We start from the raw sequence: 68,666 nt of genomic DNA on the forward strand, positions 1-68,666 counted from the left end.
GCATTTTCCGAGTTTTCAACGGACCCATTGAAAGTCAATGGGTCCGCAGAAAATCACGGAACAACGGCCACGGGTGCACACAACGGTCTTGTGCATGAGGCCTTAGACTGTGTAAAGGAAATGCTAATTTGTTGTGTGATTGCATCTTATACGCAAGACCTAAAATCCTAATTTCTTCGCAGCGCATCTCCCTGGACAAACAGGGATGTGCTACCAATAAATAATGAAACCGTATTTAATGGAGGGTGGGGGTGTCAAACAATCACAGTGGTGATTGTTTTTCCCCATAATGAATCAAAATAAAAGAACAGATGCAAAGTAAAAGTAAAATAAAATGGATTAAAATGATATCAGGTAGATGAGACATAAACTTCAGAGGCAAATACATCATTTACATGAAAAAAATGCTTTATTCGAACAATATAAAATACACTTATAAAGGGACTTTAAAATGCTTCAGAAAAATAAATAGCATTCACTATATTTATATACACACATATATTAGATATATGAAAATGTTCAATACATGTGACTCGTAATACAGAATAAGTACTGTGCACTTGTATCTGACCCACACACAGATACTACACCTGAAATATGCCACACGCCTCGGCTGGTAATAGGATTGATAAAGGAGCTGGGTAACCACCAAGTGACCCATGGGCGAGTGGCCCACTGTTAAAAAATGAGCAACTGATCAACTAAAGGGTCAGAAATGGAATTAACCCTCATCTTGCCAAGAAAGCCACATCTGCTAGTCAAAATAAGAGAGTAATGGATAGAGCAGATAGGTACACCAGCTGGAATTTGCAGAATGGCATGAACTATATCCATTATCGAGGAGCATCTCTTTTGGGGTATATGTTTAACACACATATTGGCTTTAATTGCTTTTGGGTATGATTAAAAAAGCCACTCTGAATGCAACATTGCAAAGCAAATGTATTCCAGGCCAAATACGGTGCAGAATACAACAGACTGCTAATGGCAACAACTACAGGGAATTTCAAATTCTATATTTTTTTTAATTACTCCAGATGCTACTAAAAACAGGGGATTTCCTAATAGACTTGCCTTCAGAAGACACATGGAAAGGATGCCTGACAGCAGAGAACCCCTTCAATTACAGGGCTGTAGACCAGCTATGCGGAGCTAAGGCTTCACAGCTTTTAAGGTTCTGTGTTCTGATAGTAGTACGTCAAGGAAATGGCAGAATTATGACTGTCCATTGGGTGTTTGAAGGGGGTCATAAAGGAATGGAAAAAAAGAAAAAAGAAGTCTGCTCTTTTTCCAGAAACAGCGCCACTGGCGTGTCTAGCACTGCAGCCCCTCTATGGTCAAGAGAACTGCAATCAGAGACAGCCCATGGACATGAGTGGTCCTGTTTCTGAGACAGAGCAGACCCTTTTTCTAATCTCTGACAACACCTTTAACTTTTTGCAGTGTGGCTTTCTAATAAACATATCTGGCTATGGCAAGTAGCCTCAAGTGTTTCTGTATATTGCTGTCAATAGGTGACCAGTGAGCAGGTATAGAGTATCTGCTTGTGACGGAAAGAATGGTATAAAGCGTCTGGACTTGTGCCTGTCAATTACATTGAAATTTACGAATCCCACTAATTCTACGCTCAAGTAGTAATGCTATCATTATCAATTACCATTAACAGAAATCAATTGTCCTATGAGACATATCAAACATTTAAAATAAGCATTTCCCACCCTTTACCCTAAATTCTTTAAAATAAAAATATATAAATATGAAGAAAAATAAAACGTCTCAAACATAAATAAGAAAGCAAATAAGGGCAACCGGGATAATCAGAGAGAAATGGCCTGGAAAATTGAGGTCTGTGACTCGCCCCCTCCCCAGCAATGTGAATTTCTCTGTCCCATATTTTGTCAAACTGATTTTTATTAAGCAGCTAATAAGGTATTTTTTATTTTTTTTTGAGTTTCTCCGAAAGAGTGGAGCAGACCCATCTCGCCGTCAGTAACATCACAAGCGGGAGCGGGGTACTTGTCATATGCTCAAAACTGGCCACTTTAAAACTTACAGTAATATTACAGCGTGATGTCAGAAAGACATTAAAGTACCTTGCACCAGTATCCGTATGCATCAGCATGAGTCCCTAGCCGGGACGCCGCGCATGACCTCACACATTGCGGCTAGGCTTCACATTGTTTTGCAGCATTTTGTTTTTTTTGCTTTTTTTTTTTCTGGCTGCTGCCAGATGTTACTTTAAGTACTACATTTTATATTTTACTATAAACTTTAAAACATTTTTTGTCATCTGTGGCTTTCTTTTCCTCCAAAATGCAGCTTGTTCTAGGTATGGCTTTTTGCCATTTTTTTCCCCCATAGGCTTCTCTATAGGACTTAAAAAATAGACATGTTTTAAATGTTATCCAAAAAAATAAAAAATAAGCCACCATAAATGCTTAAAATGCAGCAAAAATTGTAAGCATGTGAATAAGGCCTTAAGAAGGATTTGGGTTCCTGGTGGAGATTGCTTGCAGTTTTGTGTCCCATAGGATTTATGGTCCTACTCGCTGTCCACTCGTTTAACAGTCCGTTCCTACTTCTTACATTAGTAGGAGCCACTTTCCCTTATTCCTGCATTTATTATCCAAACATTAAGTCACCCTTGCTGAGGCCATCATAAATACATCATGTTGCGTTTCATATATTTCCTTTCATATTTCTGCGCTTCCTGCCCTGTCCAGCGTCCATCATAGGTGATTCAAACACGTATGGCGTTGCGACACAGCATTCTGCATTCAAGTACCATGCAGCAGTACAGGTCGCAGCGGACTCTAATTAAACTAATGAGACTGCACTGTTTAGTGGGCCTGTATTGTAAATGACCAAGCAGTATCGAATGTTCCGTATGGCCATTAAGAATACAGACCAACTAAATAATGCGCCTGATGGTCATGCCCTGAAGGTCTTCTCGGGGGTTCCTATAAGCAGAGTTCCATCTCTTCCTGGGCTGTTAATGCACATAATTAATAATAATAAGAACATGCAGATGACACATGGGTTATATATCGCTATCAAGGCTGCTTTTCAACTTCCTGTCATTACAACCAATAGCCCATATTACCAAAAAATATAGAATTTTTATTAGGATTATATCCTTGAGAGACACTGTAAAACACAGCTCTTATCTCAGCGGATTTAAATGGGTCGTCAGTTATATAAAACTCATGCAGCAGCAGTAAATATAATGAAATAACAGAAGAAGTGGTATTTACCCCTCTCAGTCATGCTCTGGTCCTCCGGTGTTTGCTTTCCTGGCTGCAGCGGTGATGTTCCGTGCACACCATGTCACTGCTGCAACCAATCACTGGCTTAGCAATGATGTCACATGTTATACAGCTGAGGCCAGTGACTTGTGTGCACATCACTGCTGTAGCCAGGAAGATGACGGCTTCGGTCCTACACCACTGAAAAGCGCTGGAAGCAGCAGAGAAGGTATCGCTTTTGTTATTTTATCATATATACAACTGCTGCCTGGGTATTTATTTCACTCGACCAACTCTTTTAAGGAGTCTGGATTTTTACCTCTTCCGGACCAATATACTATAGACTTTATAGCCTCACTGACTACTTGCCATTTTCCATCTCTGAATTACATATACATATAATATAGAAACATCTATGACCCCCCAGGGATTTCCAAACTTATTACCATGGTGGAACCCCTCAATACTCATTGCCATTTCCAGGGAACCCCTACTTCACCGCACTTAAATGCCCGTCTATAAATTCTCAGCATAGATAGAGTCACGTGCGCCAATGCAGCAGGGAGCAGATAAGTATGTGTCTCTTCACATGTGTCATGTGAGGTGGGGTTGGAATTTAAAAACTAAGGTAATCCTTCACAACCCCTAAAAAAAAAAAAAGGCTTGGTGCAGGGGCAGGTAGAAGATACTATCATTCTTGCCGGGCACTATATTTCGTATAACAGTAGCTGTGTTGACTATATTGTCAGTCATATTTGAGCAAAACGGTTATAATTGGTTTGCTATATCTACTGTAAAAGGGACACTTCTCCTGGGGGAACTTCTGACCTGATTCAGTAGTCCCATCCCTCTCAAGGTGCACAGTGCACATTATAAATGTCTAACACATACATGATCGCTCTTTTCCCCTTGAATTAACATTCTCGCTCTCTCCGACTTCCACATCCTTTACTACATCTTGATTTCTTTCTAGTTTCACATTCCCTTTACCTTTGTATGATTTTTCACTCAAATTCCTTTATGTTCTGTTGGACCAAAATCCTGAGGATTAGAAATCCTGAAGCAAGCTCCACAAGGACCAGCACAGCCTATGTAGAAAGGTTCATTTGCCATTTATGGAAACAAAGCATGTAGATTGTTTCTTAAAGTAAACCTGTCTTACACGTAATCTGTAGCATTTTATATTAGAATAAATAATGTGAAAATAAATTAAATATTAACTTAATGTTATATAATATATGACTTTGGGGTTTATAGATCCTCTCCGAGATGGAATGTTACATGTTCCCATACAATGCAGCTAAACAACCGGTACACAAGATAATCAGAATTATAGTTGACATAGGTTGTGTTAGGTTTACTTTAAGACAAACCCCACCGCTTTCCTTAACTGAAATATTTCCAGATGTGTGAAACCGACATCTTCCTGTTGGAAGGGACAGGTTCGGATTGGTGAATTATGGAAGTCTCATACTGATGAATATGTAAGTCTTTGGGAGGCCGCTATCTGGTGCGTGGCTTGTAGGTCTTGTCAATGTGAGATGGGATTTGGGTTCTCAAGCAATGTTCTATTGCCTGTGTTAAGAGTAAGAATTCCCAGAGGACTTCACAATGGTGATTACACTGGTGGCAGCCACTTTAGCTGGAGTGACGGAGCCTCTGGACACTGAGTGAGCAAAGTTTTGCAGAGCCTCGTACTTGGCCCTCAATGCGTCCAGTTCCAGTTTTATGGTGGAATTCTCCTGCGCCAACTTATCTACCTCCTGCTGAAGGTCATTCTTCTGCTTCTCCAGTTCCTCTTTCTGTGACACACGCTTGACACGGCAGCTGGCAGCATAGCCCCTATTCTTTAGGGTTCTCCTCCGCTGTTTTAGCCGTATTACCTCCTCTTTGGATAAACCACGTAAATGGTGGTTAAGCTCCCGAACAGACATAGACATTAATTCATCGTCGGAGAGCACTGGTGTATTTTCCCCCATTTCTCTTTTCACCTAAAAAGGGAAAAAATAGTAGTTTTTACATTTTATTTTATAACTTTCTATTCTATAATGCAATAAAATGCAACGCTTTTGATGTTGGAATCAAAATATATCAATTCAATGAATCTAGGTCCAGAGAAATATAACAAGGGCTGCAATTACTGACTACTAAAAGTGATTAAGTCGAACCTGTCACCTTCAAAAGTCATCTGGTTTCTAATCATGTGCTTGGCCAATTCCTCTGATGGGCAAGATCGCAGGAAAACAACTTTTATTCCGTTGCTTGCTGTATGTAAGTGAGGATCTTGAAGTCACCACCTTGCTGCCCATTCATGTTTGATTGATGTCCTTGTTTTTTTTCCCTTCACTGGCGATTACCCAGTAGAACCTGTGCAGCTAGAGCTTGTTTTCTGCGCCTGCGCAGTGATCCCCACTGTAGTGTACTAGGCTTGGCTTGCGCACTGGGAGGTTACTTTACTGCGCAGACACACAAAACAAGATCGACGAGACAGGCTCCTCCTGGAGAATCATACATGAAGAAAAAAAACTAAAACAAGGACATCAATCAAACATGAATGGGCAGGAAGGGGACGTGGCAAGCTTGACTTCCATCGTCAAGGCCAATGCCCCCTTGACTGCAAGCTTTTCATTTGCATACAACGAGTCACGGAGTAAAAGTTTTTTTCTGCGATCTTGCCCATCAGATCAATTAGCAAATGACATCATTAGAAACCAGGTGACTTCAGCTGCGAGGTACTGCAGGCGGTTCAGGGGGCATTTTGGCAGTGACAGAGTCCCTTTACAGGGTCATTGTGCAGGGAGGGGGAGTAAATTACCTAATATATATATCTCTATATCTCTGTAATCCATATTAGGCTTAATGGCCAGTGCAAAAACTGCAGGATTGTAGGATTATTTTTAAATATAACTAGCGACATGGAAAATTTAAAAACAAACACAAAAAATTCTTGAAAAAAAATATATCTATCTAACATAAACACTTGATTTAAACAATAGGCTATTTTAAAATAACACATTTCCTGTAAGTTACAGTGAAAATGGGAATTAAAAGAAGTTTTCCAGGAATATCCATCCTAAAGACAGGGCATAAAATGTCTGACTGTGGCCGATCAAGTAAATGGGATTAAGCCAAAGTAATGCAATAAACCATAACGAATTATAAAGATTCTAAGTGACATATGTTTATAGCTCAATATACTGATATGATGATAATTTGGCGATTACAATCGCCTATGTCATAAAAATCATGCATGCCTCTAAGGAATTTACATACAGATGGAAAACCTAGGTGGGGCGGAGCCTGACTGCGCTGGATGGTGGAAGCCAGAGAGTAGCGCTCCCGCCACCAAGCCTTTACTAAGCCTCTTTTTCAGCACACTAACCCTCCGGAATGGTGAAAATCCAGCCGAAGAACTCTCAGGGCTGTACAGCATCTATCTTGGAGGGCTCTCAACCCCAGCAGAATATGGAGAAGTCTGTCAGCCACCAACCTCCGCAGCAGGCTGGGCGCGCTTCTAAGATGGCGCCTCGGCTGAAAGATACGGCGCTCCCTCACCCCTACTTCCCGGTGCTGGACGCCGATGATGCAGCTAAGTTCTCCCCCTCACATCCAGAGGTGAGCGATTCCACTACCCTCACCAGAAGTTACCTGGACGAGGCTCTGTCAAGGGCTCTGGCTCCTATAGCTGCTGACCTAACGGTCATTAAGGCGGAGGTCCGCCATATTGGGGAGAGAGTGGAGACCCTGAAGCAGAATCAGGACACATTATTAACTTTTAATGCTGCGGTTAGGGTCACTCTAGACTCCCATCGCACAGCAATAAACAGCTCCCTTTTGCTCCTAGAAGATCAGGAGAATAGGAGCCGTGGGAAAAACCTGAGCATCAGGAACCTCTCTGAAGCTGCAGATACAGAGGACTTATTCAAAGTCATGGGGGTCCTATTTGAGCTTCTACTAGGCCCTGACAGGGCTGGGCAAGTGGTGGTGGAGAGAGTACACAGGGCTTTGCGTTCAAAGCCTCCACCCTCTGATAACCCCAAAGATGTTATATGCGGGCTGTTAAGCTTTAGAGACACGGAAGCCATCCTGCAAAAAGCCAGATCTATGGGAGAAATTCAGCTCCTGGGTTCCAAGATACAGATATATATTAGGACCTTGCTTCCTCCACTTTACAAAAAAAGGAGACTGTTGAAACCCCTTACAGATCTTCTGCGCTCCTCTAAAATTGCATACCGTTGGCCATTTCCCTTTGGCCTTCTCATCACCCATGGGAATAAGCGCTACACTATCCGCGCACCAGAGGACCAAAGAGATTTGGGAGCCACTGAACCTGGAGCCTATGGTCCTATCTTCTTGGATGCTGGTTCCACTGGACGAGGACTTACCCCCGCTGCAGGTCCCGTCGAAATGGTCCACGGTCAAAAGGCAGATGCAACAGAAGAAATGGCGGCCCCTCAAGGATGGACACTAATGATTGAATTAGCTCTGCGTCATCCTGTCTGAATCCGGCACAGCAATGTGTCCCTTTTCATTCTAATTTTGCCTAGTGAAATTGTCCGTGACTTTTTCACTCTGGCCTAGTTCTGATGGTCCAGTTACACACCCCCCCCCCCCCCTCCTTATTTTCCTTTCCCTCCGTGCACTTTGCATTCACGGACTGTTTGTACCCGGCTGGTTCAGAAGTCTATATGTTCTGGTATTATTCAGGTTCATCGTTCTTATGGAGTTAGTCCATTTGCCTTGCCATCTGATGTGGGCTTAGGTTTATGAGGCTTGGGCAGATCAGGCTGACACATGTTGGTGTTCTCCCCAACCCACATATCTATACGCATAGGCGGATTGCGCATATATGGAGCTTTAAGTTCTGGAAGGCTCCTCTTGGTTGTTGTTTGGTTTTTAAAGTTGGATCATAGAGCCACCATCAAACAGCCTTTTATTTTGCAAATTTTTCTCAGATGACAGCCCTAAAACTAAATGTGACCACCTTTAATGTTAATGGGGGTAATAATCCTATTAAGAGAAGTTGTATCTTCCAGATATTGAGATCGAGCAAGACACAAATAGCTATGCTATGGGAGACGCATTTTAAGAAGGGTCGGGTCCCCAATCTTGCTCGTTCCTCTTTTTGGTTTCATGCATGTAATACATCTGCATCATCTAGAGGGGTTAGTATCGGTGTACATAAGTGTCCCCTTGTGTGTAATGGCGGAGATAGTGGACCCCGAGGGGAGGTATCTACTCTTAAAGGGCAAATTGGGTGGTGCGGAGGTCACCTTGTGTAACGTATATGCTCCTGACAATAATACTTCTAAATGGTTATCCAAGATTTTACAAAAAATTTCAGTTTTCACCTCCGGTATGTTGATCATAGGTGGTGACTTTAACTTAACTTTAAACCCCCTTTTGGATGCCTCCACTCGTAGGTCCACGGTCTCCTCTGGGGTGCTGAAGGGGTTACTCAGTAGGTTTAGGAATATGGGCCTGTGTGACGTGTGGAGATCCACTCATGCTGACCAGAGGGAAAAGGCATGACCGCATGTACCAATGCACCGCTGTATTGGTAAGAATAGTTGAAAGGTCATAGCTCTCCAGCAAGCAATGAAACCTCTTTGATCTGCTCACTGCTGGGGTCCCAGAGGCTGAACCTTCACCAATCCAACGGAGAGACCAATCAATACTCATTGAAATCCCCTTTAAGTACAATATGGGCATCTACCAGTATTAGAATTGTTTTCAGAACATCAGACAAACTCTTCTAGTACTAAATATAAATATCAAGTCTATCAGTATTTAATTTTTTTAAAGGTTTTTCTTGAGATTTTCTAACTCATGTCCCATAGTGTTGAGCGAACTTGTGTTTCAAGTGCGGCGTACAAAGTTCGCGTTATCTAAGAATTCTGTTATGGATTCCGCTACCACGGACCAGAATTGCAGCTCAGCCCCATTTACTTAAAGGGATTCTGTCACCAGGTTTGGGGCTATAGAGCTGCGGACATGCATGGCTAGATCGCCGCTAGCATGTCAGCAATATATGTGTCCTATAGGGCTGTGTGGTTTTAATTTCTTTAAAAAAGGATTTTATAGATATGTAATTGAGTGTTGAATGTGTCCAAGGGGCTGTACAAACCTTACTTGTGCCCAGCCGTGCCCACCTGTGAAGGAGCCCAGCTCCGCCTATGTCTCCTCCTTTCCTCAACGATAGATAGCCGTAATCTCGCGATGCGCGAGCTCTTGCATGCGCAGTTCTTTCCCTGAGGCTGATGCCAGCACAGGGAAGGAACACTATACCGGCACTGCGCATGCGCGAGCTCGCGCATAGCGAGATTACGGCTATCTATCGTTGATGAAAGGAGGAGACATAGGCGGTGCTGGGCTCCTTCACAGGCGGGCATGGCTGGGCACAAGTAAGGTTTGTACAGACCCTTGGACACATTCAACACTCATTTAGGCTACTTTCACACTTGCGTTAGGAGCGGATCCGTCTGGTGTCTGCACAGACGGATCCGCTCCTATAATGCAAACGCTTGCATCCGTTCAGAACGGATCCGTTTGCATAACTGTTTATTTCAGATCTGATTTTTCACTTCGGAAAACTCAGATCCGACAGTATATTCTAAACACAGAAGCGTTCCCATGGTGATGGGGACGCTTCATGTTAAAATATACTGAGAACTGTGTACACGACTGCCCCCTGCTGCCTGGCAGATGCTGCCAGGCAGCAGGGGGCAGACCCCCCCCCCCCCCCCTCCTGTATTTAACTTATTGGTGGCCAGTGCGGCCCCCCCTTTCCCCAGTATTAAATATGACCAGTGCGGCCTCCCCCTCCCTCCCTCCCCAGTATTAAATATGACCAGTGCGGCCTCCCCCTCCCTCCCTCCCCAGTATTAAATATGACCAGTGCGGCCCCCTCCCTCTATATTTATTGGTGGCCGGGCCAGTGCGGATTCCAAGTATTGTGAGCAGTGCGGCCTCCCCTCTCCCCCCCTAATTAAAATCACCCCCCCCCCCCCCATCATTGGTGGCAGCGGAGAGTACCGATCGGAGTCCCAGTTTAAATCGCTGGGGCTCCGATCGGTTACCATGGCAACCAAGACGCTATTGCAGTCTTGGCTGCCATGGTTACTTGGCAATAAATACAAGCATTATACTTACCTGAAGAGCTGCGATGTCTGACCGGCCGGGAGCTCCTCCTACTGGTAAGTGAAAGGTCTGTGCGGCGCATTGCCTATAGCACAGACCTGTCACTTACCAGTAGGAGGAGCGCCCGGCCGGTCAGACATCGCAGCTCTTCAGGTAAGTATAATGCTTGTATTTATTGCCAAGTAACCATGGCAGCCAAGACTGCAATAGCGTCTTGGTTGCCATGGTAACCGATCGGAGCCCCAGCGATTTAAACTGGGACTCCGATCGGTACTCTCCGCTGCCACCAATGATGGGGGGGGGGGGGGTGATTTTAATTAGGGGGGGAGAGGGGAGGCCGCACTGCTCACAATACTTGGAATCCGCACTGGCCCGGCCACCAATAAATATAGAGGGAGGGGGCCGCACTGGTAATATTTAATACTGGGGAGGGAGGGAGGGGGAGGCCGCACTGGTCATATTTAATACTGGGGAGGGAGGGAGGGGGAGGCCGCCGCACTGGTAATATTTAATACTGGGGAGGGAGGGGGGCCCGCACTGGCCACCAATAAGTTAATTACAGGAGGAGGGGGGGTCTGTACACAGTTCTCAGTATATTCTAACATGAAGCGTCCCCATCACCATGGGAACGCCTCTGTGTTAGAATATACTGTCGGATCTGAGGTTTACGATGTAACTCAAATCCGATGGTATATTCTAACATAGAGGCGTTCCCATGGTGATGGGGACGCTTCAAGTTAAAATATACCATCGGATCGGAGAAAACTCCGATCTGATGGGGACTCCTGACTTTGCATTGAAAGTCAATGGGGGACGGATCCGTTTGAAATTGCACCATATTGTGTCAACGTCAAACGGATCCGTCCCCATTGACTTGCATTGTAAGTCTGGACGGATCCGTTTGGCTCCGCACGGCCAGGCGGACACGAAAACGCTGCAAGCAGCGTTCAGGTGTCCGCCTGCTGAGCGGAGCGGAGGCCAAACGGTGCCAAACTGATGCATTCTGAGCGGATCCGCATCCACTCAGAATGCATTGGGGCTGTACGGATCCGTTCGGGGCCGCTTGTGAGAGCCTTCAAACGGAACTCACAAGCGGAGCCCCGAACGCTAGTGTGAAAGTAGCCTTACATATCTATAAAATCCTTTATTAAAGAAATTAAAACCACACAGCCCTATAGGACACATATATTGCGGACAGGCTAGCGGCGATCTAGCCGTGCATGTCCGTATCTCTATAGCCCCAAACCTGGTGACAGAATCCCTTTAAATACCAGACACAACTCATGAGCAGGACTGGTTCGGTTTCTGGGACAAAGGCACACCTTTTTCTAACCTCACACAACCTCTTAATAGTAGGCAGGGTGCCAGTTGTGCATTATTCTATTGTTGTTACCATGGCTAGTGCAAGTGTTATAACCCCATGGGCAGAGAGTAACAGAGGACTTGATGAAACAAGTAAACTTTCACTTATGCTGACAAGAGTCGATTTGCAACACTTGGGCCACTCCATGAAAAGAGACAGGAATGTTACCTGTGACTCCACACCCACGGGTCTTAGCGTACCTTATAATTATGATCATTCACATGCCCTGCCCATGTAAAAAGAAACCAGATAATAGCATGAGATAAGGCACTGAGCTGGCACATGCCTCACTAGTCACAGAAGAGCTCTAGTATTGCCGCTGTGTGAAAATGTAACAATAGATGGGCTATGCCCAAAATCGACCCCTTCCTGACGTTCTGTGCAGGGTAATGGCAGCTCGCGACATAAAAAGGACTTTAGAAAAAAAAAATTGTGCTGATAAATTGTGTATATGTTCAGCTTTATTGTAACTTAATTCACCTGCTGGCGGCATTCTTACACTACACTGAAGCAGCAGTATAGTATCCCACAGCATAGAATATAAGAAGTACCGGTATATGTATTCACTTTGTACAGTGTATATATTTATACACACAGATAATACACGACAGTCTTAATACCCCTATAGCTGCCGGTGGATGAAGAGGCACTGGACTCTACATAACTTTGGCATATCTTGCACCAGTATAAATGTATGTAAGACAGTTTCCTTGCGGTCTTACATTTAGACCATTTTCTACGCCTAGGCGTAGAAAATGATGAAGGAGATGGGCCTACGGCCTGTCCCCTTCCTCGTCCACTTTTTTTAGTCATGGCGTGAGCGGGGAAAAGTTGCAGATTGCAGTGGAAAGGTTGGCCTTATATAGGTATAGTTCTGGATAGTAAATGACCCCCAAAATCTACATAAAAAATTTGAGTAACTTTGCAAACACATAGGGGGAATTTATCAAAGCTTCCCAAAGCACTCCATATTTGCACCCCAAGTTTACATTAGAAACTGGCATAAGTAACATAAGATATAGCTCAGATCTGCACTACAGCTCCTAGCTGGCGGAGACTTCAGTTTCTGGCACACGGCAGGGCAGAGACGTGCCTAATTACCAGGCATTACCACCTCAATAAATTAGGGGCATCTTACTCCAGCACAGGGAGACCAAGGCGCGTATGGGAGCACAAGTCTGGATAAATCTCCGCCACTGTCCCGATCCCGAGTTACATCCTGTATTGTAGTCCAGATCAGCAATGCCTATGTAGCTATCCTGTTATTAGGCAGGTATTCTGATCTCTAATGTTATGGCGCAACACTATGAGGGACAGTTATCATATTTTTGTGGCGTAAAAATGTTGCAAGTGATGCACCCGTGCAACATTTGGTACATATTTTTGGTGACTTTTTTTTGTCAGGATTTCAGATTAAAACACCTTTAAAGAGGACCTTTCACTAGAATAAAACATCTAAACTAACTATACAGACATGGAGAGCGGCGCCCAGGGATCTCCCTGCACTTACTGTTATACCCGGGCGCCGCTCCGTTCTCCCGGTATAGGCTCCGGTATCTTTACAGTTAGGCTCCACCCAGGGGAACCTGCCGGCGTCTCATTCTCCCATGCTGTAGCGCTGGCCAATCGCAGCGCTCAGCTCATAGCCCGAGAGGCTTTTTTCTCTCTCAGGCTATGAACTGAGCGCTGCGATTGGCCAGCGCTACAGCATGGGAGAATGAGACGCTAGAGCTATGTAAATGCTTTGTTATATACCCTGGGCGAATCAGATACCCTCAAAACCTGCTGCAGAAAATGGCAAATGCCCATCAAGTTCAATCAGGGATGTGAGCGGATCTGGCGGAAGGGAAAGGATTGAAAGAAAGAAATGAAAGGGAATGTGTTACCTAAAAAAATGTTTCTGCTAACACATATCCCTTTATCCAATTTGATTTTAGTTTGATTGCAGATCTTTTTTCATTTCCTGAACATGGTGATGGGGTGGCCATCTTAACAGCTGTTCTTAACAGCATTTAGAGATATGCTTTACGGCAGCCACATGGGCCACAGACAGAATGGACTGAAGGGGACCTTATTGACTTCTATGGGGAGAGTTCTAGGCATGCTCAGGAGGGAGTAGATCAGCTGTGATAGCACCTATAGTGAATGGTGGATCCTGTGTTATCTATAGAATAAAGGTCAGGGATCAGCAAGTTTTGGCACTCCAGCTGCTGTGAAAGTACAACTCACCGCAGGCACACTTAGGCTACTTTCACACTCGCGTTTGGTGCGGATCCGTCATGGATCTGCACAGACTGATCCGTTCAGATAATACAACCGTGTGCATCCATTCAGAACGGACTGTTTGTATTATCTTTAACATAGCCAAGACTAAGTCAATGGAGGACGGATCAGTTTTCTATTGTGTCAGATTGTGTCACAGAAAACGGATCCGTCCCCATTGACTTACATTGGGTGTCAGAACCGATCCGTTTGGCTCAGTTTCGTCAGACAGACAGTTCAAAGTGGAATGGAGACGGAACGGAGGCAAACTGATGCATTGTGAGCGGATCTTTTTTCATTCAGAATGCATTAGGGCAAAACTGATCCGTTTTGGACCGCTTGTGAGAGCCCTGAACGGATTACTGAAACAGAAAGCCAAAAACACCAGTGTGAAAGTAGCCTTAATCGCCTGTTCTTGTAAGGCCTCTTTCGCACAACTGTTTTATTTTTCCATTTTGCGGGCCGTTTTTTGCTTTCCAGTCATTTCAATGGTTCCGCCAAAAAAAAACCTGAATGTACTCTGTATGCATTCAGTTTCCGTAGTTCCGTTAAAAGATAGAACATGTCCCATTATTGCCCGCAAATCACGTTCCGTTGCTCCATGCAAGTCAATGGGTCCGCAAAAAAAACTGAACACATACGGAAATGCATCCGTATGTCTTCCGTATCCATTCCGTTTTTTGAGAAGCCATCTATTGAAAATGTTATGCCCAGCCCAATTTTTTCTATGAAATTACTGTATATGCCATATGGAAAAACGGAATGGAAAGACAACGGAAACAAAAAAACTGAACAACGGATCCGTTTAAAACACTTAAAAAGCCATACAGCTGTGTGAAAGAGACCTAACTCTCATGGAAGTGAAAGGAGCGCTCTGGGATTTGTAGTTTCAGAACAGCTGGAGTGCCAGAGGTTGCTGATCTTTGTAATGGGTAAAATTTGTCATTTTAATCCAGCCTGTGATCATAATGAGATGACTGCTGAAAAGTGATCTGTACAGACCAAGAAGTTGTGCTCATCATCAGGTTTAGTGAACAGTGCAAAAACTGCAGGCGTTTAGGATTTTCTTTTTAAATATAGTGACATGGAAAATTACAAAATAACATCACTATAAATTAACATTAAAAAAACTTGATTTAAACAATAGGTCATTTTCTGATGACACATTAAATGCAGTACCTTCAATGCCTTGGATGACAGTCCATCAGACGACATTGTCACCAGGGTTCACAACTTGTCTGGAAAATTGAAGAATTTAAATGCTAGGTAAGTAAAATCCAGAACATTTTAAAGCAAATCCTAAATACACAGCACAACTATTCTTGCAAATAATGGAAAGAATTATAACTTTGAAAATCAATTTATACCCGAAGCCATATAATATTAGTAAATCAGAAGTTAGAGCAGTAGCCAGCTTTCACTGGGTCACAATTACTTACAGAGCCATTGACATTCCGTCATGTGTTGTAGTGCCCATTTGACAAGAAAAAGTGCAGCCATATTGTTTGGTAATATTACATTTTGGACTAGGACTCCAGAGTTCCCTGACAATAATCCTAATTGCTGGGCCACCATACTCCCCAACCCCATGTAAACATTTTCAAGGTAAGTTTTTCTCTGTTAAGGGCCTTTTACATGGGCGATTATCAGGATTGAACAATCATAGGAACATTCGTTTGGCTGATCATCGTCCCGACAACACCCCACCGGTCAGCCGATAAACAAGCAAATGGTTAAATGAATCTTTTATCCAGCCATAAAATAAATAAAATAAAAAATCATAGTCTGCAGAACATCCCCCTGTGGAAACAATGGATGTGCTGCTGAGAACATGCAAATTGTAAGGGGGGTGAACAATTGTACGAACGAATAATCCCCCATGCGGGTTTGCAGTGGCTGTGTAAAGGACTGATTGACTTGTTATATTGTCAATTGCTGCTCATTGTGGCCCTCATCAGGCCATGTAAAACAGACACTTACTGGCTGCTCTCGTAATCGGACGTGATGTACAAAGCACTGAAGTCACTGCAGGTCAGGTAACAAACAATTATCCATTACAACATAGGTTTTCACAATGATGGCCTCTGGCACACAACTTCACAGAAGACATCTGTCCATATCATTTTTTGGGGTGATATTTCAGGCAGTGCGAGCGCTGAAGGATAACACATCTATTGGCGTTTGTTTGCACTGACCTTACTACACCTCCTGTCCCTTCCCGTCAGCTTCTCTAGCATACAGTCCCATGTAAACACCATTACTTCCTTCCCTCCAGCATAGGGTTAATAACTCCCGGGGAGGGGTCTGGAGTGAATGCACAGCAAGGTATTATAGACAAGTGACAAAGTACAGTCCAGTATGGTGCATCTTCCCTGTGCGTTATCATTTGGCTGTAATAGCCTGCTGTGCATTCACTAACGACCCCCCCAGGGGCGCAGGAACCCGAGGCAGGCCTCCTGTCAACATTTAAAAGCTACACTTTTTTTTAACCTTTTGATAGGTCATAGGGACCTATCAAAAGTGTTGATCGGCAGGTTCCCAGCTCTGAGACCCCCGCCGATCTCTAGAATGAGGAGTCAGAAGTGCTCAGCCAAGTGCTGCTTCTCCTCACTGCTGAGCGCAATACTGAGGATGGTCCCATAGACTTTCTATTGAGGCCGCCTTCACTACCGCGCTCAGCAGAGCTTCTGACTCCTCATTCTTGAGATCACTGGGGGTCTCAGAGGTGGGACCCCGCCGATCCACACTTTTGATATATCCCTATGGCATATCAAAAGGTTCAAAAACTAATGCCCACTAAACACCAAGGCTGCTTACCCCGGAAGGCGCCACCCCACGAAGATCGCGTGCTGCTGCATGAGCCTCCCTCCAAAAGTTTCAGAGCGGTGCGCCAAATGCTCAGGCAGCCTGTCCAAACAGACCAATAACAGAGCTCCTTGCTGTACGGAGCTTTGCTATTTTAGGCACACCGCTGTGCTGCCTGTGCCACCTGCGCTGATGAATGGCAGGAAAAGTCTAAGGTGTATTGGTACACCTTAGGGTGGGTTCACGTCACGTTTTATGCCTCCATTTGACGTATACATTAGAAAAAGAAAGGATCCAAAAACGCAGCACACCACATTCTTGTATCCTGCACACAAATATACTTTTTTTTTTGCAATGGAACTCTATCATGAACAAATGCCACTGTCTGAGGCATCCGTTTAACGTATAAGTTTGTTGTATACCCGCACTTCCGGGTCCGCAATTCCGATCCTGAAAAAAAATAGAACATGTCCTATTCTTGTCCGCAATCGGTATACAATATAGGCATATTCTCTTAGTGCCGGCAATGTGCGGTCGTGGAACGCACATTGCCGCTGTCCGTGTTTTGCGGATCCACAAAACACACACGGATGTGCGAATGGACCCTTACATTAATGCATTTAGTCAACTGATAAGAATCTATTAGGAAATAGGAAAGATAACAAATTCCAAGTAGGTTTACTGTACAATCGGTAGTCTCTAAGGCTGGGTTCACATCTGCGCTGTGAACTCCAGCAGTCTGTTCCGGCATCGGGATCCGGCTGCTTTCAGGCATATATGCCGGGTTTTGGGCGGACAAAAAAATACTGTATACAGTGACCGGATTACAGTGCTGGAGTTCACAACGCAGATGTGAACCCAGCCTAAAGGACTTATCCCGAATTCACAGGGGGACAGGGGATAAGCAGATAGGGACCAGGAGGTTTCACAAATTCTCCATTATCAGGACTCAAAGCCCGAGTTATCATTTGTAATACAGAAGATCAGCTCCTAACTACTGAAGAGGATTTATGCAATCTTACTTCCTCAAACTGTCACCTGCAGGACTTCAGCTTCCCCATTGCATGTTATGTAATAAAGGAGACTTATACAGAGGAACAGAACTGCTGCAGACCATAGAGTTAGGCGATTAAAGGGGCTTTCTGGGTTATAGATATTAATGACCTATAGATCAGCAATATGAAATCAATGGCGGTTGGGAAGCCCAGCTCCATCCACTGTGTAGCGGCCGTCACGAAGAACTATAGGTATACTGACACTGCGACATAGACACATTGTAAACATAACCATGCTGGTGGTGGCCAGCATCACCCAGGACCAGGAGAACACTTACATACAGTGTCTGGTCCCCGTCCCTCTAGACAAGTTTCAGACTTTCACCTCAACCCTCCACCCCAAATATATTTTATTTTCTAGGATAGTTACAATGTACTTTACAAATCTGTCATTCATTTGCATGCAGCAATTATATCTTCTGTGTTTGGGGATGAGTGATCGCTACTGGGATTGTTCATCCCCAAACAGATCCACTGATGACGCAAGACTATGTGCTGCCAGCAAATGATGATGTTATGTGCCACATAAACAATGTCATCAGTTCATTGGGTAATCAATGGCACCTTTACATAGGGCAATTATAGGGACAAGAGCAGATGCCATTGGTGTGAAAACAAAATCATAAAAAAATAAAAATAAAGACATAACGTTCTTTATTGCCGTATACTAGAAATGGATCCTTTTTGGGGTCTGATCTAGTACTATGGCTATGAAAAAGGGTCATTTTTTTCAATTTTTTTTTTATACATTTACATTTGAGGGCCTTTCTTTCAAAAGATTCATGAAACAAGCAATTACAAATGTATTTCTCCCCATAAGGAGTTCTGGAATGGGCGTAAAACCCCTACAATCCTATAAAGCTGCAGTTGTGGCTCCCGTATAATATTTGCTAGCTCATCCTGTACCTGCGCAGTGGTTTGTATTTCCTGCCTCCTCTCGCATCAGATGGTCGGTCACCTTTCTGCGATTAAACATTAACTTGCAAACAGAACGGTTATAAATTCTTTTTCTAGAAAGGAAGTTACTAGACCAGAGGGAGAAATGAAAACTACAGAGTATGCGGAAGTAACATCTATATTTTACAGTTCATGAAAAAAAGCAAGTAGCCATCAATATAAGATCAGTGTTCAGAACGATATAAAGAAGAACTCTACTGGCTCAGTGATCAAAAACAGAGGGTGGTTATTAACAGCATGTACTTAGATTGGGTCACTGTCACAAGTGCGTTACCACAGGGGTCGGTATTAGAGGAGGTCAGTGTCATTAGTGGGGTACAACAGGGGTCAGTATTGGAGGAGGGTCACTGGTACAAGTGGGTTACCACAGGGGTCAGTGTTGGAGGGGGTCTCCGTCACTAGTGGGGTACCACAGGGGTCGGTATTGGAGGAGGTCAGTGTTACTAGTGGGTTATCACCGGGGTCAGTGTTGGAGGGGGTCACAGTCACTAGTGGGGTACCACAGGGGTCGGTATTGGAGGAGGCCAGTGTTACTAGTGGGGTACCACAGGGTTAGTTTTGGGCCCCATTCTCTTCAATACATTTATTTAAATTTTATCTTGTAGAAGGCTTGCACAGAAAAACATAAATTTTTGCAGACAACACTTAGGCCGACTGCCCACGGCCGTGAGCGGTCCGTGGAACCGCGGCCTGGATTCCTGCTGAGAGCTGAGAGCAGGAGCGCACGGCGTCATTGGTTTCTATGACGCCGTGCGCTCCCTGCTCCAGCCGCAATACAGTAATACACTGGTATGAGCGCACGGCGCCATAGCAACCAATGACGCCGTGCGCTCCTGCTCTCAGTAGGAATCCAGGCCACGGTTCCACGGACCGCTCACGGCCGTGGGCATTCGGCCTTAGGCTGGGTTCACACGGGCGAGATTTCCGCGTGAGGTGAACGCATTGCACCTGCACTGAATCCAGACCCGTTCATTTATATGGGGCTGTGCACATGAGCGGTGATTTTCACGCATCACTTATGCGTTGCGTGAAAATTGAAGCATGCTCTATATTGTGCGTTTATCACACAACGCAGGCCCCATAGAAGGGAATGGGGCTGCGTGAAAATCGCAAGCATCCGCAAGCAAGTGCGGATGCGGTGCGATTTTCACACATGGTTGCTAAGATGACAGTCTATTCACTGTATTATTTTCCCTTATAAGATGGTTATAAAGGAAAATAATAGCATTATTTAATACAGAATGCTTAGAAGAAGGTCAATTGAGGGTTAAAAAAAAAAATTACTCACCTCCTCTTGATCACGTAGTTGCCGGTTTCTTCTTACTTCTTTAATCATGAGCTGCCGGCTAAAGGACCTGTGGTGACGTCACATCACATGGTCCATCACCGTGGTTATGGATCATGTGATGAGCTCAGTGACGTCACCACAGGTCCTTTGACAGGTCCTGAAGAAAGAACAGGAGACCGGCAGCTACGTGATCAATTGGAGGAGGAGAGTTAATTTTTTATTTCTTTTTTTAAACCTCAATTGACCTTGTACTAAGCATTCTTTATTAAAGAATGCTATTATTTTCCCTTATAACCACGTTATAAGGGAAAATAATTACATCTACACACCACCTAACCCAAACCTGAACTTCAGTGAAGAAGTTCGGGTCTGGGTACCACGATCAGTTTTTTATGACACGCGTGCAAAACACATTGCAACCGCGCGATAAAAACTGAACAACGAAACGCAATCTGGGTCAAAACTGACTGAAGTTGTGTACCTATTCACGCGGGTTTGCCGCAGTACACCTGGGACACATCCTGAACAAATCTGTCATGCCCGTGTGAACCCAGCCTTAGGGTACTTTCACACTAGTGGCAGGATGGATGCGACAGGCTGTTCACCCTGTCGGATCCGTCCTGCCGCCATAGCACATCAGTTCGCGGTGAGAGGCCGCTGGACTCAAAAGTTGGACATGCAGTACTTTTAGTCCGGTGGCCTTATGCAGTGCACTGCGGTGCTGCGTCGGAGCTCCGCCCCTGTCCTGATTATAGTCAATGGGGAGGGATCGGCGGCACGGTGAAAACACAGCAGGACTGATCCGACAGGGTAAACAGCATGTCGGATCTGTCCTGTCGCTAGTGTGAAAATAGCCTTAAGCTACTTTCACACTCGCGTTTGGTGCAGATCTGTCATGGATCTGCACAAACGCTTCCATTCAGATAATACAACAGCATGCATCTGTTCAGAACGGATCTGTTTGTATTATCTGTAACATGGCCAAGACAGATCTGTCTTGAACACCATTGAAAGTCAATAAGGGATAGATCCGTTTTCTATTGTGCCATATTGTATCAGTGAAAACGGATCTGTCCCCATTACATTGTGTGTCAGAACGGATTTGCCTCCGCATCATCAGGCAAAACGATTTGGTGTCTGCCTCCAGAGCAGAGTGGAGGCTAAACGGAGGCAAACTGATGCATTCTGAATGGATCCTTATCCATTCAGAATGCATTACGGCAAAACTGATCCGTTTGGACCGCTTGTGAGAGCCTATGACGGATCTCTGAAATGGAAACCAAAACGCCAGTGTGAAAAAAGCCTATACTGTGTAAAGTAACACGGAAGAGGACAGTATACTGCTGCAGATGGATCTGGATAGATTGGAGGCTTGGGCAGATAAGGTTTAAACACTGACAAATGTAAGGTTATGCACATGGGAAGGAATAATGCAAGTCAAGTTCTTACTAAATAGGAAAACACTGGGTAACACTTTGTAATCAGTGTCAGGCAGCTGCTGTCAAGGCAAGATGGTGGGGTGCCTCAAAAGGGGCATGGATGTTCTGCCACTTTACAAATCACTGGTCAGACCACACATGGAGTACTGCGAGCAATAAAGACAATGGCAGAACTTGAGTGGCTTCAAAAGGCGGCCGACAAAGTAATATATGGATTTGGCAAATTATAACATCCAGGAAGATTGTCAAATGTACGTGTTTTTAGTTTAGACAAAAGACAGGGGAGATCTAATAACTATGTATAGATATATCAGGGGTCAGTACAGAGATCTCGCCCATCATCTGTTTATCCCCAAGACTGTGACGAGGGGACATCCTCTGCGTCTGGAGGAAAGAAGGTTTGTACACAAACATAGAAGAGGACTCTTTACGGTAAAGGCCTCTTTCACACGGGCGTGAGTTTTTTTGCCCGGATAAGAGCCGGGTGCGTTGCGGGAAAATGCGCGATTTTTTCTGCGCAAGTGCAAAACATTGTCATGCGTTGCACTCGCGTGAGAAAAATCGCGCATGTTTGGTACCCAAACCCGAACTTCTTCATAGAAGTTCGGGCTTGGGATTGATGTTCTGAAGATTGTATTATTTTCCCTTATAACATGGTTATAAGGGAAAATAATAGCATTCTGAATACAGAATGCATAGTAAACCAGCGCTAGAGGGGTTAAAAAAAAATAAAAAAATTTTTAACTCACCTTAGTCCACTTGCTCGCGAAGCTGGCATCTCCTTGTGTCTCCGCTGCTGATGAACAGGACCTGGGGTGAGCTGCTCCATTAAATACAGGTTAAGGACCTTCGATGACGTCACTCCCAAATCGCACAGCATCCGTACTTGCTTGCGGATGCCATCCGATTTTCACACACCCCATTCACTTCTATGGGGCCTGCGTCACGTCAAAATCGGAAAATATAGAGCATGCTGCGATTTCAACTGAACGCACAAGTGATGCGTTAAAAACATCGCTCATGTGCACAGCCCCATAGAAATGAATGGGTCAGGATTTAGTGCGGGTGCCATACGTTCGCCGCACGGATCGCACCCGCACGGAAAACTCGCCCGTGTGAAAGGGGCCTAAGAGCAGTGAGACTCTGGAACTCTCTGCCTGAGGAGGTGGTGATGGTGAGTACAATAAAGGAATTCAAGAGGGACCTGGATGTATTTCTGGGGTGTAATAATATTACAGGCTATAGCTACTAGAGAGGGGTCGTTGGTCCAGGGAGTTATTCTGATTGGAGCCAATTTATTTTTATTATTTTCTAAAATGAAAAGATGAGGGTTTTTTGCCTTCTCCTGGATCAACACTACAGATGGACTTGTGTCTTTCTTCAGCCTTAGGGCTCATGCATGCGTCCGTTGCGGTTTTTGAAAACACGGATATTGGCCATGTGTGTTCCGCATTTTGCACAACAGAACGTCCTGCCCTCTATAGAACTGTCCCAATCTTGTCCGTAAAACGGAGGGCTGTGGAACGGACATATAGATGCAGACAACATGTGCTGTCCGCATCCTTTGCAACCCCACTGTAGTGAATGGGTCCGCATCCGACCCGCTAAAAATGCGGATTGGATGTGGACCAAAAATACGTTCATGTGCTTGATCCCTTACTATGTTTTACACTTTGTCGGGTCAGTTTTCACAGCCAGCTATTTGTAATAGAAAAGAAGAGCGAAATCTTTTCATATTCTGTTTGGTTATTCCTGGGAAAGCTAAGTGACAACCAATGTGGCCACCATTACAATGGTGTGAAGATGGAAGAATGCAGGAAAACTGGACAATCTGGAGTTTTGGAAAGTGACAAAACTTTCTGAGGGAGCCGTGGAGGAGACTTACGCAAGTAAATATGCAGAGAGGGTTTTACAGATGGAACAGTTTAAATGGGTTTTCTGATCAGTATCTGATCGGTGGGGGTCTGACACCTGGAGCCCCCGCAGATCAGCTGTTTCAGAAGGCACCTGCACGCAGTAGCGCCGCTGCCTTCTCTCAGCGCCATACAATAAATGGTGGCTGTGCTTGGTATCGCGCTCAGTTACTGGCCGAGACAAAGCTGAGAGAAGGCCGCGGCACTGCTGTGAGCACCGCTGATCGCCGGGGGTCCCTAGGATAGGTCATGGGTATAAACTCTCAGAAAACCCCTTTAATATGTACATTAGGTGGAAATAACGTCTCCGTCACTCATACATATATAGTTTGGCTCCAGGTGAAGGAAATTATACTTACTAATTGAATTATAATTCTAAGTGCATGACAATGGAGAAGCAATCTGCACGAGCCAGGTGTAACTGGACGCAATCCGCCTCTGCACAACTACGTTCTAATCACGGTCCATTACTGGGTTTCTAATAAACATTTCTGCAGCTTTAAAATTAGGAAAGTTCTGCTGTTATCTGGCTCCATCAGTGATTTCTCAAAGCACCTGGAAGGAGATTTATCAAGCTGGTGTAAAGCAGAACTGGCTTAGGGCTCTTTCACACCTGCGTTCTTGTCTTCCGGCATAGAGTTCCGTCGTCGGGGCTCTATGCCGGAAGAATCCTGATTAGTTTTAGGCCCCATGCACACGGCCGTTGTTCACGGCCGCGTGCGGGCCGTGGAACCGCGGCCTGGATCCCTTCCTGTGAGCTGGAGCGCACGGCGTCACTGGTTGCTATGACGCCGTGCGCTCCCTGCTGCCGCCGCAATACAGTACTACACTGGTATGATCTATACCAGTGTATTACTGTACTGTGCCGGCAGCAGGGGGCGCACGGCGTCATAGCAACCAATGACGCCGTGCGCTCCAGCTCACAGGAAGGGATCCAGGCCGCGGTTCCACGGCCCGCACACGGCCGTGAACAACGGCCGTGTGCACGGGGCCTTATCCTAATGCATTCTGAATGGAGTGAAATCCGTTCAGGATGCATCAGGATGTCTTCAGTTCCGTAACGGAACGTTTTTTGGCCGGAGAAAATACCGCAGCATGCTGCGCTTTTTGCTCCGGCCAAAAATCCTGAAGACTTGCCGCAAGGCCGGATCCGGAATAAATGCCCATTGAAAGGCATTAATCCGGATCCGGCCTTAAGCTAAACGTCGTTTTGGCGCATTGCCGGATCCGACGTTTAGCTTTTTTAGAGTAGTTACCATGGCTGCCGGGACGCTAAAGTCCTGGCAGCCATGGTAAAGTGTAGCGGGGGAGCAGCATACTTACCGTCCGCGCGGCTCCCGGGGCGCTCCAGAGTGACGTCAGGGCGCCCCACGCGCATGGATGACGTGAACGCATGGCACGTCATCCATGCGCATGGGGCGCTCTGACGTCACTCTGGAGCGCCCCAGGAGCCGCACGGACTGTAAGTATACTGCTCCCCCGCTCCTACTATGGCAACCAGGACTTTAATAGCGTCCTGGGTGCCATAGTAACACTGAACGCATTTTGAAGACGGATCCGTCTTCAAATGCTTTCAGTACACTTGCGTTTTTCCGGATCCGGCGTGTAATTCCGGCAAGTGGAGTACATGCCGGATCCGGACAACGCAAGTGTGAAAGAGGCCTTAGTTGCCCAGAGAAACCAATCAGATTCCACCTTTCATTTTCCAAAGGAGCTGTGAAAAATGAAAAGGTGGAATCCGATTGGTTGCTATGGGCAACTAAGCCTGTTCTTCTTTACACCAGTTTGATAAATCTCCCCCTTGGTTTTCACTGCAAATTTCCATTGTATTTATAAGACTGAACCATATAACATTTTTATAATGTCCGACTGACAAGCAATTATCAGGACTGAGCCATTCATTCCCAATAATTCCCTTCATTTACATGCAGTAACCATCCCCTCTGCATGACGGAGAACAGTTTCTGCTGCGATCGCTCGTCCCCCTACAGATAGATTTCTTGTTACTGGACAGCACATCCCTGTTCAGGTCTCATTTACGTCCATGACAAGACAGTCAGCGTTCAATTCGTGAAGGCTCTGTTGTTCAGGGTGTCCGTTTTTTTGCTCTCCAGGTGTCATTCATATGCCATGCACACTGCTGGGCTGAAAAGAGATTTCAAGAGCATCTCCTACCAATGGTCCGTGGAAACCACTGCCACCTGTGTTCTGGCAGGGGTTTTCTTGGACACGTAAACGGCAATGGGCATGTTTGGTTTGCGGCGTCGCCCAAAATAGTGAATATCTCTGCTGACCTGCAGTCAGTCAAAAACACAAGGTCGTGTGAATAATGCATTAAAATCAATGGCTACATGTCCGTGGAGAACATGGACAATACACATGTGTAATTCACCGACGTGTAAATGAGGCCTTACACAGCCCAATCTGCTGCCCAGAAATGTTATTTCTAGGCGCCACAGGAAAGATGCGATCACGTTTGCTCATTCATCAGGTGATCAGTGGCACCTTTAGGGTTCATGTACACAACCACGCCGCGTTTTGTGGTCTGCAAATTGCGGATCTGCAAAACATAGATACCGCCGTGTTCAATCTGCAATTTGCGGAATAGGTCGCCCATAATTGAAATGCCTATTCTTGTCCGTAAAACAGACAAGAATAGGACATGTTCTATTTTTTTTGCGGCCCCACGGACGGGACGAACGGATGCGGACACACGCGGAGTGCTGTCCTCATCTTTTGTGGCCCTATTGAAGTGAATGAGTTTGCATCCGAGCCGCAAAAAAATGCGACTTGGATACGGAACCAAACAACGTTCGTAGGGAATGAGCCCTTACCCAGGGAAATGATCAGGAACAAGCATTCCTAGGTACAAAGGGGGTTATAAGCCAATGTTTTGTGTATATCAGTTGCAGATACATAACTTAGACGGCCTCTACATAACTTAGACGGATCCCCCGCCGGCCTAAGGCTACTTTCACACTTGCGTTCGGGGGGGCTTTACATTTATGATCTAAAAAGGGAACTGGCGTAGATTAAGGCTACTTTCACACTTGCCTTCAGAGCGGATCCGTCTGGTATCTGCACAGACGGATCCGCTCCTATAATGCAAACGATGGTATCCGTTCAGAACGGATCCGTCTGCATTATATTTCAGAAAAAAGTCTAAGTCTAATTGTCAGACTTTACATTGAAAGTCAATGGGGGACGGATCCGTTTGAAATTGAGCCATATTGTGTCAACGTCAAACGGATCCGTCCCCATTGACTTACATTGTAAGTCTGGACGGATCCATCTGGCTCCGCACGGCCAGGCGGACACGAAAACGCTGCAAGCAGCGTTCAGGTGTCCGCCTGCTGAGCAGAACGGAGGCCAAACGGAGCCATAGTGATACATTCTGAGCAGATCCGCATCCACTCAGAATGCATTGGGGCTGGACGGATCCGTTCAGGGCCGCTTGTGAGAGCCTTTAAACGGAACTCACAAGCGGAACCCCGAACGCAAGTGTGAAAGTAGCCTTAGGCCGGCGGTGGATCCGTCTAAGTTATGTAGAGGCCGGCGCTTCTACATAACTTGGGCGCATGAAGTGCCAGTGCAGGGGTATTAAGACCGGCATGTAAAACGCTGGTCTTCATAAATGACCCCGAGAGTTTCCCGATAATTACCCTGATCATCAGCCCGTGTTTCATTGGATGTGTGATGAGGAAATTAATAACTAGAGTAGCAGCATATCTTTCATACATAGAAAACAAATCCAGTGATGCATAGAAACATTTTAGGCTACTTTCACACTAGCGTTCGTCGGTCCGCTCGTGAGCTCCGTTTGAAGGGGCTCACGAGCGGACCCGAACGCAGCCGTCCAGCCCTGATGCAGTCTGAATGGAGCGGATCCGCTCAGACTGCATCAGTCTGGCGGCGTTCAGCCTCCGCTCCGCTCGCCTCCGCACCGACAGGCGGACAGCTGAACGCTGCTTGCAGCGTTCGGGTGTCCGCCTGGCCGTGCGGATCCGTCCAGACTTACAATGTAAGTCAATGGGGACGGATCCGTTTGAAGATGCCACAATATGGCTCAATCTTCAGGCGGATCCGTCCCCCATTGACTTTACATTGAAAGTCTGGACGGATCCGTACGAGGCTATTTTCACACTTAGCTTTTATATGCTAAAATAATGCAGACGGATCCGTTCTGAACGGAGCCTCCGTCTGCATATGATCGGATCCGATCGAACGCTAGTGTGAAAGTAGCCTTACTGAGGCTCAGAATGGTGATCTCGGAAGCTTTGGGTTTTATTTTTATTTGCTTTGAAAGTGTTAACTAACCGGAAAGAGAAGGGGCCTGGAGAAGACTTCTTGTGAATAAGGGGGCTCTTCCTGAATGAGCAGAATCTCAAACATGACGTGATGTATATATATGTAATGAAGGAACTTCACCGTCCAATACATATACATATACGTATGTTAGGATTCTAGCAGAAAAGGGGACCAGTGATGTCATCAGACAGTTCACAGCACAGAAGAGGTTAAGAGCCACTTCATCTGTATACCACGGGATGGACGAGCTGCGCCAGACAGGATCTAGAGGACTTCCCGGTCATATACTCCGATCGCTCTGCTCAGAACGTGGCCATTTTCGGTAACAAAACAAAATATGGAAGGGGATAGGAATGTGACAACCTCCTGGACCTCTCTGCAGATGTGAGACTGCTCAGAACCCTGCCACCAAACATCCACGCCTCCTGCATGTTACAATAAGACAACACCCAAGGAAAAACAGGAATGTTACGTAAGGAATGTTACACACAGTCCTCTCCGGAAGACAACATGACTTCATCTGGGAGCAATCAGCGAGGAAAACACAGCAAGCGCCACACAACCCTCCCTCCTCTCATGTTACACAACGCTCGTCACCGTACCCACCTGTGGTACGTGTACCTACCTACTAGAGTACACAGGGGGCCATGTGTCAGTATAGATCCAGCGTCGTCACCAGCCACAGGGAGGACCCACCAGAGCTGTCATGGACACCTGAGAAGGGACTATGACTGGTCACTATATATACGGCACAGCGTGGTAAATTTGGTAACCACACCCCTTCCTAACGTCACATTTCGAAGTTGTCGGTGGGTTGTCAGAAAGTGTTAGAGTTCCTCCATAAGCCCAACCAATGTGTTATGGGGTGTAACACAGGAGACCTCACTCCAGAGGAATTCTTATCAAGGCCTTCCAGACATGTCCACATACCAAGCCTCCACTGGCTGATACAAGAGAACACCAGTAATCACCCCCCCACGAGTCACCAAAATAGCCTTCCCCAGGCTGGGGGACTACAACTCCCAGCAACAGCTGGAAAGCCACAGGTGGCGGCTCCCGGATGTCCACAGCCGCCCCGCTCCCTGGAAACACAAAGCGCCCGCCCGCACGGTCTGTACTAGGACACAATTGATCGCCCACCCGACGGCGTGGAAGGGCGGCACACGGGGGGCACGGAGCCCACTTACCTGCACTGCTGCGGGGCGCGGGGCCTGGAGGTCCCTGGAGCTGCTCGGCGCCTGACGGAGGGAGTGCTCAGATCTGCTGAGTTGTAATGTTACTGTTTCCTGGAATTACTCACTCACAGATTCCTTTCATTCATAAAAACACAGTCATGCACTGACGTCATACCGAGGCGGGGCCTGCGGCCGTCACATGATGGGAGCAGTGATGTCATCTAGATGCGTGACTGACTTTTAAAGGGGCCATGGAAAGCGAGGCGTGTGCTCTCCACATTGCTGACGCCTATAGGCAGCCTGTTCATATACTCTGCTGCAGTGACGTCACAGAGAAAGACACACCCTCCCAATTTTGTTTAAACCGTAAGGGTAATAGGGTATGTCCACACGGTCAGGTTTCTTTATGCAGGTTTTGATAAAAGGAGAGAACATATAAAGGATAGCTAGGACGTCTCTTTTTTTATTCACTCTTCCAAAACTACATCAAGAAACCTGAACATGTGCCCGGACCCTAAAAAGCGGGACAACCTCAGTACACCATTATGCCTTTAGCCATGTACCCCCTATTCCACCCAGTCCCCTTTGTAGCCCACACACAAAGCATGTGCCCAGGGGTGCACCACCAATGAGGCCAGGTGAGGCGATCGCCTCAGGCAGCACCAGTGTTTCATTGTGGAAACGCTCATCTCTACATATTGAACTGCATCTCTGTACTCAGGACGGCAGTGATGTCTCCCTGGCCCGCCGTTTCCTCTAATAGGCTTTAGTCCTAGTTCCTGTAGCCCTTCAGAGGCCGGTGTCACCATTATCGCACTGCCTGAGCCGGACGTTTCAGGCAGCAGAAAGGTTGGGTGCACCCCTGCATGTGCCGTTAGTGCCCCCACAAGGTATTAATTGCCCTTAGTGTTCCAACACTATAAGAATGTCCCCTCACAATAGTGATGCCCCTCTAGTATCCTACACACAGTAATGGTGCCCTCCTGACAGTAATGGCACCCACACAGTGTGATGCCCCTTTGGTGGCCTTCACACATCATTAAAGGGGTTCTCTGAGCTTTTACTATTCAGGGCCGGTTCTAGGTGAAATGGGGCCCTGGGGCAAAAAACAATAAGGCCCCCCCCCCCTTTCCCCATGACACTTGATGACTTTTACAGAAGAAACTGTATATTGTGTGGCACAGTGTATGCTAATTGTGTATAACACAAACATATTTCACATGAAAACTTACAGTTACTTGGCTTGGCCCTTGGGGATCTCGGACACTTCCACACTTTGGCCGGGGGCTCAATGGAGCTGATGATGTGTTTTATCCTAATGAGAAAGATTTCATAATAAGGATTTGGAGAAGGGGCAGAGGGATAGCAGAGCAGGGAGAGGCTGGTGCTGCTACTAGGGGGTCATACCATGGGGGAGTAATAAAGCCCACCATAATGCCCCCCAGTAGTAATAATTCTCCTTATAATGTGACAGTGCAAAAAATACCTCCTTTTAATGCCCCCAGTTGAGCTAATGTCCCCATAGTGCTCCCATAATGTGCCAGTATAAAATACCCCTATATAGTGACCCCAGTAAATGCCCCCATAGTTCTCCTCTCCCCCTCCCGCCTAGTGCCCCCTTATAATGTACCAGTATAAAATGCCCCAAATATAGTGCCCCAGTAGATGCCCTATTTGTCCCCCATAATTTGTAAGTATAAAATACCCCTTCTCAGTGCCCCCGTAGATGACCCCATAGTACTCCTCTCCCACCTTCTCCATAGTACCCACCATAATGTGTCCCAGTATAAAATGCCCCTATACAGAGCCCCCATATAAAATAACCGTTCTTTGTGGCATCAGTATATGCCCCTATAGTGCCCACCAATAATGTGCCAGTAATAAGTGCCCCCAATAATGTGCCAGTAATAAGTGCCCCCATAGATGTCCCCCAATAATGTGCCAGTAAAATGTGCCCTCATAGATGCCCGCCAATCATGTGCCAGTAATAAGAGCCCCCACACCATCATGTGTCAGTAACAAGAGCCCCCCCATCATGTGCCAGTAGCCATAGGCCCCCCCGATCATGTGCCAGTAGCCTGAGCCCCCCATCATGTGCCAGTAGCCACCAGTATTGTACACACAAAAACACTTATACTTACCTCCTGGACCTTGGCAGCGATGCGATGCAAGCCTCTTCCGGCCTGTGTCCCGCGCTGTATGGCTCAGGGCTCAGGCGGCGCGATGACATCACCTCTCCCTCCCCTGCCCTGCTGCGCCTTCCTGAGGACGGCGATACAGATGACTATGGAGATGAGTGCTTCCACAATGGAAGCGCTCATCTCCGTGTGACACTGACTGTCCTGCCTGCCTATAGTTAGTTGCGGGCCGCCGTGGGGGGGCCCCTAAGGACTCGGGGGCCCGGGGGCAATTGCCCTCCTTGCCTCTATGGAAGCGCTGGCCCTGTTACTATTGATGACCTATCCTCAGGATAGGTCATCAATATCAGATCAGTGGGGGTCGGGCACCCCCGCCAACCAGATGTATGGGGAGACGGTGCCCGCAGTGTGCACGTGCCGTCTCCCTTTTCTCTTCCTGCTGCTATGGTCTTTGCCAAAAACAGCAGCAGCGAACAGGAAGAGAGACGGGAGATGGCATGTGTGCACTGCTTGTGCCTTCTCTTCATACAGCTGATGGCAGGGGTGCCGGGTGTCCGACCCCCACCAATCTGATATAGATAAATAACCTATCCTGAGGACCCCTTTAAGCTATGGTTAAGACCATACCCGGCTGAAGCGCGTAAACAATTTTACTAGAGCGTTTTTTCTAGTGTACAAGCACCAATAAAGTATTGAAGGATTTAAATTCATCTCCCGGAGACGGATTCCGATCTGTTCGTATTTCCCTGCTGCAATCTCCTGGCACCGGCATGAAAGAGGGAGTTACCAGGGTGCCCTCACTACATGTGCGTGTCTGTTTGCATTATAACTACTGGGACCACCAAAAGGACTGGGGCACAACAGAGGGGCACTGGGGGCATGACAGGGGGATACTATAATAACTGAAGGGACTATAATACTGATAGAACTACAGAGGAGCATTATACTTAAAGGGATTCTGTCACCAGGTTTCACCCCTGTCAGCTAAACATATGCTGATGTTCAGGGCCTCATCACGATTCCTAATGTGGGCTTCTAAATGTGATCTGTAGCCTTATTTTGCTAAAAAAACAGCTTTTACTAACCTGTCATTCAAAGAAATAAGGTGCCCAAGGGGATGTCAAGGGATCCAAGCTGCCGGCCGCACCCGCCGCCGTTCGTGCCCAGTTTCGCCTTTCCAGACTTCTGCGCCTGAATATGTGCCCCTTTGCCCACCTTGGCATCAAAAAAGTGTCACACATCTGGTATCGCCGTACTCAGGAGAAGTTGGGGAATGTGTTTTGGGGTGTCATTTTACATATACCCATGCTGGATGAGAGAAATATCTTGGCAAAAGACAACTTTTCCTATTTTTTTATACAAAGTTGGCATTTGACCAAGATATTTTTCTCACCCAGCATGGGTATATGTAAAATGACACCCCAAAACACATTCCCCAACTTCTCCTGAGTACGGCGATACCAGATGTGTGACACTTTATTGCAGCCAAGGTGGGCAAAGGGGCACACATTCCAAAGTGCACCTTTCGGGTTTCGCCGGTCATTTTTTACACATTTTGATTGCAAGGTACTTCTCACACATTTGGGCCCCTAAATTGCCAGGGCAGTATAACTACGCCACAAGTGACCCCATTTTGGAAAGAAGACACCCCAAGGTATTCCGTGAGGGGCATGGCGAGTTCCTAGAATTTTATTTTTTTTTGTCACAAGTTAGCGGAAAATGATGATTTTTTTTTTTTCTCTTTTTTCCTTACAAAGTCTCATATTCCACTAACTTGCGACAAAAAATAAAAAATTCTAGGAACTCGCCATGCCCCTCACGGAATACCTTGGGGTGTCTTCTTTCCAAAATGGGGTCACTTGTGGCGTAGTTATACTGCCCTGGCAATTTAGGGGCCCATATGTGTGAGAAGTACTTTGCAATCAAAATGTGTAAAAAATGGCCTGCGAAATCCGAAAGGTGCACTTTGGAATATGTGCCCCTTTGCCCACCTTGGCATCAAAAAAGTGGCACACATCTGGTATCGCCGTACTCAGGAGAAGTTGGGGAATGTGTTTTGGGGTGTCATTTTACATATACCCATGCTGGGTGAGAAAAATATCTTGGTCAAATGCCAACTTTGTATAAAAAAATAGGAAAAGTTGTCTTTTGCCAAGATATTTCTCTCATCCAGCATGGGTATATGTAAAATGACACCCCAAAACACATTCCCCAACTTCTCCTGAGTACGGCGATACCAGATGTGTCACACTTTTTTGCAGCCTAGATGCGCAAAGGTGCCCAAATTCCTTTTAGGAGGGCATTTTTAGACATTTGGATCCCAGACTTCTTCTCACGCTTTAGGGCCCCTAAAAAGCCAGGGCAGTATAAATACCCCACATTTGACCCCACTTTGGAAAGAAGACACCCCAAGGTATCCAATGAGGGGCCTGGCAAGTTCATAGAAATTTTTTTTTTTCCGCATAAACATAAGTTAGCGGAAATTGATTTTTTTTTGTTTTTTTCTCACAAAGTCTCACTTTCCGCTAACTTGGGACAAAAATTTAAATCTTTCATGGACTCAATATGCCCCTCAGCAAATACCTTGGGGTGTCTTCTTTCCAAAATGGGGTCAGTTGTGGGGTGTTTGTACTGCCCTGGCATTTGAGGGTCTCCGCAATCATTACATGTATGGTCAGCATTAGGAGTTTCTGCTATTCTCCTTATATTGAGCATACAGGTAATGAGATTTTTTTTTCCGTTCAGCCTCTGGGCTGAAAGAAAAAAATGAACGGCACAGATTTCTTCATTCGCATCGATCAATGTGGATGAAAAAATCTCTGCCCAAAAAAAAAAAATGGAGGGGAAAGGCGTCTGCCAGGACATAGGAGCTCCGCCCTACATCCATACCCACTTAGCTCGTATGCCCTGGCAAACCAGATTTCTCCATTCGCATCAATCGATGTGGATGAATAAATCATTGCCAGGATTTTTTTTTTTTTTTTTTTTATATATATATACAAAGTGTTTGCCAAAGCATAGGAACGCCGCCTCCTCCTCAGCTCGTATGCCTTGGCAAACGTATCTGTCACTGCAGAGGAGAAAATCCCGTCTTGCAGCGCCGCATACACCGACTTGCGTGTAATCTGACAGCAGCGCAATGCTTCTGTCAGAATGCACATCGGTGCTGCAGCTAGTAGATCGGTTGGTCCACCTGAAAGGTAAAAAAAGAAAAAACCAGGCCACAACGCAATAATTTTATTAACTTTGGAACAGAACATGTAAACTTTAACTTTTTGAACTAAACATTAACGTGTTTGCTTACTGGTGTTTTTTTTTGTTTTTTTTTACCTTTATAGAACAAACCTCTCCTTCCCCATGGGTCAATGTGCAAAGCGCAAATCGCCCAAAGTTGTGGCGAAGTGCGTTATGCACTTTGTCCCATGTGAAAGGAGACGTTTGCAGCAGCAGTGAGTGAATGGGCCCTAATAGCCCTGTGTGCCTGTCCTGGTGAGATGATCCCTATGCTAATAGTGTACCTGTGAGTGGTACTTCCGGAAACACTCTCCAAAGCATAGGGCAGGGTGGTCAGGACAGTCAGGACAGAAATAGCGGGTGTCACGCCTTATTCCACTCCTGCTACAGACACGACATTTTTTTCGGGGTGGCGGTCGGTTTGAGGTACCAGGAACGACACTGGGGAAATGTCGCTCGTGTAGACGGCTAACTACACTGGTGGATGGGGCCACGGAACCTCCTGGGTACAGGAGGTTCGGGATGATCTCTTCCTGAAATTTGAGGAAGGATCCAGTTCTCCCAGCCTTACTGTAGAGAACAAAACTATTGTACAGAGCCAATTGAATTAAATATACAGACACCTTCTTATACCAGCGTCTGGTTCTGCGGGACACTAAATACGGAGCCAACATCTGGTCATTGAAGTCCACCCCTCCCATGTGGAGGTTATAGTCGTGGACTGAGAGGGGCTTTTCAATTGCTCGCTCAATTTGGATTGTCGTGTCTGCGTGAATGGAGGAGAGCATGTAAACGTCACGCTTGTCTCTCCATTTCACCGCGAGCAGTTCTTTGTTACACAGTGCGGCCCTCTGCCCCCTTGCAAGACGGGTGGTAACGAGCCGTTGGGACTAGTTCGCGCGGTACCACAGGCGCCAATCCGTTCTAGAAACAAATGCCTAAAGAGGGCCACACTTGTGTAAAAATTGTCCACATAAAGATGGTACCCCTTGCCGAATAAGGGTGACACCAAGTCCCAAACTGTCTTCCCACTGCTCCCCAGGTAGTCAGGGCAACCGACCGGCTCCAGGGTCTGATCTTTTCCCTCATAGATCCGAAATTTGTGGGTATAGCCTGTGGCCCTTTCACAGAGCTTATACAATTTGACCCCATACCGGGCGCGCTTGCTTGGGATGTATTGTTTGAAGCCAAGGCGCCCGGTAAAATGTATCAGGGACTCGTCTATGCAGATGTTTTGCTCAGGGGTATACAAATCTGCAAATTTCAGCTTGAAATGGTCTATGAGGGGCCGAATTTTGTGGAGCCGGTCAAAAGCAGGGTGGCCTCTGGGACGGGAGGTGCTGTTATCACTAAAGTGCAGGAAACGCAGGATGGTCTCAAATCGTGTCCTGGACATAGCAGCAGAGAACATGGGCATGTGATGAATTGGGTTCGTGGACCAATATGACCGCAATTCATGCTTTTTTGTCAGGCCCATGTTGAGGAGGAGGCCCAGAAAAGTTTTAATTTCGATAACTTGGACTGGTTTCCACCGGAAAGACTGGGCATAAGAGCTTCCCGGGTTAGCGGTTATAAATTGTGTGGCATATCTGTTTGTTTCGGACACAACTAAGTCTAAGAGCTCCGCAGTCAAGAACAGCTCAAAAAATCCCAGGGCCAAACCGATCTGAGCTGTCTCAACCCGAACTCCAGACTGGGCAGTGAAAGGGAAAACTACAGGTGCGGCTGAAGTTGGGGACTGCCAATCAGGGTTTGCCAGCACCTCTGGGATTCTAGGGGCTCTACGGGCACGTCTTTGCGGTGGCTGCGACGGGGTCACTACTGCACGTGCCACCGTACCAGCTTCAACTGCCCTTCTGGTGCTCGCTACTTCACCAGGTTGTACGGCAGTGCTGGTACTAGGTCCAGGAAGGGCTGGGCTGCTGGTGTATGCCTCACCACGTAATCCGACAGCACCAGCCCCACTCTGCTGCTCTTGAAGCGGATCCTGCGCAACCTGCGGTCTAGCGACACGGGGCCGGGTACGCCTGCTGCTATCAGGGACCTCAACCTCCTCGTCCGAACTTTGGGTCAGAGAGCCACTGCTTTCTACAGGTTCGTATTCTGACCCGCTGGATTCATCAGATGAGGGTTCCCACTCCTCATCCGACTGGGTCAGAAGCCTGTAGGCCTCTTCAGAAGAATACCCCCTGTTAGACATTTGGGCAACTAAATTTAGGGGTATTCCCTGAGACTACCCAAGAAAAAAAAAGCAAGCCTGTCTTACAAAGGGGAGGCTAGCGAAGTACCGGAGGCCGCTGCGGTTGATAAAAAATATCAAAACTGATTTTTTTATCGCCGCAGTGCGTGTAAAGTGAATGTGCAGTGATAAAAAACAAATAATTTTTTTGTCACTGCGGTGGGGCGGGGGCGTGGGCGAACGCACGTGTGGGCGACCGATCAGGCCTGATCGGGCAAACACTGCGTTTTGGGTGGAGGGCGAACTAAAGTGACACTAGTACAATTATAGATCTGACCGTGATCAGTTTTGATCACTTACAGATTCTATAAAAGTACAAAAGCTGATTAGCGATACGCTAATCAGCGAATAACGGACTGCGGTGCGGTGGGCTGGGCGCTAACTGATCGCTAAACTACCTAACCAAGGGACCTAAACCGTAAAGTGAATGTGCAGTGATAAAAAACAAATAATTTTTTTGTCACTGCGGTGGGGCGGGCGTGGGCGAACGCACGTGTGGGCGACCGATCAGGCCTGATCGGGCAAACACTGCGTTTTGGGTGGAGGGCGAACTAAAGTGACACTAGTACAATTATAGATCTGACCGTGATCAGTTTTGATCACTTACAGATTCTATAAAAGTACAAAAGCTGATTAGCGATACGCTAATCAGCGAATAACGGACTGCGGTGCGGTGGGCTGGGCGCTAACTGATCGCTAAACTACCTAACCAAGGGACCTAAACTATACCTAAAACCTAACGGTCAATACCAGTAAAAAAAAAAGTGACAGTTTGCACTGATCACTTTTTTCCTTTTCACTAGTGATTGACAGGGGCAAGAAGGGGTGATCAAAGGGTTAATTGGGTGCTGGGAGGTGATCTGGGGGCTAAGTGTACTGTAGTGGGTACTCACAGTAATGATGTGCTCCTCTGCTCCTCTCCTGGAACCAACTGACCAAAAGAAGGAGCAGAGGAGCACAGCAGCCATATAACCCCATCATATTTACTAATATGTGGGGTTAAATGGCTGCTGATTGGATTTTTTGAAAATCATCAACCTGCCAGCCAATGATCGTGGCCGGCAGGTTGATGACGAACTTCTTCTTTGAATTTTGCCGGCCCGCGATGCGCATGCGCGGGCCGGCATACCCGGAAATCTCGCGTCTCGCGAGAGGACGCACCGGCGCGTCCACCCAGAAGAGCACGACCGCCGAGAAGACGCAATCCTGCGTACGGCGGTCGTGAGGAGGTTAAAGGGGTTATCCAATATCACAAACAGCCCCCCAGTTGAAAATATCCAGTGTCGGGAGGAGCAGCCAATGGCAGGCGGGGACGGGGACGAGCCTCCCTAGGGTCACCTGCGATGCTAGGGAGGCTCGTCCCCGTCTGCCATTGGCTGCTCCTCCCAACACCAGATGTTTTCATCCGTGTACAGGGAGAAGCAGCAGCGGCGGTGCGGGGACCCGGAGCGGCGCAGGGAGGGGGGTAAGTATTTTCCCTCTGAAGAGCCCAGCACATGGGGGGCTGTTTGTGATATTGGATAACCCCTTTAATGGGGCATTGTAACTACTGGGGACAATAAAGAGAGTCATTATAACTACTGGGGACGTTTACCTAATGGGGGCACTATAGGAGACATTATACCTACTGGGGGCCCTATAGGGGGTATTTCTTACACTAATGGGTTACCATAGAGGGCTTATTAACCCCTTAGGGACACAGCCTTTTTACACCTTAGGACCAGGCCATTTTTTGCAAATCTGACCAGTGTCACTTTAAGTGCTGATAACTTTAAAACGCTTTGACTTATCCCGGCCGTTCTGAGATTGTTTTTTCGTCACATATTGTACTTCATGACACTGGTAAAATGAAGTCAAAAAAATTATTTTTTTTGCACAAAATAATACCTAATTTACCAAAAAATCTCAAAAATTTGCAAATTTCAAAGTTTCAGTTTCTCTACTTCTGTAATACATAGTAATACCCCCAAAAATTGTGATGATTTGACATTCCCCATATGTCTACTTCATGTTTGTAGCATTTTGGGAATGATATTTTATTTTTTGGGGATGTTACAAGGCTTAGAAGTTTAGAAGCAAATTTTGAAAATTTTCAGAAATCTTCAAAATCCCACTTTTTATGGACCAGTTCAGGTTTGAAGTCATATTTTGAGGCTTAGATAATAGAAAACTCCCAAAAATGACCCCATCTAAGAAACTACACCCCTCAAGGTATTCAAAACTGATTTTACATACGTCGTTAACCCTTTAGGTGTTGCACAAGAGTTATTGGCAAATGGGGATGAAATTTGAGAATTTCATTTTTTTGTCTATTTTTCCATTTTCACCCATTTTTTCCACTAACAAAGCAAGGGTTAACAGCCAAACAAGACTGTATCTTTATTGCCCTGACTCTGCCGTTTACAGAAACACCCAATATGTGGCCGTAAACTACTGTACGGCCACACAGCGGGGCGTACAGTGAAAGGTGCGCCGTTTTGTTTTTGAAAGGCTGATTTTTATGGACTAGTTTATTTACACCATGTCCCATTTGAAGCCCCCTGATGCACCCCTAGAGTAGAAACTCCATAAAAGTGACCCCATCTAAGAAACTACACCCCTCAAGGTATTCAAAACTGATTTTACATACGTCGTTAACCCTTTAGGTGTTGCACAAGAGTTATTGGCAAATGGGGATGAAATTTGAAAATTTCATTTTTTTGCCTTATTTTCCATTTTAACCCATTTTTTCCACTAACAAAGCAAGGGTTAACAGCCAAACAAGACTGTATCTTTATTGCCCTGACTCTGCCGTTTACATAAACACCCCTATATGTGGCCGTAAACTACTGTACGGCCACACAGCGGGGCGTAGAGTGAAAGGTGCGCCGTTTGGTTTTTGGAAGTCAGATTTTGCTGGACTGGTTTTTTGACACCATGTCCCATTTGAAGCCCCCCTGATGCACCCCTAGAGTAGAAACTCCATAAAAGTGACCCCATCTAAGAAACTACACCCCTCAAGGTAATCAAAACTGATTTTACATACATTTTTAACCCTTTAGGTGTTGCACAAGATTTAATGGAAAATAGAGATATAATTTCCAAATTTCACTTTTTTGGCAGATTTTCCATTTTAATATTTTTTTTCCAGTTACAAAGAAAGGGTTAACAGCCAAACAAAACTCATTATTCATGGCCCTAATTCTGTAGTTTACAGAAACACCCCATATGTGGTTGTAGACCACTGTACGGCACACGGCGGGGCGCAGAAGGAAAGGAATGCCATACGGTTTTTGGAAGGCAGATTTTGCTGGACTGGTTTTTTGACACCATGTCCCATTTGAAGCCCCCCTGATGCACCCCTAGAGTAGAAACTCAAAAAAAGTGACCCCATTTTAGAAACTACGGGATAGGGTGGCAGTTTTGTTGGTACTAGTTTAGGGTACATATGATTTTTGGTAGCTCTATTTTACACTTTTTGTGCGGCAAGGTAACAAGAAATACCTTTTTGGCACAGTTTTTTTTTTTTGTTATTTACAACATTCATCTGACAGGGTAGATCATGTGGTAATTTTATAGAGCAGGTTGTCACGGACGCGGCGATACCTAATATGTATACAATTTTTTTTATTTATGTAAGTTTTACACAATGATTTCATTTTTAAAACAAAAAAAGTGTCTACATAGTCTAAGAGCCATAGTTGTTTCAGTTTTTGGGCGATTATCTTGAGTAGGGTCTCATTTTTTGCGGGATGAGATGACGGTTTGATTGGCACAATTTTGGGGTGCATATGATTTTTTGATCGCTTGCTATTGCACTTTTTGTGATGTAAGATGACCAAAAATTGCTTTTTTTACACCGTTTTTATTTTTATTTTTTTACGGTGGTCACCTGAGGGGTTAGGTCATGTGATATTTTTATAGAGCCGGTCCATACGGACGCGGCAATACCCAATATGTATACTTTTTTTTATTTATGTAAGTTTTACACAATGATTTCATTTTTGAAACAAAAAAAATGATGTTTTAGTGTTTTCATAGTCTAAGAGCAATAGTTTTTTCAGTTTTTGGGCGATTATCTTAAGTAGGGTCTCATTTTTTGCGGAATGAGATGACGGTTTGATTGTTACAATTTTGGCGTACATGCGACTTTTTTGATCACTTTTATTACCTTTTTTTGGGAAGTAAGGTGGGCAAAATTTCTATTTTATCATAGTTTTAAATTTTTTATTTTTATGGCGTTCACCGTTCGGGTAAAGTAAAATTACCGTTTTTTAGATCAGGTCGTTACGGACGCGGCAATACCAAACATGTGTAGGGAATTTAATTTTTTTCATTTTTAATCAGTGATAAATGTGTTTTTTGATTTTTACTTTTTTTTCACTTTTTTTAACTTTTTTTTTTACCCAGACCCACTTGGTTCTTGAAGATCCAGTGGGTCTGATGTCTATATAATACAGTACTGTACTCTATATAGGGTACTGCACTGTATTTTACTTACACTGAACAGATCTATGCTTTCAGCACAGATCTGTTCAGCACCATGGACAGCAGGATGCCTGAGCAGGCGTCCTGTTGCCATGGGAACCTTCCCCGTCTGCCACAACTTCGCAGACGGGGAAGGGTAAGGACTGGGGTGTCGGGGGGCTGTCTGGGGGCTCTCTCCCTCTCCCATCGGGGGGCTGCAAAGGCACAGCAGCCCCCCGATCGGAGAGGGAGGGAGCTCCCTGCGCTGTTAACCTTTTCCATACAGCGGTCCGTACGGACCGCTGTATGGAAAGGGTTAAACGGCTGACATCGCATCAACGATGTCAGCCGTTTATACCAGGGTGCCAGCAATGTGCTGGCACCCTGGTATACCCACTCTACACCAACGATTACGCAATGGGAGGCGGGCGGGGGATCGCGATCCCGCCTGCCGCACCGCCCGCCTCCCGCACCGCCCGCAACCCTCCCCCTGCACCACCCGCCCACATAATATCATTAAGGGGTGCAGGGGGAGGAATAACATATATATTCTGGGCATTGCAAAGTTTCTGATCCCCGCGGTCAGGGACCGCGGGGATCAGAAACGGCAAAAAGCGCATCAAACCGCAGGTCTGAATTGACCTGCGGTTTGTTGCGATCGCCGACATGGGGGGGTCACGGGACCCCCCCACGCATTTAGCCTAGGTGCCTGCTCAATGATTTGTGCAGGCACCTTGTTCCGATCACTGCCAGCCGGGCGGCAGTGATCGAAACAACACATGACGTACCGGTACGTCATGTGTCCTTAAGTACCAGGGCATCATGACGTACCGGTACGTCATGTGTCCTGAAGAGGTTAATACCAGGGGCACTATAACGAGGCCATATTACTACTGGGTACACTATGGTGGGCATTATTATTTGGCACAATATGGAGGGCACTACTAGTGATAGGGGCACTCATGGGGACCAATGACCATTATCATTATTGGAAGCACTGTAGGTGATACATCTATCTAACATAGCTAAGCACACCCACCCTCCCACCCAGATTTCTAAACAGGAGTGTGTGGTTTAAAAATGCAACACATTTTGTGCGCAACTAAGTCCCAAAATTTTCAAAAGACATTTTTTTTTTGCAACGTTTTGAAGTACGAATTCTGGCTTAAAGGCATAATAGTTTAGGGCCAATATTTTTTCTTCCTCGGTTTCCAACTTCAGTGTACGTGTCATCACTAATGACAACACATACATGTGTGTCTACTGCACATGCGTGGCAAATGAAGACCATGAATTAACTTGTTGACACCTCTGATTGTAGGGTGGTGGTAACCATGGAAACAAGAAGTGTGTGATGTGATGGAAAAATGAATGAAGCCAGCAAAAGAGGCAACATGTACAATCACAATACATTAGTAAGTGCCTTGTTTTAACTTTCTGTACATGATACATGTCATTTGCTGAGGTGAGACAACCCCTTTAACCACTTACTTTTTAGTTTTTTTTAAACAAAAAATAAATAAAAAATTACCACCCATAGCATTTCTCCCCCACGCACTCTCCCAACAGTTCTCTAGTCATCTTTTTTTATCCATCTTTTCCACATCTTATCAAATTTCATTCATCTTATCCTTTTTTTCTGTGATTTATAATACATCGAGCACTTACCTGCGCCCTCCCACATTTGGATTGCTGGGACCCTCCTCTCTATCCAATTCTTCATAATACATCTCCTTGCTTGAAACAATAATTTGCTTACTAACTCTTGCATTTTAACATTACTTTTATCCCCTATATTTCCCAAAATGCACACCTCAAAACTCATAGGGATATCAATATGATGGTAATTTCTTATTTGAGTAAGTACCTCATTCCAGAATTTTTGTATATGGTGATATTTCCATAATAAATGCACATCATCCTCTCCTATTTTTAAATTGCATTTAAATTCCTTATTTTTATAATATTTCATGAATTTTGCAGGAGAATAGTCCATTCGATGGACCACGAAAAATAGTATCAGTCTGTGAGCAGGATTTAAAGGGGTTATCCCATCTTAGACTATGGGGGCATATCGCTAGGATATGCCCCCATTGTCTGATAGGTGCGTGTCCCACCTCTGGGACCCGCACCTACAAAGAGAACGGAGTCGGGGAGAGTTGTGGCTGGAGGACCCCTGGTTTCCCAGGGTCCGTCCACCACCAGGCGCAGCTCCCCGCCTCTCCCATTGAAGTGAATAGGAGCGCACCGTGCATGCGCGGCCACCGCTCCCATTCATTTCAATGGGGCCGACGGAAATACAGCTATTTTCGGCAGCTCCATAGAAATGAATGGGGGGCGGCTGCGCATGCGCAGTGCGCCATCCTCCACTTTCTCTGCTCCATTCTCCTTGTAGGTGCGGGTCCCAGCGGTGGGACCCGCACCTATCAGTCAATAGGGGCATATCCTAGTGATATGCCCCCATTGTCTAAGATGGGATAACAAATCATCATTTGTAGAAAACCCACACTAATGACCCCATTTCGGAAAGTAGACACCCTATGGTATTTACTGATGGGCATAGTGAGTTCATAGAACTTTTTTTGGTTTGTCACAAGTTAGCGGAAAATGATGATTTTTTTTTTTTCTTACAAAGTCTCATATTCCACTAACTTGTGACAAAAAATAAAAAATTCTAGGAACTCGCCATGCCCCTCACGGAATACCTTGGGGTGTCTTCTTTCCAAAATGGGGTCACTTGTGGCATAGTTATACTGCCCTGGCATTCTAGGGGCCCAAATGTGTGGTAAGTAGTTTGCAATCAAAATGTGTAAAAAATGGCTGGTGAAATCCTAAAGGTGCTCTTTGGAATGTGTGCCCCTTTGCCCACCTAGGCTGCAGAAAAGTGTCACACATCTGGTATCGCTGTACTCAGGAGAAGTTGGGCAATGTGTTTTGGGGTGTCATTTTACATATACCCATGCTGGGTGAGAGAAATATCTTGGCAAAAGACAACTTTTCCCATTTTTTTATACAAAGTTGGCATTTGACCAATATATTTCTCTCACCCAGCATGGGTATATGTAAAATGACACCCCAAAACACATTGCCCAACTTCTCCTGAGTACAGCGATACCAGATGTGTGACACTTTTCTGCAGCCTAGGTGGGCAAAGGGGCACATTCCAAAGTGCACCTCTCGGATTTCACCGGTCATTTTTTACAGATTTTGATTGCAAACTTCTTCTCACGCATCTGGGCCCCTAGTATGCCAGGGCAGTATAACTACCCCACAAGTGACCCCATTTTGGAAAGAAGACACCCCAAGGTATTTTGTGATGGGCATAGTGAGTTCATGGAAGTTTTTATTTTTTGTCACAAGTTAGTGGAATATGAGACTTTGTAAGAAAAAAAAAAATAATCATCATTTTCCGCTAACTTGTGACAAACCAAAAAAAGTTCTATGAACTCACTATGCCCATCAGTGAATACCATGGGGTGTCTACTTTCCGAAATGGGGTCATTTGTGGGGGTTTTCTACTGTCTGGGCATTGTAGAACCTCAGGAAACATGACAGGTGCTCAGAAAGTCAGAGCTGCTTCAAAAAGCGGAAATTTACATTTTTGTACCATAGTTTGTAAATGCTATAACTTTTACCCAAACCATTTTTTTTTTTACCCAAACATTTTTTTTTATCAAAGACATGTAGAACAATAAATTTAGCGAAAAATTTATATATGGATGTTGTTTTTTTTGCAAATTTTTACAACTGAAAGTGAAAAATTTCATTTTTTTGCAAAAAAATCGTTCAATTTTGATTAATAACAAAAAAAGTAAAAATGTCAGCAGCAATGAAATACCACCAAATGAAAGCTCTATTAGTGAGAAGAAAAGGAGGTAAAATTCATTTGGGTGGTAAGTTGCATGACCGAGCAATAAACGGTGAAAGTAGTGTAGTGCAGAAGTGTAAAAAGTGGCCTGGTCATTAAGGGGGTTTCAGCTAGCGGGGCTGAAGTGGTTAAAGGATATTTTCTTTATTTCAACTAAAAAAAATTCCCATTTTTTCTCCAACCGTAGTAGAGTCTTTGTTTTCTTTTGTTGTAATAAAGTATTATAAATTATTGAAATCCTTTTCTTCCCTTTTGTTAACTTAGTAATCTTTTTTAAAGCATGTAGAAGTTCAGATATACCTATCCTACCTAACTGACAAAATCTAATTGCATGCCTTAGAGTACTTTCAAACTTGCGGCAGAGGGATCCAGCACGCAGTTCCATCGCCGGAACTGCCTGCCGGATCCGTAAAACCGCATGTAACCATACAGTTTTTCATACCCCGAGTCCGTTGCCGGAAATAAATACTGGATCTGGCAAACCGGAAATAGTTTTTACCGGATCCATCTGACGGATCCATTGAAATAGCGGATCCGTTCATCCGTTTTTAAACGGAATGACGGATCCAGTATTCAAATTTTCTAAGATCAAAGAGAAGCAATTTCATATGCAAATAGTACAGTGGCTATAAAAGACAACCGAAGGTCACTTACCCCTCAGAGGCTCCCTCATTCGGTTTGGATTTCAGGCTCTAATCCTTGTTTCCCGTTGGAGAAGACGTCTTAGAACCAGATGGCGTCGTCAGCGTCGCTATTGGGTGCATCCAATACCGTCTGCAAGAATAAGAAGGGGAGCTTTTAAAATTCTGTTTTTCCTGAATTGCGGAATTATCCAGACAAGTTTTTTAATGACTTACGGATGAGCGTGGAAAGTTTTGATGATCTGTTACAACGGGTGCCACCTCACATCCAAAGACAGGACACCACTTTACGCCTATTGTTATCCAAGGAGAGCCCGTTCTATCACTGCATTTTCAAAAAAATTCCTTTGGCCTGTGAAAATTACAACAGAACAAATGAATGGGCAGTTTTAAGGTCCCAAACAATTGCATACAATTTATATAGCTTGTATAGTATTTTTTGGTAAAGTATTTTAAATATATTTACACTTTTTTTTTTTTTTAGGTCTGGCAACTGGAGAAAGTTTCACTTCACTCTATTATCAATTTCGGCTTGGGATATCAACAGTATTTTTGTGGGAGCAACTGCATGTGGAATTTATCCCACATCCAACTCGCCAAAAGTGGAGGGAAATTTCCGAAAATGTTTGGGAGGTCTGTCAGTTTCCCAACTATATTGGTGCGGTAGACGGGAAACATATCAGGATTATCAAGCCCCAAGGCTTTCAACTACAAAAAATATTTTTAAATCATCCTAATGGCCCAATATCCCAATATCGTTTTTTTGCCGTCGATGTTGGGCCTATGGACGCACAAAGATTCAATGGTTTTCAAAAATTCTTATATGGGGCGAAGTCTATATAATAGACAATTTGATTTCCCACCTCCTCAACCACTGCCAGGTACAGATGCTCCACCCATGCCGTTTGGGTTGGTTGCTGATGAGGCCTTCCAAATGTGTGGAAATCTTACAAAACCATATTCCAGCCACGGATTAATTATAAAAAAAAACGCACATTCAACTACCGCTTGACCAGGGCTCGAAGGATGGTTGAATGCACCTCCGGGCTTTTGGTTGCCAAATGGCACATTTTCTCTAAACCCATTCATATGAAAGTTGAAACGGTCGATGAGGTGGTAAAGTGTGCTATTGTGTTACACAACTACGTCCTTACAAAAGAACCCCAAAATGTGGAGCAGATACTGGAGGACAGTGAGATGGGCAGCATTCAAAATTTTAGACCGCGGTCAAGTGTAGCAGTTACAAGGATGAGAGACTCTTTTGCGGATTATTTCTGCTCTGATGCCGGAAGGGTGGACTGGCAGGACGATTTGTCTAAATGATATTTGTTTATTTTGTCATGCAAAATGAATGTGATTATGTTTGGTTGCCTCGTTATGTGGATGGGTACAGTGGGGTGTATTGATCTAGAATACTTGTATATTACATTTTTTGTTTAGTAATTATGTCAGGAGATTATGTCAGGCCTCTTCGACACAATACTTGTCTACCTAATCTCCCCACGCTGGAGTAGCAACAAATAATTGTGTCGCTCTACCAGTGATGGGAGATTATGTCAGGCCTCTTTGACACACTACTTGTCTACCTAATCTCCCCACGCTGGAGTAGCAACAAACAATTGTGTCGCTCCACCAGCGCTGCCCCCTCCTGCAGATGTCGCACATTGTGAGATCCTCGTAGTCCGCCTGACGGCTCCTACCGGTCCTCTGGCGACGCATGAGGGCCTCAAATAGCCTTAATTTAGCCATCGTTGCATTGCCAAAGGGCACAGGTAGGGGAACATTGAGGTCCTGACCAGCTGCTTGAGCAGGACGAGAGGGACCCGCGGTGGGTGGCTCTTCAGGGACCGGCTCCTGTGCGACCGCCTCCTGTTGGACTTCACGAGGAGCCTAAAGCACCTGAGTACTGCTTAATGTTATGTAAAGCAAAGTAAAAAAAAGATTTTGCAATTAGAGACCCTCTGGATAGAGGCGAGCAAAGGAACCTTGGATGCTACATGGAAAGTTGCATAGAAAAAAAAATATCATACTGTACAGAGATAGAGCCCATACAGCTATCAGTGTACAGAGAAGTGTCTATGTACAGTATGATTTATTTATTTTTTTAAGCAACTTTTCTCATCTCTACTCCACCAAATACTATGTGGATGTCCTGGACAGAGTGCCAAATGACAGTCTACCTGGGCCACACACATACATTGGAGATCATAATTCATAATTTGTATAAACATTATATCTTACCTTCGCAGCGCTAGGGTTCTTCTTAGGAACCCCAATGCGGCCGCATAACGGTACGGCCGCTTGCGGGTTCCTCCAGACCCACTCGGGCGCTTAACCTTCTCGTTGAAGTCCTTCTTGAAGCGGTCCCTCATTGACCGCCACCGCACCAAAATTGTCATCTCTGGCACAAAGAAAAACATAAAAAAAGTCAATTAGTCTTTAAAATACATGATTTTTGTACATCAAATGGTTTACTATTTGATTGAACCTGCCACAACAACAACAAAAAATATATTGTTGTCAACTATCGGTGGCAGTGACCCATTTTAACCAGACGGAAAACCACTTTTGAGAAATAAAGCAGACGTGTATATACAAATGAAATACGATATACTTAGGGCACTCATCCCATTGACTTTCATCGAGGTCGTCCCAATTTGGTACAATTACCTCACAAATCTGTAGCCAGAGGAGCCGGGTTGCGTGATGGTCTGCGTGGCAGCAGTCTGTGTGGTCCTACAATGGTGGTCGGTCCTCCACTATCTGGATGAGGAGGTCGTTGTTGATCCTCCTCATCCGTTCTTGTGGAGCCTCGGGAACCCTAAAAAAAAAAAAATTACAGTTTTAACATAATGTTTTAACCCCTTAAGGACATAGGACGTACCGGTACGTCCTGACTTTAAAATCGGCATTCCGGCGCCGCAGGGGTTAATTTGAACAGGATGCCGGCTGAAATCATTCAGCCGGCATCCTGTTAAAACGCCAGGGGGGGTCATGTGACCCCCCCGTGTCAGCGATCGCAGCAAACCGCAGGTCAATTCAGACCTGCGGTTTGCTGCGCTTTTTGCAGTTTCTGATCCCCGCGGTCCCTGACCGCGGGGATCAGAAACTTTAGAGTGCCTAAAATCAATATAGTACACCCCCCCTGCACCCCTGCATGATCTGATGGCGGCGGGTGGTGCAGGGGGGGTGTCGCAGGCGGTGGGGGCGTTGCGGGAGGCTCCTATTGCGTAATCGTTGGTGTACAGTGGGTATACCAGGGTGCCAGCACATTGCTGGCACCCTGGTATAAACGGCTGACATTGTTGATGCGATGTCAGCCGTTTAACCCTTTCCATACAGCGGTCCGTACGGACCGCTGTATGGAAAAGGTTAACAGTAAGAGGGAGCTCCCTCCCTCTCCGATCGGGGGGCTGCTGTGCCTTTGAAGCCCCCCGATGGGAGAGGGAGAGAGCCCCCAGACAGCCCCCCGAAGCCCCGTCCTCACCCTTCCCCGTCTGCGAAGTTGTGGCAGACGGGGAAGGTTCCCATGGCAACAGAACGCCTGCTCAGGCGTCCTGCTGTCCATGGTGCTGAACAGATCTGTGCTGAAAGCATAGATCTGTTCAGTGTAAGTAAAATACAGTACAGAAACCTATATAGGTTCTGTACTGTATTTTACAGACATCAGACCCACTGGATCTTCAAGAACCAAGTGGGTCTGGGTCAAAAAATAAAAAAAATAAGTGAAAAAAGTTAAGATAAAAAAAAAAAAAATATGGAAAATCTGCCAAAAAAGTAAAATTTTGAAATTGTATCTCTATTTTCCATTAAATCTTGTGCAACACCTAAAGGGTTAACAAAGTTTGTAAAATCAGTTTTGAATACCTTGAGGGGTGTAGTTTCTTAGATGGGGTCACTTTTATGGAGTTTCTACTCTAGGGGTGCATCAGGGGGCTTCAAATGGGACATGGTGTCAAAAAAACTGTCCAGCAAAATCTGGCTTCCAAAAACCATACGGCGTACCTTTCACTCTACGCCCCGCTGTGTGGCCGTACAGTAGTTTACGGCCACATATGGGGTGTTTCTGTAAACGGCAGAGTCAGGGCAATAAAGATACAGTCTTGTTTGGCTGTTAACCCTTGCTTTGTTAGTGGAAAAAATGGGTTAAAATGGAAAATTAGGCAAAGAAATGAAATTCTCAAATTTCATCCCCATTTGCCAATAACTCTTGTGCAACACCTAAAGGGTTAACGGAGTTTGTAAAATCAGTTTTGAATACCTTGAGGGGTGTAGTTTATAGAATGGGGTCATTTTTGGGCGGTTTCTATTATGTAAGCCTCGCAAAGTGACTTCAGAGCTGTAGTGGTCCCTAAAAATTGGGTTTTTGTAAATTTCTGAAAAATTTCAAGATTTGCTTCTAAACTTCTAAGTCTTGTAACATCCCCAAAAAATAAAATATCATTCCCAAAATAATTCAAACATGAAGTAGACATATGGGGAATGTTAAGTCATCACAATTTTTGGGGGTATTACTATGTATTACAGAAGTAGAGAAACTGAAACTTTGAAATTTGCTAATTTTTCCAAATTTTTGGTAAATTAGGTATTTTATTATGCAAAAAAATTAATTTTTTTGACTTTATTTTACCAGTGTCATGAAGTACAATATGTGATGAAAAAACAGTCTCAGAATGGCCTGTATAAGTAAAAGCGTTTTAAAGTTATCAGCACTTAAAGTGACACTGGTCAGATTTGCAAAAAATGGCCTGGTCCTTAAGGTGAAAATGAGCCTGGTCCTTAAGGGGTTAAACATTTGGAATTAAAAAGACTTTGTTTGAAAATACTCACACGACCACAACCGCCACGTGCTCCCCGACTTCCTCTTGCTGAGGCTCGACGACCTCTCTCGAAGTCAACGGGACGAGATGACTGTAATAAAACACACAATAAAAATAATTTACGATCATACACTAACATATCTATGAGAGAAAAAACAAAAAAACTACCGCTTGCTCGTATTAGTAATCTTTACTCCAATCATATGGCCGTAGTCAAGGTGAATGGCCAGTTTTCCATGCCCCTTACTATTCGCAATGGAACGAGACAGGGCTGCCCCCTATCCAGTGGCTTCGCAGGGGGGGGGCAGGGCCCCCCCTACATCATGCTGTGCCCCCCAACTAAAATGCCCCCCCCCCCAAGTGAGCCGCCGCCGCCGGGCACAGGGAGATGAGCGCTTCCATTGCGCTCATCTCCTTAGTAATCTGCCTGTGCCAGCGGCGGTGCAGGGAAGGGAGAGGCGTGTCCCTTCCCCTTGCTCTGATAGGCTGCAGGCACTAGGCCTGATTTTTTCTATATAATAAATGCAATAAGTGTATATTTATTGGTTTGGGTAAAAGTTATAGCGTTTACAAACTATGGTGCAAAAATGTGAATTTCCGCATTTTGAAGCACCTCTGACTTTCTGAGCACCTGTCATGTTTCCTGAGGTTCTACAATGCCCAGACAGTAGAAACACCCCACAAATGACCCCATTTCGGAAAGTAGACACCCTAAGGTATTCGCTGATGGGCATAGTGAGTTCATAGAAGTTTTTTTTTTTTTTTTTACAAAGTCTCCTATTCTACTAACTTGTGACAAAAAATAAAATTTTACATGAACTAACCATACCCTTCACGGAATACCTTGGGGTGTCTTCTTTCCAAAATGGGGTCACTTGTGGAGTAGTTATACTGCCCTGGCATTTTAGGGGCCCTAAAGCGTGAGAAGTAGTTTGGAATCCAAATTCGTAAAAATGCCCTGTGAAATCCTGAAAGTACTCATTGGAAATTGGGCCCCTTTGCGCATCTTGGCTGCAAAACAGTGTCACACATGTGGTATCGCCGTACTCAGAAGAAGTAGGGCAATGTGTTTTGGGGTGTCTTTTTACATATACCCATGCTGGGTGAGAGAAAAAGCTCTCTAAAAGACAACTTTTCCCATTTTTTTAATACAAAGTTGTCATTTGACAGAGATATTTCTCACACAAAGTTTGGGTATATGTAAAAATACACCCCAAAACACATTGCCCTACTTCTCCTGAGTACGGCGATACCACATGTGTGACACTTTTTTGCAGCCAAAATGCGCAAAGGGGCCCAAATTCCAATGAGTACCTTTTAGGAGAGCATTTTTATGCATTTGGATTCCAGACTTCTTCTCACGCTTTAGGGCCCCTAAAAAGCCAGGGCAGTATAAATACCCCACAAGTGACCCCATTTTGGAAAGAAGACACCCCAAGGTATTTCGTGAGGGGCATAGCAAGTTCATAGAATATATTTTTTTGGCACAAGTTAGCGGAAAATGATTTTGTAAGAGAAAAAAATAAATAAAATAATCATTTTCCCCTAACTTGTGCCCAAAAAAATATTATTCTAGGAACTCGCCATGCCCCTCACGAAATACCTTGGGGTGTCTTCTTTCCAAAATGGGGTCACTTGTGGGGTATTTATACTGCCCTGGCATTTTAGGGGCCCTAAAGCGTGAGAAGAAGTCTGGAATATAAATGTCTAAAAATTTTTACGCATTTGGATTCCGTGAGGGGTATGGTGAGTTCATGTGAGATTTTATTTTTTGTCACAAGTTAGTGGAATATGAGACTTTGTAAGAAAAAAAAATAAAAAATCATAAAATTTCCGCTAACTTGTGCCAAAAAAAATAAATTCTTCTATGAACTCGCCATGCCCCTCAAAAGTGATCTTTTTATAGCGCCGCAGCGATTTCACAGCGTTTTTACAGTGATCAGAAAAAAATTAATAATTTCTGTCACTGCGGTGGGGCGGACTGAACGCAAGTGTGCGCACAAGATCAGGCCTGATCAGGCAAACACTGCATTTTTTGTAGAGCCTATAGAACATGTCCTATTCTTGTCCGCAATTGCGGACAAGAAAAGGCATTTTCTATATAGTTCTGGCAATGTGCGGATCCGCAAAATGTGGAAAACACATTGCCGGTGTCCGTGTTTTGCAGATCCGCCGTGTCCGTGTTTTGCGGATCCGCAAAACACATACGGACGTCTGAATGGAGCCTTACAGGGGGGTGATCAGGGAGTCTATATGGGGTGACCACCCCCCTGTAAGGCTCCATTCAGACGACCATATGTGTTTTGTGGATCTATGGATCCGCAAAACACATACGGACGTCTGAATGGAGCCTTACAGGGGGGTGATCAATGACAGGGGGGTGATCATGGAGTCTATATGGGGTGATCAGGGGTTAATAAGTGGCAGGGGGTGGGGGGTGTAGTGTAGTGGTGTTTGGTGCTACTTACAGAGCTACCTGTGTCCTCTGGTGGTCGATCCAAGCAAAAGGGACCACCAGAGGAGCAGGTAGCAGGTATATCAGACGCTGTTAACAAAACAGTGTCCGATATACCTTTCAAGGGTTAAAAAATCACATCTACAGCCTGCCAGCGAATGATCGCCACTGGCAGGCTGTAGATGCACTCGTTTACCTGCCGTTTCCTGTGAACGCGCGCTCCTGTGTGCGCGTGTTCACAGGAAATCTCGCGCCTCGCGAGATGACGCGCCGGCACGTCAAGGAGGAATGAATCGACCGCCTCCGGACCGCAATCCTGCATTAGGCAGTCCGGAGGCGGTTAATTACCAAGCCAACTGTCAGGTATTATATGCTTACATCATTTATTGGGCTATGGCCGATATTGACCTCATGGCTTGTATTGATTGGGTTAACTGAAAATTGAAAAACCTAAATAAAGAATTTACAAAAATAAAATAAAAAATACTGCTTGCTGTTCTCCACCCCAACTTCCTCCTCTCCTGCCGTTGCTTGGCCGGGAAGCATCTCCTCCCTAGATGATGACTGTGAAAAAAATAAATATTTTTTTTTTTAATACTGTTAGAATATTACACTGGGGAATGCTTCCCAACTTGACATACCGTTTCATGTCGCCGACGTCGTGTAGGAGGAGATCTCCCGTCCTCACTTGAAGAAGATGTGCCTGTAGAAACAAACAAAAATAATTTTGATTTGAACTTTACATAATACAACAGAAGACCCACGAAAATATTACTTACTGGACATTGTGATAAATTATGGACGTCCGGCTGGCTTGTGGGAAGGCAGATGGGCAGGCTGTCAAGCGGTATGGCAGGCGGCCTTCCAGTTCTTTTGTTATTTTTTGTTATTTTTATTGGGCTACATTAGAAAAAAATTATATTAGGAGTGGTATTCAACATTTTAAAGATAAGACTACTACTCCTATCATCCACAATGCACCTATACCACCTGCGGTCCCTATGCAAAAGTACATAGGATCGGCAGGTGGTATAAGTACATAGTGGATGCTAGGAGTAGCAGTACCGAGGACTACTACTCCTATTATCCACAATGCACCTATACAACCTGTGGTCCCTATGCAAAAGTGCATAGGAACTGCAGGTGGTATAAGTACATAGTGGATGTTAGGATTAGTAGTCCTTGGTACTGCTATCATCCACAATGCACCTATACTACCTGCGGTCCCTATGCAAAAGTACAAAGGAACTGCAGGTGGTATAAGTACGTAGTGGATGCTATGAGTAGCAGTACCGAGGACTACTACTCCTATCACCCACTATGTACTTACAGTTCCTATAAATAAGTACATAGGAGCTGCTTGTATTTTATTTTCCTATTGTTCAAAAAAGAAAAAAAAACATACATTATACTCACCTTCAATGACGTGCTCCCTTCTCCCTCGCAGGCTGGAACGACAAGACAAACCGGAAGCTGCGCCACCAGCTCCTCCTATATTCTTGCGCAGGCGCAGACTGAAAATCTGGATCCGTCAATGCGGCAAACGACGGAACTCTTTATAATGGATCCGGCATTAATACATTTCAATAGACATTAATGCCGGATCCGGCATTCCGGCATTTTGGCCTGAGAAAAATCAGCAGCATGCTACGGTATTTTCTCCGTCCAAAAAATGTTCAGTGACTGAACTGAAGACATCCTGAACGGATTACTCTACATTCAGAATGCATCGGGATAAAACTGATCAGTTCTTTTCTAGTATAGAGCCCCTGTGATGGAACTCAATGCCGGAAAAGAAAAACGCTAATGTGAAAGTGCCCTAAATTGGGTATAGTAGAAAAATTCTGTATCCGTAAAACCAAATCTATCCTTAAGTTCTTGAAACCCTATCACTTCGCCATTATTCTAAATCTGTCCAAACATATATATCCCATGTTTCAGCCAAGGTATCTTATCTATAGCACTTAGGTCTTTTAAAGAAAATGTATTCCATAACAGGGTATCTTCATGTATTTCTATATTGTTCCATACATTTTTAACTGCCATCCATATTTTTTATACATCAGATTCATTGTGGGAGATCTCCTAACTTGCTCTTGCAGATAGATGCCAGCCTCCAATGCCTGAAAAATCCTACTAATCAACATATATTTATCAGTGGCTCTGATTATAGACCTATATACGGGGGTTTTACCCCATTCCAAACAGTTCTTTAACTGGCCTGCCAGTAGGTATAGATTCAAGTCAGGATCTGAAAGTCCTCCTTCCCCTTCTGGCAGCTGTAGAAGTTGTAGTCTCGATCTCGGTCTCCTCCCCCTCCATATTTATTCACTAATTAAACTCTCTAAAATTTTAACAATCTTCTTTGGTATCTCTATCGTCGAATTCCATAATATGTAATTAATCCTAGGAAGTGTACACATTTTTATTAAAGGGGTTGTCCAAGTTATATTTATTGACGACCCCCGGCACCCCCGCCAATCAGCTGTTTGAAGAGGAGGCACGCGCCGTGCCAGCGCTGCCTCCTCTTCAATGTTTCTCTTCTCGCCGTTGCATCTGCAGTGTTGAGCAGGTGCAGGGCCGGTGCAAGGATTTTTGCCAACACAAGTGAAGCTACATTTTTCCGCCCCCCTCCCCTGTCTCTGCGCCCTAAGGTAGCCGCTTGGTCTGCCTTATTATAGCGCCGGGCCTGAGCAGGTGTAATTACACCCAAGCCGTCCCATTGAAATGAATGGGACGGCTTGGGTGTAATTACACCTGCTCACCACTGCAGATGCAACGGCTAGAAGGTAAACAGTGAAGAGGCATGGCATCCTCTTCAGCTGATGGGCGGGGGTGCCGGGTGTCGGACCCCAGCCGATCTGATATTGATGACCTATCCTGAGGATAGGCCATTAATAAATATAACTTGGACAACCCCTTTAAGGATATTCTACCTGCCATTGAAAGAGGTAGTTGTTTCCAAATCCATATCTTATCTCTAACTATCTTTATTAAAGGTATCACATTTATTTGATATATTCCTGAAGACACCGCGATACTCTTAACCCCAAATATTTTACATTTTCATTCGCCTTTTTAATTTCCAAGAGCCCGGAAGTAAAGTTACCTATTTGGTCCAAAGCAATACAAGCCGACTTATTCTAATTTTTATTTAACCCTGCTAATTTCCAATAGATCTCCAATACTTCAAAGATACATATCAGGGAATCATGAGATCCCACAAACAGCATCAGATGATTTGTTTCAGCGTAGCGACCAGGAATGGCCATTCTATTGTATCGAATGCTTTCAATGCATCTATTGAAACAACCAGTCGCTGGCCACTGTTTATTGGTTTCACCTGCATAATAAAAAAAACATCTCCTAATATTATCTGATGTGGATTTCCCGGGCATAAGTCTGGTTTGATCCTCATGGATAATAATTTGTTATTTGTATTTATCAGGGATATAGGGCAATATGATTCTATTATTTTAGGATCTTTATCTGATTTTAATATTAATGTTATCAGAGCTTCACGTAAAGTATCAGGCAATATTTTGTTATTCTTAGAGGCATTTCACATTTCCAGCAGTTTTAGGCGTTAAAACCTTTCTAAAGATGTCATATACCTCAAAAGGGGTACCATCCGACTCCGGAGATCTAGTCTTGGCAATAGAATTAAGTACCTTCTCTTTTTCTAATAGATTGATTGGAGCTTCCAACATTTCTTTCTGTTCTTTCGTTAGTTGTTGTATTTCTGTATGTTCCAGGAACCCATTTATTACACCTATTCCCTCCTTTGATCTACTTTTATATATATCTTCAAAATAACTCCTTAATAACTGTATCTTATCTGTTTGCTCTACTATTTCTTGCCCAGCTTCATTTTTCAACTGAAAGATATAATTCGTTTTACTCTGTGCAGCTATTATAGATGTGAGTCTCTTTCCTGGTACATGTCCCAGAGTACGGTATATTGTTCTATTGCGTAAGTTATCTTTTGTTGTTCAGCTATCACATATAATTCATCTTTATATTTCATTTGACTCTCATACCATCTCTCATAATTATCTTCGGTAGGATTTTCAACGTATTCCATTTCTTTCATTTTCAAGTAAGTAACCACTTACTTAGTGTACTTTGCTGCCATCCAGTGGCCATTGCTATATTTGGTTTATATAAGTTATCTATACTGTCATTTCCATGGCATTCATCTTGTAACTCCTGCTTCCTTCAGTGTGTTCCTGTTTGTCAGAAATGCATTGGTTGTATCTAAACTCCACGTGTTGTAAGTACCTTGTGATGTCACAGGGTTACGTGACTAAAGTCATGTGGGTTTGAAGTAGCTGTGGGATGTAGCAGTAGGGTAATGCGTACATCCTATGCACTGTTATAATAAAGGTTAGCAATATAATACAAAAATAATAAATAACCCTAATGATTGTGCTTAGGGTGAGGCACATGGCCACTTTGAAACTGAGGTTTTGAATGTCCCATGACCCTGTGACGTCACAAGGTCATTACCAATGGCATAACTAGAACTGACTGGGCCCCACAGCAAATATTTGAATGCCCTTCTCCCCTTTAGCCCCTTAAGTGCAGACCTCAGACTGAACAAAAAAAAACACATCACCTCTCTTCTCCTCCTACGAGTGCATTTAGACCTCATGCACACGGCCGTTGGGCGGCTGTGGCCGTATTGCGGCCAGCAAACGGCGGGTCGGCAATCCACAGCTCCGTGCACCATGCATCACGGAAGCGGACCCATTCACTTGAATGGGTCCGCAATTCCGGAGATGCGGAACTGAGTCATGGAACGGAACACCGGAAGCACTACACAGTGCTTCCGTGGTGTTTCTTTCCGTTGTTCCGCACCTCAAATAAATATGACATGTCATATTTTTGTTGTAGTGTGGACAGACCACGGACCCATTCAAGTTGAATGGGTCCGGCCTGCTGCGCGGATGTTGCCCGTGCATTGGGGACCGCAATTGCGATCCCCAATGCACTGAACGGCCGCGTGCATGAGGCCTTACTCTTTGTGTAGCACTGTGTCTAGGCACACACTACACTGTGACCTGACTTAGCACAGATAACCTATCCTCAGGATAAGTTATCATTATCACATCTGTAGGGGTTCAAGTCCCGGCATCCCCCCTAATCAGCCGGTTCATGGAGCCGCTGTGCTCACCGAAGCTCTGGTGAGCGATGCTAGCTCTTGGCAGCGCCGTATATTGTATAGTGGCAGCGCTTGGTATTGAAGCTCAGCTCCATTGACTTGAATAGGGCGGAGTTGACACTAGGCCATGTTACCAATATACAGTGATGTCACTGGCCTAGGAAGAGGCATGCAAGGCCTCTTCTATCAGCTGATCAGCAGGGGTCCTGAGTGTTGCATCTCCGCAGATCTGATACTGATGACCTATCCTGAGGATAAGTCATAAATATATTTTCTTGGACAATCTCTTTAGGCTGTACACTGCCAGGACAGTGCAGGTGCCCGGAGAAGAAGACCAGGTAACGGTGCATAATTTCAGTGCTAGGACTAGGAACACCACACTCACCACTCCCTGGGTCCTGAATATAAAGCTATTTGTCCTCCTCCTGAGCTCTTTCCTAAATTCAGGCCACGTAGCAGCCGCTTCTCCTGCTTCCATGGTAGCTACGCCGTGGTCATTATGGTGCATGGAGTTTAGACACTACCGAAATGCATAACAGATCTGCAGAGAAGATTTTCCTTTGACATCTGTCATAATTTTTTAAGATACAATCCAATAAATCACCTAAACACATATCCATTGCATCTCCCTCACTGGAATTTTACATGCATCTGGATGTGCAAGTTCACTATCTTCCATTGCTGGTACAAGAGAATGCCGCTGATACTTATCAAAGACTTCTCTCACATACATCGGTGGCAGAAAGAATAGACTTTGTGTTCTTAGGGTGCATGTGTATATAAATCTCCACTGCGCCTGCTCTATTACCTTGGCCATGCAATTGTAAAAGTGGGTTATACTCCAAGTTATGTGGAGTACTGAGCTGGAACCAAAATGCAGACAATAAGGGTTGAGGGCCTAGTGGTTTTGACATTTTCTAAACAGACAGCTGCTGGCCACCGTTGTCTGTGGTATTATTGCCTCACAAGCTGGTTTTGAGTTTGTTACTCTGGACTGTTGACCTTTTCCCGTTTCTCGTCGCTATATTCTGATTTTGTCTTTGATGTGACCGCCTAGTATTTTTTTTTACCTTGCTTGATATTGTGATCTCACTTTTGCCTGCAGACTTTGTCCCTGACGTTATCTCTTGGTTTCACTCTGCTGTGTATTTGGCTTAGGTTTAAGATTCTGATCTGGTCCTGGTGTTGACCTCTTTCTGTTTGACTACACTTTAGGTTTAGGCCTCTGTATTTAGGCAAGTCAGAGACCGTCGCCAAGTTGTGGGCCGCCATATAGGGTGTATCATACAAGTAGGTAGGGACAGTGGAGGGGATGGCGTACAGGTCTGCACTGTTCTTTACCCCTCATGACACCTGTTTGAAATGGACTTCTGTATCACTAACTATTTGTCATAATATGAGATAACAACAGTGGTTGTCCTGGAGTGACACCACTAGGTGGAGCTCATTGCATACTGACTATTAAAGGGTTTCTGTCACCAGGATGAACCCTATTAAACTATCTGACAATAGCAATGTGCTAATGTCAGCTGAACCTAACTAGTCTATTCCTACTTTTATCTATGCCCCGTTACTGCAGAAATATAACTTTTATAATATGCTAATTAACCTCTAGGTGTAGGGGGGGGGGGGGGGTTGACCCTGCTCCTAGAGGCTCCGTTCTCCCACCTCTGGCCACACCCTGCTACACTAGATTGACAGGGCCAGGCAGCGTTCACCTCCAACTGCCGGTTCTGTGCGCTGGGGAAATCTGCCGTTCAGTATACGCCACAGGCGCAGTGAGGAAGCCGGCGAGCGCCCTTCACTCACTACAAGATTTACACGACAGACAGGGCCGGCAGTAGGAGACCAACGCTGCCTGGCCCTGTCAATCTAGTGTAGCAGGGTGTGGACAGAGGTGGGAGAACGGAGACTCTAGAAGCAAGGGCAACGCCCCCTCTGCTCCTAGAGGTTAATTAGCATATTATAAAAGTTATATTTCTGGAGTAATGGGGGCATAAATAAAAGTAGGAATAGGCTAGTTAGGTTCAGCTGACATTAGCACTTCGCTAATGTCAGCTAGTTTAATAGGGTTAATTTTGGTGACAGAAACCCTTTAAGTTTAATATTTTTATTTTTTATTATTTATAGGGGTAATCCCATTTTATACATTTATAGCTTATCCACCTGCACCTATCTTCAGAACAAATATGAATGGAGAGACTCTCCTCCATACCTTCCAACCGTCCCGGACCTGGGGGGACAGTTCCACATTTTTCCTGCTGTCCTGCAGTCACGGGATGTCAGTGGTAGGTCCCGATTTCATCTGTATCTGTGTTCTGAGGACACAAGATGCAGTTGACTACAGTGCTGAAGCAGGGGGTTATCAGCTCCCTGCTCCACCATTCACCAGCCTGTGAGCTCCTTGGAGGCATGATGCAGTGACGTCATCGGACCTACTGAGCTGAGCAGGTGAGGGCACAGGCCAGGGAATGATGTGCTGTCTTTGTTGGGGGAATGGGGCCAAGTGAGTATTACGTTTTTATTTTATTTAAACTACAGGGGCTTCACTAATGTAAGGGGGGCAGTAAAGGGTCAGCACTATTTTAAGGGGGCATTAATAATGTGAGGCAACAGGACTACTGTAAGAAGGGCATCAAAGGGGTAGCTCTATTGTGAGGAGGCACTACGGGGCAGCACTATTGTGAGGGTAGCACCAAAGGGGCAGCAGTATTGTGAAGGAGCACTAAGGGGGCAGCAGTACTGTTAGATGCACTAAAACTGCAGCACTAAGGGGGCACCAAGGATCAGCAGTATTGTGAGGGGGCGTAATTACTCTGTGGGGGCACCTACAGGGCATTTTTACTATAAGGGGGCAGTAAGAGAGCATTCTGTGTGGGGCACAAAAAGGAGTTGTTTAGGTTCAGAGCTGAACCCGGACATACCCACAATTTCACCCAGGCAACCCCGTTATGAGCATCGGAGCATTTCATGCGCTAAAGCATCCACCTAGCAGTGTGTTGTTATAGACAAACAGCCCTTGCCCTGCGTGATCCAGTGCAGGTCAAGGGGGAGCATCGGGCATGAAATGCTCTGATGCTAACATCAGGGGGGCTGCCTGGGTGAAAAAGTGGGTATGTCCGGGTTCAGCTCTGAACCCAGACGACCCCTTTAAGGTGCATTGGTTTGTGAAGGTGCACTGAGGGCAGAATAACTACCATGTGGGGCACATATTAATAGGCATTGAGTGGAGTGAGAGGAGTGGCATGCATGACCAGGCAGGACGAGGAGCAGGGGACCCTAGCGTGGATATTTACGACGTACTGTATTTTGCCATAAATGATGGCACAATCTCTTTAACTGAATGGTTGTGTGAAGTGGAAGCTCTGGATTTGATAATACTTCTATTAAATTATATATTATTGAGAGATCAGTCAAAGGGGTTGTCCCACAAATAATATTCTACAGTTTTCAAACCATCAGCTGGATCTAAATACTTTTGTAAATGCATGTAATTAAAAATGTATTATAGCTACTGAGTTAGGCTACTTTTACACTAATGGCACAGACCTCCGGCAGGCTGTTCTGTCGGGTGAACAGCCTGTCGGATCCGTCCTGCCGCTAGTGACCGTGTGCCCCCGGACTGCAGCTCATCCCCATTGACTATAATGGGGGCGCAGTTCCGGCGGAGGCTGCCGGAATAAATGTCGGACAAGTTGTAGTTTTATTTCGGTAGCCTCTCGCCGTGCCTCCGCCCCCGCCATAGTCAATGGGGATGGAGCGGCAGTCCGGGGGCACACGGTCACTAGCGGCAGGACGGATCCGACAGGCTGTTCATCCGAGGTCCGTGCCGCTAGTGTGAAAGTAGCCTTATTTACTGAAATATATATATATGTATAGCGCCACCTGCTGTTTGCTCTTTTTCTAATTTCTCTGTCCTGCTCACTGAGATGGAAGCACATGCTCAATTCCATCCTTCAATTGCCACCAGCTGCAGCAGACAGGACACGCCTTCTGAGAACGGACATGCCCCCTAATGCCTTATTTACAAGTCAGTGTTCGGTCAGTGATTTCCATCAGTGATCCAGGAGCAGATCTTTCCCTTATACCTTATGTCTGTGAAGGCTTTAATCCTGGTTTTGGCTCACAATCACTAATGGAAATCACTGACCAAACACTGACGTGTGAATAAGGCCTTTTGCACACAAATGTGTGCTGTTCGTGGCCCTGCTGCGAACCGCAAATTGCAGTCCGCAATGCACGGGCACTGACCTTGGGACAGCCGCATGTGGATCACGACCCCATTCACTTCAATGAGGTCCGCCATCCGTCTGTTCCGCAAAAAGAAAAACTTCTTTCTATGTTTTAATTCAATTTTTGTAAATTAATATTAAAGATAAAAAAACGATTTAGGAATGCGTATGAAATTTAAATAAAAAATGAAAAAAAAAAAAAATCTTAAAGGACACCTGTCAGCAAATTTGTACCTATGACACCGGCTGACCTGTTCCATGTGCACTTGGCAGCTGAAGACACCAGTGTTGGTCCCAGGTTCATATGTGACTGCATTGCTGAGGAAAATGATGTTTTATTATATGCAAATGATAATCTAGGAGCAATGGGGGCAAAGAGCGCTGGGCCCATTGCTCCTAGAGGCTCATTTGCATATATTAAAACATCATGGGACCAACACAGATGCCTCCAGCTGCCAAGGGCACATGGAACAGGTCAGTCAGTGTCATAGGTACAGATCTGCTGACAGATGCCCTTTAAACAAACCAGAATGTGTTTTAGACCTCATGCACAGGCCGCACTTTTCTGTCCTGCACTATTGCAGAAATGCCTATACTCAGACAAGAATAGGATATTTTTTTATTTTTTTCGCAGAGCTGTGGAACGTGTGCTGTCTGCATCTTTTACTGCCCCATACAAATGAATGGGTCTACATCTGATCTGCAAAAAATTCTCAAAATACGGTCGTGTGCATGCGAGCTTATATTTTATATTCTTCACAGTTGCTCCCTTCTGCTTTTATGACAGCTTTAGATACTCTTGGCATTCTCCCCCCAATCAGCTTCTTGAAGTGGTTTTCATTTAAAGAGGTTGTCCAGGTTCAGAGCTGAACCCAGAAATACCCCTCATCTTTCCCCACTCAGCCCCACTGACATGAGCATCGGAGAATTTCATGCTCCGATGCTCTCCTTTGCGCTGAATCGGAAACTTCCGCCTAGTAGTGAGTCTGGTGACGTCACCGGCACTAATGTGCGGGCTTTAGCGCTGCCCTAGCCTGTAAAATGGCTAGGAAAGTACTAAAGTCCGCCCATCAGTGCCGGTGACGTCTTCATATACACTGCGGGGTGGTAGCCTCCAAAAAAGAAAATGCTCCCATGCTCATATCAGAGGGCATGCCTAAGTGAAAACGGGACATGTCCAGGTACAGCTCTAAACCCAGACAACCCCTTTAACAAGTATGCCTTGTCAAGAGTTAAAGGCAATATTCGGGAAATGATATTGATGAGCTATCCTCAGGCACCGACCGTTTATGCACTTGAATGTGGTGCAGACGGATCACTGACCCATTCAAGCCTGCGCCAGCCACACAGACGGCGCCCGTGCACTGGGGACCACAATGCGCAGTCAAAACCAGGTGCAGATCTTTCCATTATACCTTATATCTGAGTAGGTTTCATGTCTGGTTTTGGCTCACAATAACTGATGGAAATAACTGACCAAATAACTGAAGTGTGAACTGGGCCTAAGGCCTAGTTCACACGAACTTTTTTTTTTGCGAGTGTACGGGCCGTTTTTTTGTGTTCCGTATACGGTCCGTATACAGAACCATTCATTTCAATGGTTCTGCATTAAAAACGGAATGTGTTCCGTAAGCATTCCATTTCCGTATTTCAGTTTTTCCGTTCCGATGAAAGATAGAACATGTCCTATTATTGCCCGCAAATCATGTTCCGTGGCTCCATTAAAGTCAATGGGTCCGCAAAAAAACAGAACACATACGGAAATGCATCTGTATGTCTTCCGTATCCGTTCCATTTTTGCTGAACCATCTATTGAAAATGTTATGCCCAGCCCAATTATTTCTATGTAATTAATGTATACTGTATATGCCATACGGAAAAACGGAATGGAAAAACGGAAAGGAAACGGAAACACAACGGAACTCAAAAACGGAACAATGGATCCGTGAGCGGTCCGTGGTAACATGGGCTGGATTCCTGCTGAGAGCAGGAGCGCACGGCGTCATTGGTTGCTATGACGCTGCACGCTTCCTGCTGCCGCCGCAGTACAGTAATACACTGGTATGATCTATACCAGTGTATTACTGTACTGCGGCAGCAGCAGTAGGCGCACGGCGTCATAGCAACCAATGATGCTGTGCGCTCCTGCTCTGACCAGGAATCCAGGCCTAAGTAAAAGATACTTTCACACTGCCGTTTTGGTTTCTGTTACTGAGATCCGTTCAGAGCTCTCACAAGCGGTCCAAAACGGATCAGTTTTGCCCTAATGCATTCTGAATGGAAGAGGATCCGCTCAGAATGCATCAGTTTGCCTCAGTTCCGTCTCAATTCCGCTTTGGATGCGGACATCAAAACGTTGCTTGCAGTGTTTTGGTGTCCGTCTGATGAAACTGAGCCAAACGGATCCGTTCTGACACACAATGTAAGTCAATGGGGACAGATCCGTTTTCTATGACACAATACGGCACAATAAAAAAAGGGATCTGTCCTCCATTAACTTTCAATGGTGTTCAATACGGATCCGTCTTTGCTATGTTAAAGATAATACAAACGGATCCGTTCTGAACGGATGCAGACGGTTGTATTATCTGAACGGATCCGTCTGTGCAGATCCATGACGGATCCGCACCAAATGCGAGTGTGAAAGTAGCCTATAAAAAACAACAACAGTGCATCATTAACCACTTCAACCCCGCTAGCTGAAACCCCCTTAATGACCAGGCCACTTTTTACACTTCGGCACTACACTACTTTCACCGTTTATTGCTCGGTCATGCAACTTACCACCCAAATGAATTTTACCTCCTTTTCTTCTCACTAATAGAGCTTTCATTTGGTGGTATTTCATTGCTACTGACATTTTAACTTTTTTTGTTATTAATCGAAATTTAACAATTTTTTTGCAAAAAAATGAAATTTTTCACTTTCAGTTGTAAAATTTTGCAAAAAAAACTTCATCCATATATAAATTTTTCACTAAATTTATTGTTCTATATGTCTTTGATAAAAAAAAATGTTTGGGTAAAAAAAAACAATGGTTTGGGTAAAAGTTATAGCATTTACAAACTATGACGATAACAAAACCGATTCTAGTCGGTCAAACTAAGGTAACGTTTATAGTACTAAACCCTAAGGATCAAGAATAATTTAACAAATGACGGGTAGTTTGTTTAGATTAAAGCTTAACATTTAATAATGTAAAAATAAAATTATAGGCCCTATCGTATTGCACACTTGATTTTGTAACCATTGGTTACACTACTCTCCTAATAGATGGCGGAGAGGGGAGAGGACCATACATAGGGATAGCAAAGGGATAAAAGACAGAATGAATGGTACAAATTGTACCTAGGCAGACAGATACACTGCTGGGTCTAAACCCTATAGAGCCCTATCACTACCTCTCCTTGACCCCAGCTAATGTATTCACCCTAATGTCACCCTCCCTAAGCATGGACTGCCCAGCTTTGCCCAAAAGACAGAAGTAGGTCCTGTTGATGATATAACAATTGGGTTAAAGCGGGACATAAAGACTGGTACATAAACACATGTGTAACAAGTGACATCCGGTGTAGGCGTCTAATTAAGAGACCACCCACAGTACGGCAGGTCAATCTTACACAAAACAAAAAATCAAAATATATGTATTTCAATAGATGACACCGGATGGTTAATCCTGGTGGTACAGATTAATATACATATAAGATGATCATACTGTCCCGACGCGTTTCCTCGATGGTGTCTGATTCATCAGGGGACAAAATTGTATCCCGGAGGTCCCTTATCGTTGGACAGTTTCTCCGGTAACAAGATTTTAAAGGGATATCTGCGTTTGAAATAGATATCTCTTAATCACACAGTTGGAGTCACAAGGCATATATTGATATATTCAAGCCAAATATCTCAATGGTGCAGGTACAAAGATCAATCGATCCCTAAATCACACAACCAGTGGGTTGTTATTATGTGGGGTCGGATGAACTAGACCTTAAAGAAAGCCCAAAAGTGTGTTTCAAGCAGCCTCCTAGTCGCAGGTCAAAGGATGATTCCTGGTAATTGATGTCTACTTAAGTAGAGAAATTCCAATGTAAAAAATAAAATGGCATTGGAGTTATTGTCCAGGTAAAAGTATCTGGTGACCTGAACAATTACCCAGGAATAACCCTGTACCTAATGCCTATGTGGAGCTCCAATCCACATTAGTAGTGTTCAAACCTCAGATAAGGTCGCAAAACAAATCACAACGATTTACAAGTATCTACTTGCTATACATTGTAGCAGACCTCCCAATGGTGCTGATAACATTGTCGATAAAAGGAAGGTCTCTACAGTGTGTCAAACTTAATAGTAAGGAGGCATCTTAATGTCAAAGCTTCCCAGTACTATTGACTTATCTGTCCAGTCCCAGATGACAACTGTTTCCAGATAAAGGTGAATGGAGGGTGGTCCTCGGCGTCCCGCGTGTAGCAATGGCAATGAAGCAGTATTCGCGGGTCATTTAAATAGCCGTGTAGCCCCGCCCCCATCACACACCCCTTCTCGCTTTCATGCTGCGTCATCACCGCGTCATGTGTCAGCTGTCTGTTCCCTGATCACATGACCGATCTTCTTACCGAGACGCTTGTTGTAGAGGCAGGATTTGATTATGTCGGATCACCTTCGGTGTGTTTGATCTTTACAAAAACACCGCAATCAGAACAATTCAGGTCATCCGAAGATCAGCCGTTTTCACCTGGTGTGTGTTAGACGGCAAGCGTTCTCTACTGCGCATGCGTGAGCAGGATGCATAGCGGTATGGAGAACGAGTCAGTGGGCAAAACTGATCCTCTCCTACTACCACTAGTATTGGATTTTAAATCCCATGGTCTGCCAGGTCCTGCAAACTCAATGGGATGTCGAAGTTTATAAGGTGATTCCTTAGATAACAGAGGCGTTAATGCACAGTTAATCAAAAGCGCCTTTCAAAATGACACCAATTCTCTATAGATGTTCTGGTCAGGTTTGAAAAGTGGGGCAGAGCATTGCTTCGCTCCGTGGGTGTGTAGAAGTCCAACAGAGACCTTGGGTGGCGACAGGGACCGGTCCCCCCTTCACATGGGTTAGAAGATGCATTAGGGTTCAATGTAGCAGTTGAATGACAACTGCTCATTGAGACCCATAGGAGACACAGTTTGAAGATGAAATATCCACCATGTCTCTCTTTGCAAAATCTTCCGGTCCCAGTCACCTCCCCTTTTTGGTCTTGTAACAACCTCAATTCCCATAAACCTCAAATCCGACCCATCTCCACCGTGTACCGAATTGACATGTTTTGCCAGGGGCGTGTCTCTGTCATTTCTAATGTCGCCCAGGTGCTCACCCACCCGTCGGCGTAGTTCACGGGTAGTTTTCCCTATATATTCAAGGCCGCATTTACAGTTGGCCCTGTAGATGACCCCCTTTGTGCGGCAATTGATGAACTGTCTAATATGATAGGTTTATACCCGTGACCGTGGCACAGAATGACCGTCCCTGTGTGATGTGTCGACAGGCCACACAACCACTACAGCGAAAACAACCGATCGGACGTTGAAGCCATGTCCCTTTTTGATCATGTGTCCCGCTGTAGTGGCTGTGTACTAGGCGGTCCTTTAGACTCAAACCCCTTCGATAGGTGACCTGGACTGTCTCGGACACCACCTCTTTGATGTCCGGATCAATGAGGAGAATATCCCAATGTTTTCTTAGGATCCGTTTGACTTCCTCCGAAGCATCATCAAAGGTGCCTATGAGGCGTATCTGACTGGTCTCAATTTTTTTAGGTTTGGGGAAGAGTAGATCATCCCTCTTAGTTTCACACGCCCTCTTAAAGGCCAGTCTCAGAACTGTATCCGGATAGCCCCTTTCCCGGAAGCGACTCCTCAAATCATCCGCCTGTTGTTTAAAGGTCTCCCAAGTGGAGCAGTTCCTCCTGATACGCAGGTACTGCCCCACTGGGATTCCCCTTTTAAGGGGAAAAGGATGATGGCTAGTCCAATGGAGGAGTGCATTCGTGGACGTGGGCTTCCTGAAGATATCCGTTTGTATCATATCATCCTTGCCTCTTGAGATCAGAACATCAAGAAAAGGCAGATCATTCATTTCAAAGACTGAGGTGAATTTCATATTGATGGAGTTGATGTTTAACTCTTTAACAAAGTCATGGAAGTCCCTTTCTCCCCCTTTCCAGACAACAAAGACATCGTCGATAAATCTCGCCCATGTTATAACACACGGGACATGTCTGCTAGGTACATCACTGAAGACCAGTGTCCTCTCCCACCAGCCCAGGAACAAATTAGCATACGATGGGGCACAAGAGCTCCCCATCGCAGTGCCCCTGAGCTGGTGGTAGAGGACACCGTCAAACAAGAAATAATTTCTTGTGAGAACAAAATTAAGCAATCGCAGGACAAAAACATTATGGGGGTTGAATTGTTGTCCTCTAGTCAAGAGGAACG

The 68,666-nt window shown here is 45.0% G+C and overlaps 1 protein-coding gene across 4 annotated transcripts; it reads right to left on the bottom strand.

The window, feature by feature from the left end:
* Positions 1-390: 390 nt before the first annotated feature.
* Positions 391-29,110, bottom strand: MAFF (MAF bZIP transcription factor F). 4 transcript variants are annotated; one of them, XM_044300857.1, is made up of 3 exons: positions 28,963-29,110; positions 15,190-15,248; positions 391-5,236 (listed from the first exon to the last, which is right to left on the bottom strand). In XM_044300857.1, the coding sequence occupies exons 2-3, from the start codon at positions 15,223-15,225 to the stop codon at positions 4,826-4,828; spliced, it is 447 nt and encodes a 148-aa protein (XP_044156792.1). In that variant the 5' UTR covers positions 15,226-15,248; positions 28,963-29,110; the 3' UTR covers positions 391-4,825. The 4 variants fall into 4 exon arrangements, with proteins under 4 accessions (XP_044156792.1, XP_044156793.1, XP_044156794.1 ...); XM_044300858.1 differs by lacking the exon at positions 28,963-29,110 and adding an exon at positions 28,401-28,860; XM_044300859.1 differs by lacking the exon at positions 28,963-29,110 and adding an exon at positions 18,777-18,822.
* Between the last annotated feature and the right edge of the window lie 39,556 nt (positions 29,111-68,666).

This window comes from Bufo gargarizans, chromosome 7, assembly GCF_014858855.1.
Source record: "Bufo gargarizans isolate SCDJY-AF-19 chromosome 7, ASM1485885v1, whole genome shotgun sequence".
Classification (NCBI taxonomy): Eukaryota; Metazoa; Chordata; class Amphibia; order Anura; family Bufonidae; genus Bufo; species Bufo gargarizans.

Excerpts from the sequence above, each read along its gene's own strand:
- MAFF (XM_044300857.1), bottom strand. The coding sequence starts at position 15,225 with ATGTCGTCTGATGGACTGTCATCCAAGGCATTGAAG. Across the intron at positions 5,237-15,189 it reads TGTCATCCAAGGCATTGAAG|GTGAAAAGAGAAATGGGGGA; the intron begins GTACTGCATTTA and ends TTCCCTTTTTAG.